General features: G+C 42.3%; 1 protein-coding gene and 1 long non-coding RNA gene across 2 annotated transcripts; both read left to right on the top strand.

The window, feature by feature from the left end:
* The first annotated feature begins 25,232 nt into the window (after positions 1–25,232).
* On the top strand, positions 25,233–37,970 carry LOC135530945 (uncharacterized). The gene is made up of 2 exons (XR_010453925.1): positions 25,233–25,391; positions 37,167–37,970. It is a non-coding gene; the product is annotated as an uncharacterized LOC135530945 (long non-coding RNA).
* A 10,740-nt stretch (positions 37,971–48,710) lies between these two features.
* On the top strand, positions 48,711–67,986 carry LOC135530944 (NACHT, LRR and PYD domains-containing protein 12-like; the record flags this gene model as incomplete). Its single annotated transcript, XM_064959111.1, has 10 exons — positions 48,711–48,831; positions 51,871–51,987; positions 52,327–52,411; positions 52,541–52,769; positions 53,205–54,975; positions 55,237–55,410; positions 57,566–57,739; positions 60,930–61,103; positions 63,870–64,043; positions 67,841–67,986. Coding segments are annotated over exons 1-10 (3,127 nt in total), but the record flags the coding sequence as incomplete, so codon positions are not given.
* Between the last annotated feature and the right edge of the window lie 4,103 nt (positions 67,987–72,089).

Here is a 72,089-nt window from a genome sequence, read left to right as displayed (position 1 = left end):
ATACATCATCCACATCATACATCAACACATCATCCTCATCAACATATCATCCTCATCAACACATCATCCTCATCATACATCAACACATCATCCTTATCAACACATCATCCTCATCATACATCATCCTCATCATACCTCAACACATCATCCTCTTCAACACATCATCCTCATCATAACTCAACACATCATCCTCATCATAACTCAACATATCATCCTCATCATATCTCAACACATCATCCTCATCAACACATCATCCTCATCATAACTCAACACATCATCCTCATCAACATATCATCCTCATCAACACATCATCCTCATCATATCTCAACACATCATCCTCATCAACACATCATCCTCATCAACACATCATCCTCATCATATCTCAACACATCATCCTCATCAACACATCATCCTCATCAACACATCATCCTCATCATATCTAAACACATCATCCTCATCAACACATCATCCTCATCAACACATCATCCCCATCATATCTCAACACATCATCCTCATCAACACATCAACCTCATCAACACATCATCCTCATCATACCTCAACACATCATCCTCATCAACACATCATCCTCATCAACACATCATCCTCATCATAGATCAACACATCATCCTCATCATACATCAACACATCATCCTCATCATACATCAACACATCATCCTCATCAACACATCATCCTCATCAACACATCATCCTCATCATACCTAAACACATCATCCTCATCATACCTCAACATATCATCCTCATCAACACATCATCCTCATCATACCTCAACACATCATCCTCATCATCCTCATCAACACATCATCCTCATCATACCTCAACGCATCATCCTCATCAACACATCAACCTCATCATATCTCAACACATCAACCTCATCAACACATCATCCTCATCATCGTCATCAACACATCATCCTCATCAACACATTCTCCTCATCATACCTCAACATATCATCCTCATCAACACATCATCCTCATCATAGATCAACACATCATCCTCATCATACATCAACACATCATCCTCATCAACATATCATCCTCATCAACACATCATCCTCATCATACATCAACACATCATCCTCATCAACGCATCATACTCATCAACACATCATCCTCATCATACCTCAACACATCATCCTCATCAACACATCATCCTCATCATACCTCAACACATCATCCTCATCATCCTCATCAACACATCATCCTCATCTTACCTCAACATATCATCCTCATCAACACATCATCCTCATCAACACATCATCCTCATCATACCTCAACATATCATCCTCATCAACACATCATCCTCATCATAGATCAACACATCATCCTCATCATACATCAACACATCATCCTCATCAACACATCATCCTCATCAACACATCATCCTCATCATACCTAAACACATCATCCTCATCATACCTCAACATATCATCCTCATCAACACATCATCCTCATCATACCTCAACACATCATCCTCATCAACACATCATCCTCATCATACCTCAACATATCATCCTCATCAACACATCATCCTCATCAACACATCATCCTCATCATAGATCATTACATCATCTTTATCACCAACATCATTGACATCATCATCATTGAATGTATAAACCTGTTCAGATGCATTAATCAGTATATGATCATCGTACTCTGACTTATCCTCTTCCTCCTCTTCCTCTTGTTGTAGTGGGTCTGCCATGCTTGGAGGAGTCAAAAATATATATAAAAATAATTGTGTATATAAAAATACATAAATAAATACATTATAATATTATAATTATATATAATTATAAAAATGTATTAATAATTTATAATATATTAACGTATCAATATATCCTACCTCACTGTTTCTTTTTCTCACTGTTCGGACTTTAGGGAAATGGGTTTCTGTTGCTTGTTGACTAAAACTGTTTTCCTGCAGAGTCATGGAATGCATATTTTCTTCCCCGTTGTCCTCTTCTTGGATAGACTCTGCTTGATCCCTGAAGGCACTGTATGAGTCTGAAACAATTTTATTAAAACATTTAAATTGTTTTTAACATAGTCTTTAAAAGTAATAACTATAATAATACAGGCCTACCGTATCCGTAAAGAGCCCTTCACTCCATTCATGTTGCTTCTTCGTCATCTATTACAATCACTTCTGTTGGGGTGTTGGTTCTTTACCCTCTATAACAATCACTTCTGTTGGGGTGTTGGTTCTTTATCTATTACAATCACTTCTGTTGGGGTGTTGGTTCTTTACCCTCTATAACAATCACTTCTGTTGGGATGTTGGTTCGTTACCCTCTATAACAATCACTTCTGTTGGGGTGTTGGTTCTTTACCCTCTATAACAATCACTTCTGTTGGGGTGTTGGTTCTTTATCCTCTACAACAATCACTTCTGTTGGGGTGTTGGTTCTTTATCTATAACAATCACTTCTGTTGGGGTGTTGGTTCTTTACCCTCTATAACAATCACTTCTGTTGGGGTGTTGGTTCTTTATCCTCTACAACAATCACTTCTGTTGGGGTGTTGGTTCTTTACCCTCTATAACAATCACTTTTGTTGGGGTGTTGGTTCTTTACCCTCTGTAACAATCACTTCTGTTGGGGTGTTGGTTCTTTATCCTCTATAACAATCACTTCTGTTGGGGTGTTGGTTCTTTACCCTCTATAACAATCACTTCTGTTGGGATGTTGGTTCTTTATCCTCTATAACAATCACTTCTGTTAGGGTGTTGATTCTTTATCCTTAACAATCACTTCTGTTGGGATGTTGGTTCTTTATCCTCTATAACAATCACTTCTGTTGGGGTGTTGGTTCTTTATCCTCACTTCTGTTGGGATAACAATCACTTCTGTTGGGGTGTTGATTCTTTATCCTCTATAACAATCACTTCTGTTGGGGTGTTGATTCTTTACAATCACTTCTGTTGGGATGTTGGTTCTTTATCTATAACAATCACTTCTGTTGGGGTGTGTTGTTGTTCTTTATCGTCTATAACAATCACTTCTGTTGGGGTGTTGGTTCTTTATCTATAACAATCACTTCTGTTGGGGTGTTGGTTCTTTATCGTCTATAACAATCACTTCTGTTAGGGGTGTTGGTTCTGTATCTATAACAATCACTTCTGTTGGGGTGTTGGTTCATTATCCTCTATAACAATCACTTCTGTTGGGGTGTTGGTTCTTTATCGTCTATAACAATCACTTCTGTTAGGGGTGTTGGTTCTTGATCCACATCCATTACTTCAGGTAGCTCCTTTGTAAATGTAGGCTAACCTTTATAGATTGACATAATATTACAGTGTACATTTTTACTTAAAAATGCAGATAATTTACATAAAATACAATACAGTAAAAATAATAGTTACCTGAAAATTATATGTCATTCAATCTAAAAAAAATCTGCAGAAACCAAATATTTGAACATTGTTAAATATTTGAAAAAAAAAAACTTCTAATAAATTGGAAGAAGCGATAACATTACAGATACAGAGCCCCCCCACACACACACACACTACAAAATGTAAAGTCATTGTTTTCTATAACTGTGAACATCCACTAGGTGGAGCCAGTCGTTCTCTCTTGATTAGAGCCTTTGCATCGTTCTGAGTCACTTTGAGACATAAAACTGACATTTGTTTGGTTAAAACAGTCGGATAAATACATATGTGGATTGAGTCCATTCTTGTGTAAGAAAATTTAATAATTATCAATAACACAACATCTCATTCAATATATACTATATCATTTGCTATAATACATTATTAAAAACACAAGTTTATAATGTACAACATAAAAAAATATATAAATATGCATAGATAAAAACCTTCATGATATGGGAAATTCAACTCACCTTCAAATTACGCCATGACATCCCTAGGAGTCTCTTTAGATGTGTCCTCAGGTCTTCTGGTCCTCTGTTTTAGTGGTGGACTGAGACATCTCTAGGAGTCTCTTTAGATGTGTCTTCAGGTCTTCTGGTCCTCTGTTTTAGTGGTGAACTGAGACATCTCTAGGAGTCTCTATAGATGTGTCGTCAGGTCTTCTGGTCCTCTGTTTTAGTGGTGGACTGAGACATCTCTAGGAGTCTCTATAGATGTGTGTCTTCTGGTCCTCTGGTTTAGTGGTGGGCTGAGACATCTCTAGGAGTCTCTTTAGATGTGTCCTCAGGTCTTCTGGTCCTCTGTTTTAATGGTGGACTGAGACATCTCTAGGAGTCTCTTTAGATGTGTCCTCAGGTCTTCTGGTCCTCTGTTTTCTAGGAGTGATGTGTCTTCAGACCTCTGTTTTAGTGGTGAACATCTCTAGGAGTCTCTTTAGATGTGTCCTCAGGTCTTCTGGTCCTCTGTTTTAATGGTGGACTGAGACATCTCTAGGAGTCTCTTTAGATGTGTCTTCAGGTCTTCTAGTCCTCTGTTTTAGTGGTGGACTGAGACATCTCTAGGAGTCTCTATAGATGTGTCTTCAGGTCTTCTGGTCCTCCGTTTTAGTGGTGAACTGAGACATCTCTAGGAGTTTCTATAGATGTGTGCCTTCTGATCCTCTGTTTTAGTGGTGGGCTGAGACATCTCTAGGAGTCTCTTTAGATGGGTGTCCTCGGGTCTTCTGGTCCTCTGTTTTAGTGGTGGAATGAGACATCCCACTCTTTTATGGGGTCAAATTGATCTCTTTAGGTCAGCATTAAAAGGGGTCCATCTTAAAGAATATCATAACCCCCTTTTTTTATTGACTGAGATATACACTGGACATTCCATCCCCGGATATCCCCGGATATCCTAGGATGACCCCCTGGGGACTCCTTTTAAAAGGTTAAAGGTTAGACAGGTTTAAAACAGTTCTTTCAATTACACACCATACACACACACACAGACACACACCATACACACACACACACACACACACACACACACACACACACACACACACACACAACAAACCAATGTTTCTTGAGTAGATAAAGAGAGAGATGAACAGATCGGGAGACAGACAGAGACAGAGATTTCATTAAAGTGAGTTGTCCTCCACTATTAAAAACCCAGGGATTCCATGTCTATGTACAGTACAGAGGGCAGCAGTCTCTAAGGTGCAGGGTTGAGTAACCAGGGATTCCATGTCTATGTACAGAGGGCAGCAGTCTCTAAGGTACAGGGTTGAGTAACCAGGGATTCCATGTCTATGTACAGTACAGAGGGCAGCAGCCTCTAAGGTACAGGGTTGAGTAACCAGGGATTCCATGTCTATGTACAGAGGGCAGCAGCCTCTAAGGTACAGGGTTGAGTAACCAGGGATTCCATGTCTATGTACAGTACAGAGGGCAGCAGCCTCTAAGGTGCAGGGTTGAGTAACCAGGGATTCCATGTCTATGTACAGAGGACAGCAGCCTCTAAGGTACAGGGTTGAGTAACCAGGGATTCCATGTCTATGTACAGTACAGAGGGCAGCAGCCTCTAAGGTACAGGGTTGAGTAACCAGGGAATCCATGTCTATGTACAGAGGGCAGCAGCCTCTAAGGTGCAGGGTTGAGTAACCAGGGATTCCATGTCTATGTACAGTACAGAGGGCAGCAGTGGTACAGGGTTGAGTAACCAGGGAATCCATGTCTATTTACAGAGGGCAGCAGCCTCTAAGGTACAGGGTTGAGTAACCAGGGATTCCATGTCTATGTACAGTACAGAGGGCAGCAGCCTCTAAGGTACAGGGTTGAGTAACCAGGGAATCCATGTCTATGTACAGAGGGCAGCAGCCTCTAAGGTGCAGGGTTGAGTAACCAGGGATTCCATGTCTATGTACAGTACAGAGGGCAGCAGTCTCTAAGGTGCAGGGTTGAGTAACCAGGGATTCCATGTCTATGTACAGAGGGCAGCAGCCTCTAAGGTGCAGGGTTGAGGTGCAGGTGGTGGCCAACTAGTGGTGGCTGTTTAACAGTCTAATGGCCTTGAGATAGAAGCTGTTTTTCAGTCTCTCGGTCCCTGTTTTGATGCACCTGTACTGACCTCACCTTCTGGATGGTAGCGGGGTGAACAGGTAGTGGCTTGGGAGGTGATGATCTTATTGGCCTTCCTGTGACATCAGGTGCTGTAGGTGTCCTGGAGGGCAGGCAGTGTGCCCACGGTGATGCAGTAGGCAGACCGCACCACCCTCTTGTTGTGTTTCGGAGGATGCATGGCTCTCGACAGTCGCCTCTACCGAGTCCATATGGGAATTAGGACTAACTACCAATTGGAGAAAATGGGGGTAAAAAATATATTATTAAATATATAGTACCTGCAAATGAGTTATGACAGCAAAGTGATGTGTCAAAGTTCACATTTGAAGTTTAAACCATTTCCATATGAATTGGTTGCCAACTGCAGATGGAGGCAGGGAGTTCCATAGGCTGGGGCCTGCCCTGGAGAGGTGAAGGTTGGGGTTGGAGGCGATGAGATAACCAGCAGTGGAAGACCTGAGTGACCCAGTGGGTTGGTGGGGGATGTAGTTCTCCTGATCACCAAGGTCAGCAGGGAATTCACATCATGTAGTCTAATGGAGGATCACCTCATGTAGTCTAATGGATGGGATCACATCATGTAGTCTAATGGAGGGGATCACATCATGTAGTCCAATGGAGGGAATCACATCATGTAGTCTAATGGAGGGGATCACATCATGTAGTCTAATGGAGGATCACATCATGTAGTCTAATGGAGGGGATCACATCATGTAGTCCAATGGAGGGGATCACATCATGTAGTCTAATGGAGGATCACATCATGTAGTCTAATGGAGGGATCACATCATGTAGTCTAATGGAGGGGATCACATCATGTAGTCTAATGGAGGATCACATCATGTAGTCTAATGGAGGGGATCACATCATGTAGTCTAATGGAGGATCACATCATGTAGTCTAATGGAGGGGATCACATCATGTAGTCCAATGGAGGGGATCACATCATGTAGTCCCATGGAGGGGATCACATCATGTAGTCTAATGGAGGGGATCACATCATGTAGTCCCATGGAGGGGATCACATCATGTGGTCTAATGGAGGGGATCACATCATGTAGTCCCATGGAGGGGATCACATCATGTAGTCCCATGGAGGGGATCACCTCATGTAGTCTAATGGAGGGGATCACCTCATGTAGTCCCATGGAGGGGATCACATCATGTAGTCTAATGGAGGATCACATCATGTAGTCTAATGGAGGGGATCACATCATGTAGTCCAATGGAGGATCACATCATGTAGTCTAATGGAGGGGATCACATCATGTAGTCCCATGTAGGGAATCACTAGTCCTGAACTCAAAGAAAAATAAAATAGATTTTAATCAGACATTTTCAAGTCAAATTACAAAAATGTCACTGCACAAAATGGTGAATCACCGTCACTGCCTCTAATAACATGCTACTGATCAGAATGTTTTCTTGCTGCCATCACAACACAGGCTGTCATTGGAAAATACATACAATGAAAAGGAAACCAGTAAATGTGGGATCACATGACTGCAGGCTGGAAATAGAGTGTCTTCACAGACCTTCTGGAAGTGGTGACCTGGGACAACTAGGGGAAACCACATGTTCAGACACAGCAGCATTTAACAGACACATTTAACACTTTATGGGCTTATCATTGAAAGACTGTCCCCATACAGCAGCTAGGGGGTCTTATCATTGAAAGGTCCCCACAGCAGCTGGGGTCTTATCATGAAAGACTGTCCCCCTACAGCAGCTAGGGGTCTTATCATTGAAAGGGGATCCCCTTACAACAGCTAGGGGTCTTATCATTGAAAGATGTCCCCTTACATAGGGGTCTTATCATTGAAAGGCTGTCCCCTTACAGCAGCTAGGGGTCTTATCAATGAAAGAGCTGTCCCCTTACAGCAGCTGTAGTCTTATCATTGAAAGATGTCCCCCTACAGCAGCTAGGGGTCTTATCATGGAGGACTGTCCCCCTAGCAGCTAGAGGATCTTATCATTGAAAGACTGTCCCCTTACAGCAGCTGGGGTCTTATCATTGAAAGACTGTCCCCTTACAGCAGCTAGGGGGATCTTATCAATGAAAGACTGTCCCCCTACAGCAGCTAGGGGTCTTATCATTGAAAGACTGTCCCCTTACAGCAGCTAGGGGGTCTTATCATTGAAAGACTGTCCCCTTACAACAGCTAGGGGTCTTATCATTGAAAGGCTGTCCCCTTACAGCAGCTAGGGGGTCTTATCATTGAAAGACTGTCCCCTTACAGCAGCTAGGGGGTCTTATCATGAAAGACTGTCCCCATACAGCAGCTAGGGGATCTTATCATGAAAGACTGTCCCCTTACAGCAGCTAGGAGGATCTTATCATTGAAAGACTGTCCCCTGGACAGCAGCTAGGGGGTCTTATCATTGAAAGACTGTCCCCTACAGCAGCTATTAGGGGTCTTATCATTGAAAGACTGTCCCCTTACAGCAGCTAGGGGGTCTTATCATTGAAAGACTGTCCCCTTGGAGCTAGGGGGTCTTATCATTGAAAGACTGTCCCCTGTACAGCAGCTAGGGGGTCTTATCATTGAAAGGCTGTCCCCTTACAGCAGCTAGGGGTCTTATCATTGAAAGACTGTCCCCTTACAGCAGCTAGGGGGTCTTATCATTGAAAGACTGTCCCCATACAGCAGCTAGGGGGTCTTATCATTGAAAGACTGTCCCCTTACAGCAGCTAGGAGGTCTTATCATTGAAAGACTGTCCCCTTACAGCAGCTAGGAGGTCTTATCATTGAAAGACTGTCCCCTTACAGCAGCTAGGAGGTCTTATCATTGAAAGACTGTCCCCTTACAGCAGCTAGGGGGTCTTATCATTGAAAGACTGTCCCCGTACAGCAGCTAGGGGTCTTATCATTGAAAGACTGTCCCCTTACAGTAGCTAGGGGTCTTATCATTGAAAGACTGTCCCCTTACAGCAGCTAGGAGGTCTTATCATTGAAAGACTGTCCCCTTACAGCAGCTAGGGGTCTTATCATTGAAAGACTGTCCCCTTACAGCAGCTAGGGGTCTTATCATTGAAAGGCTGTTCCCTTACAGCAGCTAGGGGGTCTTATCATTGAAAGAATGTCCCCCTACAGCAGCTAGGGGGTCTTATCATTGAAAGACTGTCCCCCTACAGCAGCTAGGGGGTCTTGTCATTGAAAGGCTGTATACACACCTTTGTGCTGATGGTGGACATCTTGGATGGCTCATCTTCACTGCACTGCACAGGACGAACATATTACACAGAACGTAGTTTCACTTAATACTGAGTACCTTCACCTTGACTATTGACACAAATAATGTATTGAACACAGTACCGGCGGGATCGAAGGATGTTGTCTTTTACTTAAATCAAACCCAGTCAGGGGCCTGGAAGATGGGGGTCCTGTCCCCATACAGCAGGTGGGGGTCCTGTCCCCATACAGCAGGTGGGGGTCCTGTTAAAATTAGCCAGCTAGCTAGCAAAACATTCCTTGACGTTCTTCTCCCTAAATAATGCAGAACAGGGACTACCACTTTGCAGGAGTTTGTTGTGTAAATTTCGAGAAACTGTTTTCCAGCAAGTGTTGTTGTATAGCTACCAGTCTGTCCTGGAATGGGTTTTTTATGTGGGTGGTAGTAGCTATTCAGAGACTCTAGAATGCAATGTTGATGTGGGTGGTTGTAGTCATGCAGACGCTATTGATAAGAAGAGGGCGCCAGCATATTGAAGTTCCTCCTTTTCCAAGAACCATTTATGATAAGAAAGGTTAAAATATGAACCCATTGATTAGTAAAGGTTAAAATAGGAACCCATTGATTAGTAAAGGTTAAAATATGACATCATTGATTAGGAAAGGTTCAAATATGACCCCATTGATTAGAAAAGGTTAAAATAGGAACCCATTGATTAGTTAAGGTTAAAATAGGAACCCATTGATTAGTAAAGGTTAAAATATGAACCCATTGATTAGTAAAGGTTAAAATATGAACCCATTGATTAGTAAAGGTTAAAATAGGAACCCATTTATTAGTAAAGGTTAAAATATGAACCCATTGATTAGTAAAGGTTAAAATATGAACCCATTGATTAGTAAAGGTTAAAATATGAACCCATTGATTAGTAAAGGTTAAAATAGGAACCCATTGATTAGTAAAGGTTAAAATATGAACCCATTGATTAGTAAAGGTTAAAATATGAACCCATTGATTAGTAAAGGTTAAAATATGAACCCATTGATTAGTAAAGGTTAAAATATGAACCCATTGATTAGTAAAGGTTAAAATAGGAGGAACCCATTGATTAGTAAAGGTTAAAATATGAACCCATTGATTAGTAAAGGTTAAAATAGGAACCCATTGATTAGTAAAGGTTAAAATATGAACCCATTGATTAGTAAAGGTTAAAATAGGAACCCATTGATTAGTAAAGGTTAAAATATGAACCCATTGATTAGTAAAGGTTAAAATATGAACCCATTGATTAGTAAAGGTTAAAATAGGAGGAACCCATTGATTAGTAAAGGTTAAAATATGAACCCATTGATTAGTAAAGGTTAAAATATGAACCCATTGATTAGTAAAGGTTAAAATATGAACCCATTGATTAGTAAAGGTTAAAATAGGAACCCATTGATTAGTAAAGGTTAAAATAGGAACCCATTGATTAGTAAAGGTTAAAATAGGAACCCATTGATTAGTAAAGGTTAAAATATGAACCCATTGATTAGTAAAAGGTTAAAATATGAACCCATTGATTAGTAAAGGTTAAAATAGGAACCCATTGATTAGTAAAGGTTAAAATATGAACCCATTGATTAGTAAAAAATATGAACCCATTGATTAGTAAAGGTTAAAATATGAACCCATTGATTAGTAAAGGTTAAAATAGGAACCCATTGATTAGTAAAGGTTAAAATATGAACCCATTGATTAGTTAAGGTTAAAATAGGAACCCATTGATTAGTAAAGGTTCCCATAGGAACTCTAAAGATGAAAAGGTTAAAATATGAACCCATTGATTACATAAAGGTTAAAATAAACCCATTATTATTAAAGGTTATTATTATTTTTTAAACCATTGATTAGTTAAGGTTAAAATAAGAACCCATTGATTCGTTAGTAAAGGTTAAAATAGGAACCCATTGATTAGTAAAGGTTAAAATAGGAACCCATTGATTAGTAAAGGTTAAAATAGGAACCTTGATTAGAAAATGGAACCCATTGATTAGTAAAGGTTAAAATAGGAACTCCATTGATTAGTAAAGGTTAAAATAGGAACCTTGATTAGTCATGGTTAAAATACGAACCCATTGATTAGTAAACCCAGAGGAACTGTAAAGATGACGTTGGCGACCCAGACACAGACCTAGATTTCAACTTGGAGACCAAATTAAACCCCTAGATTATTATTATTATTATTTTATTGAACCTTTATTTAACTAGACCTCAGAAGCTGTTCGTGATTAGGAGAACCTACCCAGACCAAACCTGGATGACGTTGGGCCAATTGACACAGACCTAGAGCTGTCATGACGTTGGAGAACATACACAGACCTAGAGCTGTCATGACGTTGGAGACCCAGACACAGACCTAGAGCTGTCATGATGTAGGGGACCCAGACACAGACCTAGAGCTGTCATGATGTTGGAGACCAGACACAGACCTAGAGCTGTCATGACGTTGGAGACCCAGACACAGACCTAGAGCTGTCATGATGTAGGAGAACATACACAGACCTAGAGCTGTCATGATGTAGGGGACCCAGACACAGACCTAGAGCTGTCATGATGTAGGAGACCCAGACACAGACCTAGAGCTGTCATGATGTAGGAGAACATACACAGACCTAGAGCTGTCATGATGTAGGGGACCCAGACACAGACCTAGAGCTGTCATGATGTAGGAGACCCAGACACAGACCTAGAGCTGTCATGATGTAGGAGAACATACACAGACCTAGAGCTGTCATGATGTAGGGGACCCAGACACAGACCTAGAGCTGTCATGACGTTGGCGACCCAGACACAGACCTAGAGCTGTCATGACGTTGGAGACCCACATTCACATTCAGCAACTCCAGGCCTCCACTGTCTACAAGCCTCATACAAACCACTGTCTACAAGCCTCATACAAACCACTGTCTACAAGCCTCATACAAACCACTGTCTACAAGCCTCATACAAACCACTGTCTACAAGCCTCATACAAACCACTGTCTACAAGCCTCATACAAACTGCTGATGACCACCTTTGGAACATCTGCATTCAAAAAGTCTAAAGTTAATATTCACCATCACACAATAAATCCATAATTTATTTTAGGCAGATCTAAAACAACATGATATGAAGAAAATGTATTTCAGGTTAACAGAATATGAGTCGCCTACTGTATGTTATCTGGCTATGCTCTATGCAATAGACTGTAGGCTTGTTAATTTAGCAGACAAGATACTGTATGTTATCTGGCTATGCTATAGACTGTAGGCTTGTTAATTTAGCAGACAAGATACTGTGTGCTATAGACTTGTATACTGTTGTTATCTGGCTATGCTATAGACTGTAGGCTTGTTCATTTAGCTGACTAGATACTGTATGTTATCTGTCTGTGCTATAGACTTGTACATTTAGTAGACTAGATACTGTATGTTATCTGGCTATGCTATAGACTGTAGGCTTGTTCATTTAGCTGACTAGATACTGTATGTTATCTGGCTGTGCTATAGACTGTAGGCTTGTTCATTTAGCTGACTAGATACTGTATGTTATCTGTCTATGCTATAGACTGTAGGCTTGTTCAATTAGCAGACGAGATACTGTATGTTAACTGTCTATGCTATAGACTGTAGGCTTGTTCATTTAGCTGACTAGATACTGTATGTTATCTGTCTATGCTATAGACTGTAGGCTTGTTCATTTAGCTGACTAGATACTGTATGTTAACTGTCTATGCTATAGACTGTAGGCTTGTTCAATTAGCAGATGAGATACTGTATGTTAACTGTCTATGCTATAGACTGTAGGCTTGTTCATTTAGCTGACTAGATACTGTATGTTATCTGTCTATGCTATAGACTGTAGGCTTGTTCAGTTAGCAGACGAGATACTGTATGTTAACTGTCTATAACATAGCCAGTTAACATACAGTATCTAGTCTGCTAAATTAACAGACTGTAGCCTTGTTCATTTAGCTATATATATTTTTATTTTTTATTTTACCTTTATTTAACCAGGCAAGTCAGTTAAGAACAAATTCTTATTTTCAATGACGGCCTGGGAACAGTGGATTAACTGCCTGTCCAGGGGCAGAATGACAGATTTGTACCTTGTCAGCTCAGGGGTTTGAATTTGCAACCTTCTGGTTACTAGTCCAACGCTCTAACCACTAGGCTACCCTGCCACCCCCGTGCTATAGACTGTAGGCTTGTTCATTTGGTAGACTAGACACTGTATGTTATCTGGGTAAGCTATAGACTGTAGGCTTGTTCATTTGGTAGACTAGACACTGTACGTTATCTGGGTAAGCTATAGACTGTAGGCTTGTTCATTTAGTAGACTAGATACTGTATGTTATCTGGATATGCTATAGACTGTAGGCTTGTTCATTTAGTAGACTAGATACTGTATGTTATCTGGCTGTGCTATAGACTGTAGGCTTGTTAATTTAGCAGACAAGATACTGTATGTTATCTGGCTATGCTCAATGTCATAGGATGTAGGCTTGATAATTTAGCAGACCAGATGGGCCATGATTTTATATTATATGATTTTATTTTAGGAATAATATAATTGAATTCAGCTGAATGAAATAAAAATTATATTTTTCTCATTCCAGAGTGAGTGGGCATATGAAGTGTCTATGTTCAGCATAAAAGTGATCATTTGAAAACAGTTATTTGGCAACTTTAGTTGTGATTGATACCAACTTGAGTAAAGCCAATCCTAAAGTGTAGTTTCACCAGGACATCTAACTGAGGCATTCCAATCCTAAAGTGTAGTTTCACCAGGAAATCGAACTGAGGCATTCCAATCCTAAAGTGTAGTTTCACCAGGACATCTAACTGAGGCATTCCAATCCTAAAGTGTAGTTTCACCAGGACATCTAACTGAGGCATTCCAATCCTAAAGTGTAGTTTCACCAGGACATCTAACTGAGGCATTCCAATCCTAAAGTGTAGTTTCACCAGGACATCTAACTGAGGCATTCCAATCCTAAAGTGTAGTTTCACCAGGACATCTAACTGAGGCATTCCAATCCTAAAGTGTAGTTTCACCAGGACATCTAACTGAGGCATTCCAATCCTAAAGTGTAGTTTCACCAGGACATCTAACTGAGGCATTCCAATCCTAAAGTGTGGTTTCACCAGGACATCTAACTGAGGCATTCCAATCCTAAAGTGTGGTTTCACCAGGACATCTAACTGAGGCATTCCAATCCTAAAGTGTAGTTTCACCAGGACATCTAACATGCATTTCAACAGTGGTACTCTCCTGGTGAGAGAGGAGCTGCTACCCCTGGTGAGAGAGACGAGCTGCTACCCCTGGTGAGAGAGGAGCTGCTACCCCTAGGGAGAGAGGAGCTGCTACCCCTGGTGAGAGAGGAGCTGCTACCCCTGGTGAGAGAGACGAGCTGCTACCCCTGGTGAGAGAGACGAGCTGCTACCCCTGGTGAGAGAGGAGCTGCTACCCCTGGTGAGAGAGGAGCTGCTACCCCTGGTGAGAGAGGAGCTGCTACCCCTGGTGAGAGAGGAGCTGCTACCCCTGGTGAGAGAAGAGCTGCTACCCCTGGTGAGAGAGACGAGCTGCTACCCCTGGTGAGAGAGACGAGCTGCTACCCCTCGTGAGAGAGGAGCTGCTACCCCTGGTGAGAGAGACGAGCTGCTACCCCTGGTGAGAGAGGAGCTGCTACCCCTGGTGAGAGAGGAGCTGCTACCCCTGGTGAGAGAGGAGCTGCTACCCCTGGTGAGAGAGGAGCTGCTACCCCTGGTGAGAGAGACGAGCTGCTACCCCTGGTGAGAGAGACGAGCTGCTACCCCTGGGGAGAGAGGAGCTGCTACCCCTGGGGAGAGAGGAGCTGCTACCCCTGGTGAGAGAGGAGCTGCTACCTCTGGTGAGAGAGAGGAGCTGCTACCCCTGGGGAGAGAGGAGCAGCTACCCCTGGTGAGAGAGGAGCTGCTACCCCCAGGGAGAGAGGAGCTGCTACCCCTAGGGAGAGAGGAGCTGCTACCCCTAGGGAGAGAGGAGCTGCTACCCCTGGGGAGAGAGGAGCTGCTACCTCTGGTGAGAGAGAGGAGCTGCTACCCTTAGGGAGAGAGGAGCTGCTACCCCTGGGGAGAGAGGAGCTGCTACCCCTGGTGAGAGAGGAGCTGCTACCTCTGGTGAGAGAGAGGAGCTGCTACCCCTGGGGAGAGAGGAGCAGCTACCCCTGGTGAGAGAGGAGCTGCTACCCCCAGGGAGAGAGGAGCTGCTACCCCTAGGGAGAGAGGAGCTGCTACCCCTAGGGAGAGAGGAGCTGCTACCCCTGGTGAGAGAGGAGCTGCTACCCCTGGGGAGAGAGTAGCTGCTACCCCTGGGGAGAGGGGAGCTGCTACCCCTGGAGAGAGGGGAGCTGCTACCTCTGGTGAGAGAGAGGAGCTGCTACCCCTGGTGAGAGAGAGGAGCTGCTACCCCTGGGGAGAGAGGAGCAGCTACCCCTGGTGAGAGAGGAGCTGCTACCCCCAGGGAGAGAGGAGCTGCTACCCCTAGGGAGAGAGGAGCTGCTACCCCTAGGGAGAGAGGAGCTGCTACCCCTGGTGAGAGAGGAGCTGCTACCTCTGGTGAGAGAGAGGAGCTGCTACCCCTGGGGAGAGAGAGGAGCTGCTACCCCTGGTGAGAGAGGAGCTGCTACCCCCAGGGAGAGAGGAGCTGCTACCCCTAGGGAGAGAGGAGCTGCTACCCCTGGGGAGAGAGGAGCTGATATCCCTGGGGAGAGAGGAGCTGCTACCCTTAGGGAGAGAGGAGCTGCTACCCCTGGGGAGAGAGGAGCTGCTACCTCTGGTGAGAGAGAGGAACTGCTACCCCTGGGGAGAGAGGAGCAGCTACCCCTGGTGAGAGAGGAGCTGCTACCCCCAGGGAGAGAGGAGCTGCTACCCCTAGGGAGAGAGGAGCTGCTACCCCTAGGGAGAGAGGAGCTGCTACCCCTGGTGAGAGAGGAGCTGCTACCCCTGGGGAGAGAGGAGCTGCTAGGTGAGAGAGGGAGCTGCTACCCCTGGGGAGAGAGGAGCTGCTACCCCTGGTGAGGAGGAGCTGCTACCCCCAGGGAGAGAGGAGCTGCTACCCCTGGGGAGAGAGGAGCTGCAACCCCTGGGGAGAGAGGAACTGCTACCCCTGGTGAGAGAGAGGGCTGCTACCCCTGGGGAGAGGGGAGCTGCTACCCCTGGGGAGAGGGGAGCTGCTACCTCTGGTGAGAGAGAGGAGCTGCTACCCTGGTGAGAGATAGGAGCTGCTACCCCTGGTGAGAGAGGAGCTGCTACCCCCAGGGAGAGAGGAGCTGCTACCCCGAGGGAGAGAGGAGCTGCAACCCCTGGGGAGAGAGGAACTGCTACCCCTGGTGAGAGAGAGGAGCTGCTTCCCCTGGTGAGAGAGGAGCTACTACCCCTGGGGAGAGAGAAGCTGCTACCCCTGGGGAGAGAGGAGCTGTTACCCCTAGGGAGAAAGGAGCTGCTACCCCTGGTGAGAGAGGAGCTGCTCCCCCTGGTGAGAGAGAGGAGCTGCTACCCCTGGGGAGAGAGGAGCTGCTACCCCTGGGGAGAGAGGAGCTGCTACCCCTGGTGAGAGAGACGAGCTGCTACCCCTGGTGAGAGAGGAGCTGCTAGGGAGAGAGGAGCCCCCTGGGAGAGAGGAGCTGCTATCCCTGGTGAGAGAGAGCTGAGAGAGACGAGCTGCTACCCCTGGTGAGAGAGGAGCTGCTACCCCTGGTGAGAGAGGAGCTGCTACCCCTGGTGAGAGAGGAGCTGCTACCCCTGGTGAGAGGAGCTGCTACCCCTGGTGAGAGAGGAGCTGCTACCCCTGGTGAGAGAGACGAGCTGCTACCCCTGGTGAGAGAGACGAGCTGCTACCCCTCGTGAGAGAGGAGCTGCTACCCCTGGTGAGAGAGACGAGCTGCTACCCCTGGTGAGAGAGACGAGCTGCTACCCCTCGTGAGAGAGGAGCTGCTACCCCTGGTGAGAGGACGAGCTGCTACCCCTGGTGAGAGAGACGAGCTGCTACCCCTCGTGAGAGAGGAGCTGCTACCCCTGGTGAGAGAGACGAGCTGCTACCCCTGGTGAGAGAGACGAGCTGCTACACCTCGTGAGAGAGACGAGCTGCTACCCCTCGTGAGAGAGGAGCTGCTACCCCTGGTGAGAGAGGAGCTGCTACCCCTGGGGAGAGAGGAGCTGCTACCCCTGGTGAGAGAGGAGCTGCTACCTCTGGTGAGAGAGAGGAGCTGCTACCCCTGGGGAGAGAGGAGCAGCTACCCCCAGTGAGAGAGGAGCTGCTACCCCCAGGGAGAGAGGAGCTGCTACCCCTAGGGAGAGAGGAGCTGCTACCCCTAGGGAGAGAGGAGCTGCTACCCCTGGGGAGAGAGGAGCTGCTACCTTTGGTGAGAGACAGGAGCTGCTACCCTTAGGGAGAGAGGAGCTGCTACCCCTGGGGAGAGAGGAGCTGCTACCCCTGGTGAGAGAGGAGCTGCTACCTCTGGTGAGAGAGAGGAGCTGCTACCCCTGGGGAGAGAGGAGCAGCTACCCCTGGTGAGAGAGGAGCTGCTACCCCAGGGAGAGAGGAGCTGCTACCCCTAGGGAGAGAGGAGCTGCTACCCCTGGTGAGAGAGGAATCGCTACCCCTGGGGAGAGAGTAGCTGCTACCCCTGGGGAGAGGGGAGCTGCTACCCCTGGAGAGAGGGGAGCTGCTACCTCTGGTGAGAGAGAGGAGCTGCTACCCCTGGTGAGAGAGAGGAGCTGCTACCCCTGGGGAGAGAGGAGCTGCTACCCCTGGGGAGAGAGGAGCTGCTACCCCTGGTGAGAGAGACGCTGCTACCCCTGGTGAGAGAGGAGCTGCTACCCCTAGGGAGAGAGGAGCTGCTATCCCTGGGGAGAGAGGAGCTGCTACCCCTGGTGAGAGAGGAGCTGCTACCCCTGGTGAGAGAGATAGCTGCTGTTGGTGAGAGAGGAGCTGCTACCCCTGGTGAGAGAGGAGCTGCTACCCCTCAGAGAGGAGCTGCTACCCCTGGTGAGAGAGGAGCTGCTACCCCTGGTGAGAGAGGAGCTGCTACCCTCGTGAGAGAGGAGCTGCTACCCCTGGTGAGAGAGACGAGCTGCTACCCCTGGTGAGAGAGATGAGCTGCTACCCCTCGTGAGAGAGGAGCTGCTACCCCTGGTGAGAGAGGAGCTGCTACCCCTGGTGAGAGAGACGAGCTGCTACACCTCGTGAGGGAGAGACGAGCTGCTACCCTGGTGAGAGAGGAGCTGCTTACCCCTGGTGAGAGAGGAGCTGCTACCCCTGGGGAGAGAGGAGCTGCTACCCCTGGTGAGAGAGGAGCTGCTACCTCTGGTGAGAGAGGAGCTGCTACCCCTGGGGAGAGAGGAGCTACCCCCAGTGAGAGAGGAGCTGCTACCCCCAGGGAGAGAGGAGCTGCTACCCCTAGGGAGAGAGGAGCTGCTACCCCTAGGGAGAGAGGAGCTGCTACCCCTGGGGAGAGAGGAGCTGCTACCCCTGGTGAGAGACAGGAGCTGCTACCCTTAGGGAGAGGAGCTGCTACCCCTGGGGAGAGAGGGAGCTGCTACCCCTGGTGGAGAGGTGAGAGAGGAGCTGCTACCCCTGGGGAGAGAGAGCAGCTACCCCTGGTGAGCTGCTACCCCTGGGGAGAGAGAGGAGCTGCTACCCCTGGTGAGAGAGAATCGCTACCCCTGGGGAGAGAGAGCTGCTACCCCTGGGGAGAGGGGAGCTGCTACCCCTGGTGAGAGGAGCTGCTACCTCTGGTGAGAGAGGAGCTGCTACCCCTGGTGAGAGAGAGGAGCTGCTACCCTGGGAGAGAGGAGCAGCTACCCCTGGTGAGAGAGGAGCTGCTACCCCCAGGGAGAGAGGAGCTGCTACCCCTAGGAGAGGAGCTGCTACCCCTAGGGAGAGAGGAGCTGCTACCCCTGGTGAGAGAGGAGCTGCTACCTCTGGTGGAGAGAGGAGCTGCTACCCCTGGGGAGAGAGAGGAGCTGCTACCCCTGGTGAGAGAGGAGCTGCTACCCCTGGGAGAGAGTTGATGACGCCTAGGGAGAGAGGAGCTGCTACCCCTGGGAGAGAGGAGCTGCTATCCCTGGGGAGAGAGGAGCTGCTACCCCTGGGGAGAGAGGAGCTGCTACCCCTGGGGAGAGAGGAGCTGCTACCACTGGTGAGAGGGGAGCTGCTACCCTGGTGAGAGAGAGGAGCTGCTACCCCTGGGGAGAGAGGAGCAGCTACCCCTGGTGAGAGAGGAGCTGCTACCCCCAGGGAGAGAGGAGCTGCTACCCCTAGGGAGAGAGGAGCTGCTACCCCTAGGGAGAGAGGAGCTGCTACCCCTGGTGAGAGAGGAGCTGCTACCCCTGGGGAGAGAGTAGCTGCTACCACTGGGGATAGGGGAGCTGCTACCCCTGGGGAGAGGGGAGCTGCTACCTCTGGTGAGAGAGAGGAGCTGCTACCCCTGGTGAGAGAGAGGAGCTGCTACCCCTGGTGAGAGAGGAGCTGCTACCCCCAGGGAGAGAGGAGCTGCTACCCCGAGGGAGAGAGGAGCTGCAACCCCTGGGGAGAGAGGAACTGCTACCCCTGGTAGAGAGAGGAGCTGCTTCCCCTGGTGAGAGAGGAGCTACTACCCCTGGGGAGAGAGGAGCTGCTACCCCTAGGGAGAAAGGAGCTGCTACCCCTGGTGAGAGAGGAGCTGCTCCCCCTGGTGAGAGAGGAGCTGCTACTCCTGGGGAGAGAGGAGCTGCTACCCCTGGGGAGAGAGGAGCTGCTACCCCTGGGGAGAGAGGAGCTGCTACCCCCAGGGAGAGAGGAGCTGCTACCCCTAGGGAGAGAGGAGCTGCTACCCCTAGGGAGAGGAGCTGCTACCCCTGGGGGAGAGGAGCTGCTACCCCTAGGGAGAAAGGAGCTGCTACCCCTGGTGAGAGAGGAGCTGCTCCCCCTGGTGAGAGAGAGAGGAGCTGCTACCCCTGGGGAGAGAGGAGCTGCTACCCCTGGGGAGAGAGGAGCTGCTACCCTGGTGAGAGAGGAACTGCTACCCTGGTGAGAGAGAGGAGCTGCTTCCCCTGGTGAGAGAGGAGCTATACCCCTGGGGAGAGAGGAGCTGCTACCCCTGGGGAGAGAGGAGCTACCCCTGGGGAGAAAGGAGCTGCTACCCCTGGTGAGAGAGGAGCTGCTCCCCCTGGAGAGAGAGATGCTACCCCTGGGGAGAGAGGAGCTGCTACCCCTGGGGAGAGGGAGTTGCTACCCCTGGTGAGAGAGGAGCTGCTACCCCCAGGGAGAGAGGAGCTGCTACCCCTAGGGAGAGAGGAGCTGCTACCCCTAGGGAGAGAGGAGCTGCTACCCCTGGTGAGAGAGGAGCTGCTACCCCTGGTGAGAGAGGGAGCTGCTACCCCTGGGAGAGAGGAGCTGCTACCCCTAGGGAGAGAGGAGCTGCTACCCCTGGGGAGAGAGGAGCTGCTATCCCTGTGGAGAGAGGAGCTGCTACCCTTAGGGAGAGAGGAGCTGCTACCCCTGGTGGAGAGAGGAGCTGCTACCCCTGGTGAGAGAGGAGCTGCTACCTCTGGTGAGAGAGGAGCTCCTACCCCTGGGGAGAGAGGAGCTATACCCCTGGTGAGGGAGCTGCACCCCAGGGGAGAGCTGCTACCCCTAGGTGAGAGGAGCTGCTACCCCTAGGGAGAGAGGAGCTGCTACCCCTGGTGAGAGAGGAGCTGCTACCCCTGGTGAGAGAGGAGCTGCTACCCCTGGTGAGAGAGGAGCTGCTACCCCCAGGGAGAGAGGAGCTGCTACCCCGAGGGAGAGAGGAGCTGCAACCCCTGGGGAGAGAGGAACTGCTACCCCTGGTAAGAGAGAGGAGCTGCTATGGTGAGAGAGGGCTACTACCCCTGGGGAGAGAGGAGCTGCTACCCCTAGGGAGAGGGAGCTGCTACCCCTGGTGAGAGAGGAGCTGCTCCCCTGGTGAGAGAGAGGAGCTGCTACTCCCTGGGGAGAGAGGAGCTGCTACCCCTGGGGAGAGAGAGCTGCTACCCCTGGTGAGAGAGGAACTGCTACCCCTGGGAGAGAGAGGAGCTGCTACCCCTGGTGAGAGAGGAGCTACTACCCTGGGGAGAGAGGAGCTGCTACCCCTGGGGAGAGAGGAGCTGCTACCCCTAGGGAGAAAGGAGCTGCTACCCCTGGTGAGAGAGGAGCTGCTCCCCCTGGTGAGAGGAGGAGCTGCTACCCTGGGAGAGAGGAGCTGCTACCCCTGGGGAGAGAGGAGTGCTACCCCTGGTGAGAGAGGAGCTGCTACCCCCAGGGAGAGAGGAGCTGCTACCCCTGCTACCCCTGGAAGAGAGGAGCTGCTACCCCTGGTGAGAGAGAGGAGCTGCTACCCCTGGTGAGAGAGGAGCTGCTACCCCCAGGGAGAGAGGAGCTGCTACCCCTGGGAGAGAGGAGCTGCTACCCCTGGGAGAGAGGAGCTGCTATCCCCTGTGGAGAGAGGAGCTGCTACCCCTTAGGGAGAGAGGAGCTGCTACCCCTGGGGAGAGGAGCTGCTACCCCTGGTGAGAGAGGAGCTGCTACCTCTGGTGAGAGAGGAGCTCCTACCCCTGGGGAGAGAGGAGCAGCTACCCCTGGTGAGAGAGGAGCTGCTACCCCCAGGGAGAGAGGAGCTGCTACCCCTAGGGAGAGAGGAGCTGCTACCCCTAGGGAGAGAGGAGCTGCTACCCCTGGTGAGAGAGGAGCTGCTACCCCAGGGAGAGAGGAGGAGCTGCTACCCCTGGGAGAGAGGAGCTGCTACCCCTAGGGAGAGAGGAGCTGCTACCCCTGGGAGAGAGGATCTGCTACCCCTGGGGAGAGAGGAGCTGCTACCCCTGGGGAGAGGGAGCTGCTACCTCTGGTGAGAGAGGGAGCTGCTACCCCTGGTGAGAGAGAGGAGCTGCTACCCCTGGTGAGAGAGGAGCTGCTACCCCTGGGGAGAGAGGAGCTGCTACCCCGAGGGAGAGAGGAGCTGCAACCCCTGGGGAGAGAGGAACTGCTACCCCTGGTGAGAGAGGAGCTGCTACCCCTGGTGAGAGAGAGGAGCTGCTACCCCTGGTGAGAGAGGAGCTACTACCCCTGGGGAGAGAGGAGCTGCTACCCCTGGGGAGAGAGGAGCTGCTACCCCTGTCCAGAAAGGAGCTGCTACCCCTGGTGAGAGAGGAGCTGCTCCCCCTGGTGAGAGAGGGAGCTGCTACCCCTGGGGAGAGAGGAGCTGCTACCCCTGGGGAGAGAGGAGCTGCTACCCCTGGTGAGAGAGGAGCTGCTACCCCTGGTGAGAGAGGGAGCTGCTACCCCTGGTGGAGAGAGGAGCTGCTACCCCTGGTGAGAAAGGAGCTGCTACCCCTGGTGAGAGAGGAGCTCCTCCCCCTGGTGAGAGAGGAGCTGCTACCCCTGGGAGAGAGGAGCTGCTACCCCCAGGGAGAGAGGAGCTGCTACCCCTAGGGAGAGAGGAGCTGCTACCCCTGGGGAGAGAGGAGCTGCTATCCCTGGGAGACAGGAGCTGCTACCCTTAGGGAGAGAGGAGCTGCTACCCCTGGGGAGAGAGGAGCTGCTACCCCTGGTGAGAGAGGAGCTGCTACCTCTGGTGAGAGAGAGGAGCTGCTACCCCTGGGGAGAGAGGAGCAGCTACCCCTGGTGAGAGAGGAGCTGCTACCCCCAGGGAGAGAGGAGCTGCTACCCCTGGGGAGAGAGTAGCTGCTACCCCTGGGGAGAGGGGAGCTGCTACCCCTGGGGAGAGGGGAGCTGCTACCTCTGGTGAGAGAGAGGAGCTGCTACCCCTGGTGAGAGAGAGGAGCTGCTACCCCTGGTGAGAGAGGAGCTGCTACCCCCAGGGAGAGAGGAGCTGCTACCCCGAGGGAGAGAGGAGCTGCAACCCCTGGGGAGAGAGGAACTGCTACCCCTGGTGAAAGAGAGGAGCTGCTACCCCTGGTGAGAGAGGGAGCTGCTACCCCTGGTGAGAGAGGAGCTACTACCCCTGGGGAGAGAGGAGCTGCTACCCCTGGGGAGAGAGGAGCTGCTACCCCTAGGGAGAAAGGAGCTGCTACCCCTGGTGAGAGAGGAGCTGCTACCCCTGGTGAGAGAGAGGAGCTGCTACCCCTGGGGAGAGAGGAGCTGCTACCCCTGGGGAGAGAGGAGCTGCTACCCCTGGTGAGAGAGGAGCTGCTACCCCCAGGGAGAGAGGAGCTGCTACCCCTAGGGAGAGAGGAGCTGCTACCCCTAGGGAGAGAGGAGCTGCTACCCCTGGTGAGAGAGGAGCTGCTACCTCTGGTGAGAGAGAGGAGCTGCTACCCCTGGAGAGAGAGGAGCTGCTACCCCTGGTGAGAGAGGAGCTGCTACCCCCAGGGAGAGGGAGCTGCTACCCCTAGGGAGAGAGGAGCTGCTACCCCTGGGGAGAGAGGAGCTGCTATCCCTGGGGAGAGAGGAGCTACTACCCTTAGGGAGAGAGGAGCTGCTACCCCTGGGGAGAGAGGAGCTGCTACCCCTGGTGAGAGAGGAGCTGCTACCTCTGGTGAGAGAGAGGAGCTGCTACCCCTGGGGAGAGGGAGCAGCTACCCCTGGTGAGAGAGGAGCTGCTACCCCCAGGGAGAGAGGAGCTGCTAGGGAGAGAGCTGCTACCCCTAGGGAGAGAGGAGCTGCTACCCCTGGTGAGAGAGGAGCTGCTACCCCTGGGGAGAGAGTAGCTGCTACCCCTGGGGAGAGGGGGAGCTGCTACCCCTGGGGAGAGGGGAGCTGCTACCCCTGGGGAGAGGGGAGATGCTACCTCTGGTGAGAGAGGGAGCTGCTACCCCTGGTGAGAGAGAGGAGCTGCTACCCCTGGTGAGAGAGGAGCTGCTACCCCTGGGAGAGAGGAGCTGCTACCCCTAGGGAGAGAGGAGCTGCTACCCCTGGGGAGAGAGGAGCTGCTACCCCCAGGGAGAGAGGAGCTGCTACCCCTAGGGAGAGAGGAGCTGCTATCCCGAGGGAGAGAGGAGCTGCAACCCCTGGGGAGAGAGGAACTGCTACCCCTGGTGAAAGAGAGGAGCTGCTACCCCTGGTGAGAGAGAGGAGCTGCTACCCCTGGTGAGAGAGAGGAGCTGCTACCCCTGGTGAGAGAGGAGCTGCTACCCCTGGGGAGAGAGGAGCTGCTACCCCTGGGGAGAGAGGAGCTGCTACCCTAGGGAGAAAGGAGCTGCTACCCCTGGTGAGAGAGGAGCTGCTCCCCCTGGTGAGAGAGAGGAGCTGCTACCCCTGGGGAGAGAGGAGCTGCTACCCCTGGGGAGAGAGGAGCTGCTACCCTGGTGAGAGAGGAGCTGCTACCCCCAGGGAGAGAGGAGCTGCTACCCCTAGGGAGAGAGGAGCTGCTACCCCTAGGGAGAGAGGAGCTGCTACCCCTGGTGAGAGAGGAGCTGCTACCTCTGGTGAGAGAGAGGAGCTGCTACCCCTGGAGAGAGAGAGAGCTGCTACCCCTGGTGAGAGAGGAGCTGCTACCCCCAGGGAGAGAGGAGCTGCTACCCCTAGGGAGAGAGAGCTGCTATCCCTGGGGAGAGAGGGGAGCTGCTATCCCTGGGGAGAGAGGAGCTGCTACCCTTAGGGAGAGAGGAGCTGCTACCCCTGGGGAGAGAGGAGCTGCTACCCTTAGGGAGAGGAGCTGCTACCCCTGGGGAGAGAGGAGCTGCTACCCCTGGTGAGAGAGGAGCTGCTACCTCTGGTGAGAGAGAGGAGCTGCTACCCCTGGGGAGAGAGGAGCAGCTACCCCTGGTGAGAGAGGAGCTGCTACCCCCAGGGAGAGAGGAGCTGCTACCCCTAGGGAGAGAGGAGCTGCTACCCCTAGGAGAGAGGAGCTGCTACCCCTGGTGAGAGAGGAGCTGCTATCCCTAGGGAGAGAGGAGCTGCTACCCCTGGTGAGAGAGGAGCTGCTACCTCTGGTGAGAGAGAGGAGCTGCTACCCCTGGTGAGAAAAGGAGCTACTACCCCTGGTGAGAGAGGAGCTACTAAGAATGGTGTCACATCCCTCCCTCAGAGTTCCAGACAGTTGTAGAATGTAAGCCAAGTCACATTGTAAGAGCTATAAAGAGAGAGGGAGGGAGAGAGAACAGGCAGAACCTGATATGTAAATGAGCAGAGCAAACAAAAGTAACTTTCGACGACCGAATGATCATGCAGACTCTGTTTCTATTGAGAGATAAAAGGTAAGACAATGATTGTTATGTGTATTCATATAGTTGATGATATTGTTATGTGTTTTCATATAGTTGATGATATTGTTATGTGTATTCATATAGTTGATGATATTGTTATGTGTATTCATATAGTTGATGATATTGTTATTTGTATTCATATAGTTGATGATATTGTTATGTGTATTCATATAGTTGATGATATTGTTATGTGTATTCATATAGTTGATGATATTTCTGGTGGACAGTGTTATAATAGGCATACTCTCCTTAAAATGTTTTTGATATTAATTAGATGCGTGGGGTGAATTCGTTCTGTGCCCATCTGTGTGCACCAGGGTGATCGCTCCTACACTATCTAGAATCTGAAAGGGTTTTTTGGCTGTCCCCATAGGTTAACCCTTTGTAGAACCCTTTTTGGTACCTTTTGGCTTCCATGAAGAACCCTTTCCACAGAGTGTTCTGTTCCAGGAACCCAAAATAATCTCCTATGGGGACAGACGGAGGACCTGTTTGGAACCCTTTATTCTAAGAGTGTACTGTATCATAGGTCTATAGACCAGGGTGATCATAGGTCTAGACTGGGTCTATAGACCAGGGTGATCTCCTACTGTATCATAGGTCTATAGACCAGGGTGATCTCCTACTGCATCATAGGTCTATAGACCAGGGTGATCTCCTACTGTATCATAGGTCTATAGACCAGCGTGATCTCCTACTGTATCATAGGTCTATAGACCAGAATGATCTCCTACTGTATCATAGGTCTATAGACCAGGGTGATCTCCTACTGTATCATAGGTCTATAGACCAGGGTGATCTCCTACTGTATCATGTGTCTATAGACCAGGGTGATCTCCTACTGTATCATAGGTCTATAGACCAGGGTGATCTCCTACTGTATCATAGGTCTATAGACCAGGGTGATCTCCTACTGCATCATAGGTCTATAGACCAGGGTGATCTCCTACTGTATCATAGGTCTATAGACCAGGGTGATCTCCTACTGCATCATAGGTCTATAGACCAGCGTGATCTCCTACTGTATCATAGGTCTGTAGACTTGTCTTCTCACAACAGGCGTAAAACACAACAAGCAACAAACAATCTACTTTTTATGCTTTTCACTCAGTTGTGTGAAAGCGAGACAAATAAATATTGTGGAAAGCCTAACATCAAATTACACTTCCACAAAACAGGTTGTGTGTATTCATTAGTGCCAACCATAGCAACATGTATCAGAAACCGTTTAGGTCACGTTCTACAGTGTTTGGAATAAAATGTTTCTGTAACATTTAAAACGGTTGGCTGTGGAGTAAACTAATGAATACAACCCAGGTTGTAGCCTACGACTCGGCTGTTTATACCTGCCTGATGCTGAAACCTGAACGAAGCCTCGGGCGTAAACTGGATAGAGGGAGCATAGAGCTATAAGAGAATGAACTGTGGCTATACAGTTGATATACAGTACAGTGGATATACAGTTGATATACAGTACAGTGGATATACAGTTGATATACAGTACAGTGGATATACAGTTGATATTCAGTACAGTGGATATACAGTTGATATACAGTACAGTGGATATACAGTTGATATACAGTACAGTGGATATACAGTTGATATACAGTACAGTGGATATACAGTTGATATTCAGTACAGTGGATATACAGTTGATATACAGTACAGTGGATATACAGTTGATATACAGTACAGTGGATATACAGTTGATATTCAATACAGTTGATATACAGTTGATATACAGTACAGTGGATATACAGTTGATATACAGTACAGTGGATATACAGTTGATATACAGTACAGTGGATATACAGTTGATATTCAATACAGTTGATATACAGTTGATATACAGTACAGTGGATATACAGTGGATATACACATATACAGTACAGTGGCTATACAGTTGATATACAGTACAGTGGATATACACATATACAGTACAGTGGATATACAGTTGATATACAGTACAGTGGATATACAGTTGATATACAGTACAGTGGATATACAGTTGATATACAGTACAGTGGATATACACATATACAGTACAGTGAATATACAGTTGATATACAGTACAGTGGATATACAGTTGATATACAGTACAGTGAATATACAGTTGATATACAGTACAGTGGATATACACATATACAGTACAGTGAATATACAGTTGATATTCAGTACAGTGGATATACAGTTGATATACAGTACAGTAGCTATACAGTTGATATACAGTACAGTGGATATAAAGTTGATATACAGTACAGTATCTATACAGTTGATATACAGTACATTGGATATACCGTTTATATACAGTACAGTGGCTATACAGTACAGTTGATATATAGTACAGTTGATATTCATTACAGTTGATATACAGTACAGTGGATATACAGTTGATAAACATTACAGTGGATATACAGTTGATATACAGTACAGTTGATATACAGTACAGAGGATATAAAGTTGATATACAGTTGATAAACAGTACAGTCGATAAACATTACAGTGGATATGCAGTTGATAAACAGTGGATGTCCACATTTACAGTATCAGTATAAATATATCTAAGAGAGATGAACAGAGAGATAATGTAGTACAGTTCAGTTATTTAGTGTCCTGTCCAGAGATGGCTTGATGTGGAGCGTAGAGTGCATAGTCCTTTAGTCTCTATGGGCCAGGTGGCCAGTTGGTGAGGGCCACAGCGTAGCCCTTTAGACTCTATGGGCCAGATGGCCAGTTGGTGAGGGCCACAGCATAGTCCTTTAGTCTCTATGGGCCAGATGGCCAGTTGGTGAGGGCCACAGCATGGTCCTTTAGTCTCTATGGACCATATGGCCAGTTGGTGAGGGCCACAGCATAGTCCTTTAGTCTCTATGGGCCAGGTGGCCAGTTGGTGAGGGCCACAGCATGGTCCTTTAGTCTCTATGGACCAGATGGCCAGTTGGTGAGGGCCACACCATAGTCCTTTATTCTCTATGGGCCAGATGGCCAGTTGGTGAGGGCCACAGCATAGTCCTTTAGTCTCTATGGAACACAGCATAGTCATTTAGTCTCTATGGAACACAGCATAGTCCTTTAGTCTCTATGGGCCAGTTGGTGAGGGCCACAGCATAGTCCTTTAGTCTCTATGGACCAGATGGCCAGTTGGTGAGGGCCACACCATAGTCCTTTAGACTCTATGGGCCAGATGGCCAGTTGGTGAGGGCCACAGCATAGTCCTTTAGTCTCTATGGAACACAGCATAGTCATTTAGTCTCTATGGAACACAGCAGAGTCCTTTAGTCTCTATGGAACACAGCAGAGTCCTTTAGTCTCTATGGAACACAGCAGAGTCCTTTAGTCTCTATGGAACACAGCAGAGTCCTTTAGTCTCTATGGAACACAGCAGAGTCATTTAGTCTCTATGGAACACAGCAGAGTCCTTTAGTCTCTATGGAACACAGCAGAGTCATTTAGTCTCTATGGAACACAGCAGTGTCATTTAGTCTCTATGGAACACAGCAGTGTCATTTAGTCTCTATGGAACACAACATAGTCATTTAGTCTCTATGGAACACAACATAGTCCTTTAGTCTCTATGGAACACAGCAGAGTCATTTAGTCTCTATGGAACACAGCAGAGTCATTTAGTCTCTATGGAACACAGCAGAGTCATTTAGTCTCTATGGAACACAGCATAGTCCTTTAGTCTCTATGGACCAGATTGACAGTTGGTGAGGGCCACGGCATAGTCCTTTAGTCTCTATGGAACACAGCAGAGTCCTTTAGTCTCTATGGAACACAGCAGAGTCCTTTAGTCTCTATGGAACACAGCAGAGTCATTTAGTCTCTATGGAACACAGCAGAGTCATTTAGTCTCTATGGAACACAGCAGAGTCATTTAGTCTCTATGGAACACAGCATAGTCCTTTAGTCTCTATGGAACACAGCAGAGTCATTTAGTCTCTATGGAACACAGCAGAGTCATTTAGTCTCTATGGAACACAGCATAGTCATTTAGTCTCTATGGAACACAGCAGTGTCATTTAGTCTCTATGGAACACAGCAGAGTCATTTAGTCTCTATGGAACACAACATAGTCATTTAGTCTCTATGGAACACAACATAGTCCTTTAGTCTCTATGGAACACAGCAGAGTCATTTAGTCTCTATGGGCCACGGCATAGTCCTTTAGTCTCTATGGAACACAGCAGAGTCATTTAGTCTCTATGGAACACAGCATAGTCCTTTAGTCTCTATGGACCAGATGGACAGTTGGTGAGGGCCACAGCATAGTCCTTTAGTCTCTATGGAACACAGCAGAGTCCTTTAGTCTCTATGGTCCAGACGGGGAAAGAAACTGTTCAGATGGACGTCTATAACATCCAATCACAGACTCCCCAGATGAGGCTCATGATTTATAAGTTATATACCTCTTAATATGTACATATATTGTCTTTATTTAAACCAAGGTAGTTTGAGTTAGTAGTGATGAAGTTGCAACTGTCAGCTGCTGTAAACCTGTGACAGTATTCATCGGAGAGCTGATCTCAGATCAGTTTAGCTGTTTAGTTTTTTATATCATAACGATACTGCTGCAAACCTGTGACAGTTTTCATAGGAGAGCTGATCTCGGGTCAGTTTAGCTTTTTATATCATAATGATTCTGTTGTGAAGTCTGGTTACAGCAGGTGTTTACTTCCATCTAGTGGAAAATATTTTAGTTTTATTTAACTTTTTTTTTTAACTTGGCCAATTGTGCGCCACCCTATGGGACTCCCAATCATGCAGCCTGGATTCTAACCAGGTACTGCAGTGACGCAAGAGGCGAGACTCTGCCCCACTCGGGAGGCGGCTGAGCTGAAACAGAAAGTAAAGCTATTATTTTGTACAGGATCCTTGGGGAGATGACAGGACCCCCCACTGTGGTAAAGGTTGCTGAGAGAGATACCAGGACCCCCCCCCAACACTGTGGTAAAGGTTGCTGAGAGAGATACCAGGACCCCCCACTGTGGTAAAGGTTGCTGAGAGAGATACCTGGACACGCCTGTCGCACTGCAGTTCCTGATCCAGAAGAAGATGGGGTCTCACCAGGTGTGGTGGTGCAGTGTGGCCCTCCTCTGCGTTAGCACAGGAGTGCTAATAAGAACAGGAGGTTGTCCTCATGTGGGAAAACTGACAGAGGGAGAGACATGTCCCAAGCCAAAGGGGACATCACCGGCCCAGAGTAGTGGCCCAGAAGTAGATGGTAATGACAGAAGGAGTCCCAAGCCAAAGGGGACATCACCGGCCCAGAGTAGTGGCCCAGAAGTAGATGGTAATGACAGAAGGAGTCCCGAGTCAAAGGGGACATCACCGGCCCAGAGTAGTGGCCCAGAAGTAGATGGTAATGACAGAAGGAGTCCTGAGCATAAAGGACTAACACAGGCCCAGAGTAGTGGCCCAGAAGTAGATGGTAATGACAGAAGGAGTCCTGTGCATAAAGAACCAACACAGGCCTGTAGTAGTGGCCCAGAAGTAGATGGTAATGACAGAAGGAGTCCTGAGCATAAAGGACTAACACAGGCCTCTATTAGAGGCCCAGAAGTAGATGGTAATGACAGAAGGAGTCCTGAGCCAAAGGAACTAACACAGGCCTCTAGTAGTGGCCCAGAAGTAGATGGTAATGACAGAAGGAGTCCTGAGCATAAAGGACTAACACAGGCCCAGAGTAGTGGCCCAGAAGTAGATGGTAATGACAGAAGGAGTCCTGTGCATAAGGAACCAACACAGGCCTGTAGTAGTGGCCCAGAAGTAGATGGTAATGACAGAAGGAGTCCTGAGCATAAAGGACTAACACAGGCCTCTATTAGAGGCCCAGAAGTAGATGGTAATGACAGAAGGAGTCCTGAGCCAAAGGAACTAACACAGGCCTCTAGTAGTGGCCCAGAAGTAGATGGTAATGACAGAAGGAGTCCTGAGCATAAAGGACTAACACAGGCCTGTAGTAGTGGCCCAGAAGTAGATGGTAATGACATAAGGAGTCCTGAGCCAAAGGAACTAACACAGGCCTCTAGTAGTGGCCCAGAAGTAGATGGTAATGACAGAAGGAGTCCTGAGCATAAAGGACTAACACAGGTCTGTAATAGTGGCCCAGAAGTAGATGGTAATGACATATGGAGTCCTGAGCCAAAGGGGCCAATGCAGGCCTGTAGTAGTGGCCCAGAAGTAGATGGTAATGACAGAAGGAGTCCTGAGCAAGAGGGACCAACACAGGTCTGTAATAGTGGCCCAGAAGTAGATGGTAATGACAGGAGTCCTGAGAAAGAGCGACCAATGCAGACCTGTAGTAATGGCCCAGAAGTAGATGATCATCGTAGAAGGACAGCCCTGCTGGAACCTCACAAACATGAGGACAATTTGTTCTTATCTAAAGCAGAAATGGTTGCCAACCTGCCCTCCAAAGAAAAGGACTGTTGGGTGTGTGGGATGGGTCCGGTTGAGGTAGGGGCAGGCTTGCCCCTTATGGGAGTCCCAATCGGAGTGAACTTTACTATAGCATTGGCAGGAAAAATACCTTTTTATACTATGACCAACAATGTTAAGGTATATAATCAACCCAATGTATCCTATTACTTGAGGCCTGGTAATGTCTCAATCCCGCCCATTTCAGTGGCTGGGGTGATGACTGCCCCTTGGTGTATTAGAGGATATGGAGATCACCATTTGGGTGAATTGAAATGTAATTGTACTATGAATCTTAATGGATCAAATGCTTGCAATTTAACAGTAATACAGGAGAATGGTCAGGCAGATAAGGAATCATTTAAAATGTGGGTTGACAAACATACAACTCTGAGAGGAGCCCCAAATGGCACCTATTGGCTGTGTGGTAAGATGGCTTACTATAGCCTGCCCTCGAACTGGGGAGGTACTTGTACTGTTGGGTTTGTGGTGACAGCTATGAGAACCGTTCCAAATAATCAGAGGGATCTGATGGCTCTGTTTAGAGACTACAAACTTCCTGGAATGAGGAGAGATAACGTCACTCACGCTGATGTCACTCACGCTCAGATACCTGCCTCCAGGTTCTTTGGTGTGTTTTTCTCTGGGTATGGAGTTGTATGTGCCCTAGACCAAATCCATGACATCTCTAGACACATAGAGAACATTGGCAATGCTAGTAGAAATGCCCTGGAACAATTGAATGGGGAACTAAAAAACTTGCTTAAGTTAGCTCTGCAAAACAGAGAGGCTCTTGATTATCTTCTGGCAGGTCAAGGGGGCACTTGTGCAATCATTGGGGATGACTGTTGTATTTTTGTTCTCCCAGATCACTCTTCTAATGTGACTGATCTTGCAGAATATATTGCCACTGCGGCTTAGAAAAATCCCCCAAAACCAGAGTGGATGCTTGCAACTTGGTTGGAATCCCTGTTTGGAAGTTGGGTTGCAGCGGTGGCTGGGCTGCAGCGTGTGTTTTATGCTTGGTTTGCATGATTATTATTAACTATATATTATTATGTTTTATGCTTGGTTTGCCTGATTATTATTAACTATATATTATTATGTTTTATGCTTGGTTTGCCTGATTATTATTAACTATATATTATTATGTTTTATGCTTGGTTTGCCTGATTATTATTAACTATATATTATTATGTTTTATGCTTGGTTTAACTGATTATTCTTAACTATATATTATTGTGTTTTATGCATGGTTTGCCTGATTATTATTAACTATATATTATTATGTTTTATGCTTGGTTTAACTGATTATTATTAACTATATATTATTATGTTTTATGCTTGGTTTGCCTGATTATTATTAACTATATATTATTATGTTTTATGCTTGGTTTGCCTGATTATTATTAACTATATATTATTATGTTTTATGCTTGGTTTGCCTGATTATTATTAACTATATATTATTATGTTTTATGCTTGGTTTGCCTGATTATTATTAACTATATATTATGTTTTATGCTTGGTTTGCCTGATTATTATTAACTATATATTATTATGTTTTATGCTTGGTTTGCCTGATTATTATTAACTATATATTATTATGTTTTATGCTTGGTTTGCCTGATTATTATTAACTATATATTATTATGTTTTATGCTTGGTTTAACTGATTATTATTAACTATATATTATTATGTTTTATGCTTGGTTTAACTGATTATTATTAACTATATATTATTATGTTTTATGCTTGGTTTGCCTGATTATTATTAACTATATATTATTATGTTTTATGCTTGGTTTGCCTGATTATTATTAACTATATATTATTATGTTTTATGCTTGGTTTAACTGATTATTATTAACTATATATTATTATGTTTTATGCTTGGTTTAAATGATTATTCTTAACTATATATTATTGTGTTTCATGCATGGTTTGCCTGATTATTATTAACTATATATTATTATGTTTTATGCTTGGTTTAACTGATTATTATTAACTATATATTATTGTGTTTTATGCTTGGTTTGCCTGATTATTATTAACTATATATTATTATGTTTTATGCTTGGTTTGCATGATTATTATTAACTATATATTATTATGTTTTATGCTTGGTTTGCATGATTATTATTAACTATATATTATTATGTTTTATGCTTGGTTTGCATGATTATTATTAACTGTATATTATTATGTTTTATGCTTGGTTTAACTGATTATTATTAACTATATATTATTATGTTTTATGCTTGGTTTGCCTGATTATTATTAACTATATATTATTATGTTTTATGCTTGGTTTGCCTGATTATTATTAACTATATATTATTATGTTTTATGCTTGGTTTGCCTGATTATTATTAACTATATATTATTATGTTTTATGCTTGGTTTAACTGATTATTCTTAACTATATATTATTGTGTTTTATGCATGGTTTGCCTGATTATTATTAACTATATATTATTATGTTTTATGCTTGGCTTAACTGATTATTATTAACTATATATTATTATGTTTTATGCTTGGTTTGCCTGATTATTATTAACTATATATTATTATGTTTTATGCTTGGTTTGCCTGATTATTATTAACTATATATTATTATGTTTTATGCTTGGTTTGCCTGATTATTATTAACTATATATTATTGTGTTTTATGCTTGGTTTGCCTGATTATTATTAACTATATATTATTATGTTTTATGCTTGGTTTAACTGATTATTATTAACTATATATTATTATGTTTTATGCTTGGTTTGCCTGATTATGATTAACTATATATTATTATGTTTTATGCTTGGTTTGCCTGATTATTATTAACTATATATTATTATGTTTTATGCTTGGTTTGCCTGATTATTATTAACTATATATTATTATGTTTTATGCTTGGTTTGCCTGATTATTATTAACTATATATTATTATGTTTTATGCTTGGTTTAACTGATTATTCTTAACTATATATTATTGTGTTTTATGCATGGTTTGCCTGATTATTATTAACTATATATTATTATGTTTTATGCTTGGTTTAACTGACTATTATTAACTATATATTATTGTGTTTTATGCTTGGTTTGCCTGATTATTATTAACTATATATTATTATGTTTTATGCTTGGTTTAACTGATTATTATTAACTATATATTATTATGTTTTATGCTTGGTTTGCCTGATTATTATTAACTATATATTATGTTTTATGCTTGGTTTGCCTGATTATTATTAACTATATATTATTATGTTTTATGCTTGGTTTGCCTGATTATTATTAACTATATATTATTATGTTTTATGCTTGGTTTGCCTGATTATTATTAACTATATATTATTATGTTTTATGCTTGGTTTAACTGATTATTATTAACTATATATTATTATGTTTTATGCTTGGTTTAACTGATTATTATTAACTATATATTATTATGTTTTATGCTTGGTTTGCCTGATTATTATTAACTATATATTATTATGTTTTATGCTTGGTTTGCCTGATTATTATTAACTATATATTATTATGTTTTATGCTTGGTTTAACTGATTATTATTAACTATATATTATTATGTTTTATGCTTGGTTTAAATGATTATTCTTAACTATATATTATTGTGTTTTATGCATGGTTTGCCTGATTATTATTAACTATATATTATTATGTTTTATGCTTGGTTTAACTGATTATTATTAACTATATATTATTGTGTTTTATGCTTGGTTTGCCTGATTATTATTAACTATATATTATTATGTTTTATGCTTGGTTTGCATGATTATTATTAACTATATATTATTATGTTTTATGCTTGGTTTGCCTGATTATTATTAACTATATATTATTGTGTTTTATGCTTGGTTTGCATGATTATTATTAACTGTATATTATTATGTTTTATGCTTGGTTTAACTGATTATTATTAACTATATATTATTATGTTTTATGCTTGGTTTGCCTGATTATTATTAACTATATATTATTATGTTTTATGCTTGGTTTGCCTGATTATTATTAACTATATATTATTATGTTTTATGCTTGGTTTGCCTGATTATTATTAACTATATATTATTATGTTTTATGCTTGGTTTAACTGATTATTCTTAACTATATATTATTGTGTTTTATGCATGGTTTGCCTGATTATTATTAACTATATATTATTATGTTTTATGCTTGGCTTAACTGATTATTATTAACTATATATTATTATGTTTTATGCTTGGTTTGCCTGATTATTATTAACTATATATTATTATGTTTTATGCTTGGTTTGCCTGATTATTATTAACTATATATTATTATGTTTTATGCTTGGTTTGCCTGATTATTATTAACTATATATTATTGTGTTTTATGCTTGGTTTGCCTGATTATTATTAACTATATATTATTATGTTTTATGCTTGGTTTAACTGATTATTATTAACTATATATTATTATGTTTTATGCTTGGTTTGCCTGATTATGATTAACTATATATTATTATGTTTTATGCTTGGTTTGCCTGATTATTATTAACTATATATTATTATGTTTTATGCTTGGTTTGCCTGATTATTATTAACTATATATTATTATGTTTTATGCTTGGTTTGCCTGATTATTATTAACTATATATTATTATGTTTTATGCTTGGTTTAACTGATTATTCTTAACTATATATTATTGTGTTTTATGCATGGTTTGCCTGATTATTATTAACTATATATTATTATGTTTTATGCTTGGTTTAACTGACTATTATTAACTATATATTATTGTGTTTTATGCTTGGTTTGCCTGATTATTATTAACTATATATTATTATGTTTTATGCTTGGTTTAACTGATTATTATTAACTATATATTATTATGTTTTATGCTTGGTTTGCCTGATTATTATTAACTATATATTATTATGTTTTATGCTTGGTTTGCCTGATTATTATTAACTATATATTATTATGTTTTATGCTTGGTTTGCCTGATTATTATTAACTATATATTATTATGTTTTATGCTTGGTTTGCCTGATTATTATTAACTATATATTATTATGTTTTATGCTTGGTTTAACTGATTATTCTTAACTATATATTATTGTGTTTTATGCATGGTTTGCCTGATTATTATTAACTATATATTATTATGTTTTATGCTTGGTTTAACTGATTATTATTAACTATATATTATTGTGTTTTATGCTTGGTTTGCCTGATTATTATTAACTATATATTATTATGTTTTATGCTTGGTTTGCATGATTATTATTAACTATATATTATTATGTTTTATGCTTGGTTTGCATGATTATCATTAACTATCGGGCTGTATCACCGCCTGGTACAGCAACTGCTCCGCCCACAACCGTAATGCTCTCCAGAGGGTGGTGAAGTCTGCACAACGCATCACCAGGGGCAAACTACCTGTCCTCCAGGACACCTACACCACTCCAGGACACCTACACCACCTCCAGGACACCTACACCACAGGAAGGCCATAAAGATCATCAAGGACAACAACGACCCGAGCCACTGCCTGTTCACCCCGCTATCATCCAGAAGGCGAGCATCAAAGCAGGGACCGAGAGACTGAAAAACAGCTTCTATCTCAAGGCCATCAGACTGTTAAACAGCCACCACTAACATTGAGTGGCTGCTGCCAACACACTGACTCAACTACACCCACTTTAATAATGAGAATTGATGGGAATTGATGTAAAATATATCACTAGCCACTTTAAACAATGCGCTTTAATATAATGTTTACATACCCTTCATTACTCATCTCATATGTATACGTATATACTGTACTCTATATCATCTACTGCATCTTTATTTAAACATGTATCACTAGCCACTTTAACTATGCCTTTTTGTTTATATACTCATCTCATATGTATATACTGTGCTCGATACCATCTACTGCATCTTGCCTATGCCGCTCTGTACCATCACTCATTCATATATCTTTATGTACATATTCTTTATCCGTTTACACTTGTGTGTATAAGGTAGTAGTTTTGGAATTGTTAGTTAGATTACTCGTTGGTTATTACTGCATTGTCGGAACTAGAAGCACAAGCATTTTGCTCCACTCACATTAATATCTGCTAACCATGTGTATGTGACAAATAAATTTGATTTGATTTGATATTGTCCTGCCAATAGCCCTGCTAACAGGCAAGTCTATTGGTCTGCTAATAGACAATTATATTGCTCTGCTAATAGCACTGTTAATAGACAATTATATTGTTCTGCTAATAGCCCTGCTAATATACAAGTCTATTGGTCTGCTAATAGACAATTATATTGCTCTGCTAATAGCACTGCTAATAGGCACGTATATTGGTCTGCAAATAGACAATTCTATTGTTCTGCTAACAGCACTGCTAATAGACAATTATATTGTTCTGCTAATAGACAATTTGATTGTTCTGCTAACAGCTCTGCTAATAGAAAATTATATTGTTCTGCCAATAGCCCTGCTAATAGACACATCTAGTGTTATGCTAACGGTCCTGCAAATAGACAGGTCTATTGTTATAACCATGTTCTGCCATGCTAATAGACAAGTCTATTGTTCTGCCAATAGCCCTGCTAATAGACACATCTATTGTTCTGCTAATAGTCATAATGGAACTATACTAGTAATTTCCAGTAAGCAACTTTACCTTCATTGGACAACCTTGTTCCAATATTTCTGTAATTCATTGATATTGATTCCCATAGTAATTAATTATGTATCCATAACTAAATATACAGCTGCATTTTGAAAGAGTATTTGTATCATTATCTTATTAAGGAAAGCATAAAGATGCTGATGAAGAAATACAGTACAGCTTTATAGGACATTTTGCGGTTGCATGAGGTCACCCACACGCTCTTTAAACATCAGGATAATGTAGCATTTCAAGCATTTTGAAGATAGAATCCGACTCCATTTGGTTACTTGGCTGCAGTCTGACAAGTAAACACAGCCTGCAGTACATACTGTAGAAACACAGCCTTTTTATAATTTATTTTTTATTTCACCTTTATTTAACCAGGTAGGCTAGTTGAGAACAAGTTCTCATTTGCAACTGCGACCTGGCCAAGATAAAGCTTAGCAGTGTGAACAGACAACACAGAGTTACACATGGAGTAAACAATTAACAAGTCAATAACACAGTACAAAAAGGCGAGTCTATATACATTGTGTGCAAATGGCATGAGGAGGTAGGCGAATAATTACAATTTTGCAGATTAGCACTGGAGTGATAAATGATCAGATGGTCATGTACAGGTAAAGATACTGGTGTGCAAAAGAGCAGAAAAGTAAATAAATAAAAACAGTGAGGGGATGAGGTAGGTGAAAATGGGTGGGCTATTTACCAATAGACTATGTACAGCTGCAGCAAATCGGTTAGCTGCTCAGATAGCACATGTTTGAAATTGGTGAGGGAGATAAAAGTCTCCAACTTCAGGGATTTTGCAATTCGTTCCAGTCACAGGCAGCAGAGTACTGGAACGAAAGGCGGCCAAATGAGGTGTTGGCTTTAGGGATGATCAGTGAGATACACCTGCTGGAGCGCGTGGTACGGATGGGTGTTGCCATCGTGACCAGTGAACTGAGATAAGGCGGAGATTTACCTAGCATGGACTTGTAGATGACCTGGAGCCAGTTGGTCTGGCGACGAATATGTAGCGAGGGCCAGCCGACTAGAGCATACAAGTCGCAGTGGTGGGTGGTATAAGGTGCTTTAGTGACAAAACGGATGGCACTGTGATAAACTGCATCCAGTTTGCTGAATAGAGTGTTGGAGGCAATTTTGTAGATGACATCGCCAAAGTCGAGGATCGGTAGGATAGTCAGTTTTACTAGGGTAAGTTTGGAGGCGTGAGTGAAGGAGGCTTTGTTGCGGAATAGAAAGCCGACTCTTGATTTGATTTTCGATTGGAGATGTTTGATATGAGTCTGGAAGGAGAGTTTACAGTCTAGCCAGACACCTAGGTACTTGTAGGTGTCCACATATTCAAGGTCGGAACCGTCCAGGGTGGTGATGCTCGTCGGGCATGCGGGTGCAGGCAGCGATCGGTTGAAAAGCATGCATTTGGTTTTACTTGCGTTTAAGAGCAGTTGGAGGCCACGGAAGGAGTGTTGTATGGCATTGAAGCTCGTTTGGAGGTTAGATAGCACAGTGTCCAAGGACGGGCCGGAAGTATATAGAATGGTGTCGTCTGCGTAGAGGTGGATCAGGGAATCGCCCGCAGCAAGAGCAACACCATTGATATATACAGAGAAAAGAGTCGGCCCGAGAATTGAACCCTGTGGCACCCCCATAGAGACTGCCAGAGGACCGGACAGCATGCCCTCCGATTTGACACACTGAACTCTGTCTGCAAAGTAATTGGTGAACCAGGCAAAGCAGTCATCCGAAAAACCGAGGCTACAGTACATACTGTAGTAAACACAGCCTACAGTACATACTGTAGAAACAGCCTGCAGTACATACTGTAGTAAACACAGCCTACAGTACATACTGTAGTAAACACAGCATACAGTACATACTGTAGTAAACACAGTCTACAGTACATACTGTAGTAAACACAGCCTACAGTACATACTGTAGAAACAGCCTACAGTACTTACTGTAGTAAACACAGCCTACAGTACATACTGTAATAAACACAGCATACAGTACATACTGTAGTAAACACAGCATACAGTACATACTGTAGTAAACACAGTCTACAGTACAAACTGTAGTAAACACAGCCTACAGTACATACTGTAGAAACAGCCTACAGTACATACTGTAGTAAACACAGCCTACAGTACATACTGTAATAAACACAGCATACAGTACATACTGTAATAAACACAGCATACAGTACATACTGTAGTAAACACAGCCTACAGTACATACTGTAGAAACAGCCTACAGTACATACTGTACATACTGTAGTAAACACAGCCTACAGTACATACTGTAATAAACACAGCATACAGTACATACTGTAGTACAGTACATACTGTAGTAAACACAGTCTACAGTACATACTGTAGCCATGGTGTAATTCTGCTACTGCAGTTACACCACCTGGTATTATAAAAACATCTTGTTGTAATTCTGCTACTGCAGTTACACCACCTGGTATTATAAAAACATCATGTTGTAATTATGCTACTGCAGTTACACCACCTAGTATTATAAAAACATCTTGTTGTAATTCTGCTACTGCAGTTACACCACCTGGTATTATAAAAACATCATGTTGTAATTCTGCTACTGCAGTTACACCACCTGGTATTATAAAAACATCATGTTGTAATTCTGCTACTGCAGTTACACCACCTGGTATTATAAAAACATCATGTTGTAATTATGCTACTGCAGTTACACCACCTGGTATTATAAAAACATCATGGGAGACAAGCTGGAACATAATACTATTAAACCAGCTATAATGTTACCATACCCTACATTACTAATCTATATATAAATACTGTTAAACCAGCTATAATGCTACCATACCCTACATTACTCATCTATATGTACATATACTGTTAAACCAGCTATAATGTTACCATACCTTACATTACTAATCTATATGTATATACTGTTGAACCAGCTATAATGTTACCATAACCTACATTACTCATCTCATATATATATATACTGTTAAACCAGCTATAATGTTACCATACCCTACATTACTCATCTATATGTATATACTGTTAAACCAGCTATAATGTTACCATAACCTACATTACTCATCTCATATATATATATATATACTGTTAAACCAGTTATAATGTTACCATACCCTACATTACTCATCTATATGTATATACTGTTAAATCAGCTATAATGTTACCATACCCTACATTACTCATCTCATATATATATACTGTACTACCAAGGAGCTCAGTGGAACAAAGATGACTTCACTCCCCTTACAGAAGATGTAAAGACACGTCACACTCATCTCAGGGGTGTGGAAGATGAGCAGCTGTGAGAGAGCATCAGTGTGGAAGCATTTGCGAACATGTAAAGCACTAAAGAAGGTTCCGGAAAAGAGAATGGCCTGTTATGTAAAAGGTCAGAGCTCTCAGAAACAGAGCATGGAAAGACATTAAAAACCTGGTGCACAATACAAACAGAAAAGGGTCTCAGCAGCCAGTAAAAGGCTAGCGTGAAGCAGCCAGTAAAGGCTAGCATGAAGCAGCCAGTAAAAGGCTAGCATGAAGCAGCCAGTAAAAGGCTAGCATGAAGCAGCCAGTAAAAGACTAGCATGAAGCAGCCAGTAAAAGGCTAGCATGAAGCAGCCAGTAAAAGGCTAGCATGAAGCAGCCAGTAAAGGCTAGCATGAAGCAGCCAGTAAAAGGCTAGCATGAAGCAGCCAGTAAAAGGCTAGCGTGAAGCAGCCAGTAATAGGCTAGCGTGAAGCAGCCAGTAAAAGGCTAGCGTGAAGCAGCCTGTAAAAGGCTAGCGTGAAGCAGCCAGTAAAAGGCTAGCGTGAAGCAGCCAGTAAAAGGCTAGCGTGAAGCAGCCTGTAAAAGGCTAGCGTGAAGCAGCCAGTAAAAGGCTAGCGTGAAGCAGCCAGTAAAAGGCTAGCGTGAAGCAGCCAGTAAAAGGCTAGCATGAAGCAGCCAGTTCTGTTTAATGGGACGGCTTATCTCTCCACCTCTCCTTGCTCGGCTGCTCGCCCACCCTACTAAGTTCTGTTTAATGGGACGGCTTATCTCTCCACCTCTCCGAGCTCGGCTGCTCCCACCCTACTAAGTTCGGTTTAATGGGACGGCTTATCTCGGGACGCATTCCCTTGATTCCCTCCACTGCCGTGGATCTTTTAACCCACTATTCTCCCAGAGCGATATATACAGTGGGGCAAAAAGGTATTTCGTCAGCCACCAATTGTGCAAGTTCTCCCACTTAAAAAGATGAGAGAGGCCTGTAATGTTCATTATAGGTACACTTCCAGAAAATCACATTGTAGGATTTTTTATGAATTCATTTGCAAATTATGGTGGAAAATAAGTACGATGATCTGACGATCAGAGGAGTTGCTGTAAGGCTTTTTACTCGCAGCTGTATTTCGGAAAGTTGTAGTTTCAACGATTTCATTGAAGATATCATGGCGAAGAAATCAGGTAAAGCGAAGTCAAACTCTAAAGTGAAAATGAGACAGATTTTTTTGTTTGAGGAATCTTGGAATGTTATGATTCAAATATTGAGGAGCTGTTTCTGCAAGGACAGGACGTACTTCTGGACGGGTAAGTGCTAATGCCGTTTTATGAAATATAAATATATATATTATATATAAAAAATATAAAAAATAATAATTTGTTGTTTTTTTTGCAATGAAATGTGTAGTTTGTTTTTGTGTGTGTGTTGGTTTGTTTGGGTGTGTGTGTATATATATACACACACACAACAATGCTCGGAGTTGAATGGAAAAACTTTTTTTTTTAACCTTTATTTAACCAGGAAAGTCAGTTAAGAACAAATTCTTATTTTCAATGACGGCCTAGGAACAGTGGGTTAACTGCCTGTTCAGGGGCAGAACGACAGATTTGTACCTTGTCAGCTCGAGGGTTTGAACTCGCAACCTTCTGGTTACTAGCCCAACGCTCTAACCACTAGGCTACCCTGCCGCCCCATGGAAAACCTTAGTGACTGTTCCCTCTGCTCTATACAATCAATACATATCTGTTTATTTTATGTGATGATAAAAGGCTCATACAATACAAATATTTTTTTTATGTTTTCTTTCACAGTGATAGCGACCGACTGGGAGGCCCCGGTGCCAAGCTGCCCGCTCTACCTGTGCCCCCAGTGGTGTTCATATGCCACAGTTCATTACTGCAGGCATGACCTTGCCTCAGAGCCAAAAGGGCACAGCATGGAGGCGTCGTTGTGTTCTGTGTCGCATGAAGTCCCCCATCACCTGCACCTCTTTTTCAGTTTGCCTCTGCTTTACATCAGAAAGAGACTGCTATGGGACATGGCACAATATTGTGTAGAGGACTTCCAAGGGGTGTACTGTTTAAAAAAAAAAAGATAATATATAAAAAATAAAAAAAAATTGTGTGTGTGCGTGTTAGAATTGCTTTTTGATATGTTGTATATAGTTATTTGCACTACTGTATATAGTTATAGGTCATTTCACCAATTCGGCCACTTGGGTACATTTGGGCAACTTGTGTGGGACACCTGGGTGACTTCATGCTAAATGTCATGTAGCTCACCCATTCCTGAAGTTATCAGTGTGAAACTTTGCACACCTACAGTTGTCCTCGTGTGTTATCCATCAAAATTATCTCCAGCATCCTATCTGACTGTGTGGCTATTCTAGTACATGTGAAAGATGATGCTACAACAATAAACAGAAAACGTATGCTCTTTCTTTCTCTTTTCTTCCACCAGATCTACTGTGTTATATTCTCCTACATTCAATTAACATTTACACAAACTTCAGAATGTTTCCATTCAAATGATACCAAGAATATGCATATCCTTGCCTCTGGGGCTGAGCTACAGGCAGTTAGATTTGGGTTTGTCTTCAGGCGGAAACTGAGAACAAAGGGATGCAGCCATAACAGGTTAACTTCTTGAAACTCCCCATCCCGGATCCGGGATCGTGACTAAAGCCTCAGGCTCATTAGCATAACGCAACGTTAACGATTTCTGAAAATCGCAAATAAAATAAAAATAATGCGTTTGCTCTCAAGCTTAGCCTTTTCTTAACAACACTGTCATCTCAGATTTTCAAAATATGCTTTTGAACCATAGAAATTGACTAATTTGTGTAAGAGTATGCAAAGCTAGCATAGCATTTTGTGTAGCATGTAGCACGCAACATTTTCACAAAAACCAGATAACCAAATAAATAAAATCATTTACCTTTGAAGAGCTTCTGATGTTTTCAATGAGGAGACTCTCAGTCACATACCAAATGCGCAGTGTTTCCTGAAAGCGTCTGTGTGTAGGAGAAATCGTTCCGTTTTCTACATTGCGTCTGGCTACCGAAACGAACCGAAAATGCAGTCACCTACAACGTAAAACTTTTTCCGGATTAACTACATAATATCGATCCGAAACATGGCAAACGTTGTTTGGAATCAGTCCTCAAGGTGTTTTTTCACATATCTCTTCATTGACATGCAGTTCGTGGAAGCTTGCTTTACTCTCTGTATCGCATGGAAAAATACTGGCAGGTGACTTTGCGCACCAATTTCGGCGCAGGACACCGGGCGGACACGTGGTAAATGTGGTCTCTTATGGTCAATCTTCCAATGATCTGCCTACAAATACGTCACAATGCTGCAGACACCTTGGGGAAACGACAGAAAGGGTTGACTCATTCCTCTTGCGTTCACAGCCATATAAGGAGATCATGAAAAACAGAGCCTCAAAAATCCTTGTCATTTCCTGGATGCCATCTCATCTTGGTTTTGCCTGAAGCTCACATTAAAGGGCACGCACAGAGAAGATCTTTGTATTTCTGGACACGTCAGAGTGTTTTCTTTCGAACAGTAGCAATTATATGCATAGTCGAGCATCTTTTTGTGACAAAATATCTTGTTTAAAACGGGAACGTTTTTCATCCAAAAATGAAATAGCGCCACCATAGATGTAAGAGGTTAATAAAGTAGTGTAGACTACAGTAGACTACATAGACCGGTTTTACCCATTAATAAAGTAGTGCAGACTACAGTAGGCTACATAGAACTGTTTTACCCATTAATAAAGTAGTGTAGACTACAGTAGGCTACATAGACCTCTTTTACCCATTAGGAAAGTAGTGTAGACTACATAGACCTGTTTTACCCATTAATAAAGTAGTGTAGACTACAGTAGGCTACATAGACCGGTTTTACCCATTAATAAAGTAGTGTAGACTACAGTAGACTACATAGACCTGTTTTACCCATTAATAAAGTAGTGTAGACTACAGTAGGCTACATAGACCTGTTTTACCCATTAATAAAGTAGTGTAGACTACAGTAGGCTACATAGACCTGTTTTACCCATTAATAAAGTAGTGTAGACTACACTAGGCTACATAGACCGGTTTTACCCATTAATAAAGTAGTGTAGACTACAGTAGGGTACGTAGACCTGTTTTACCCATTAATAAAGTAGTGTAGACTACAGTAGGTAACAGACCTGTTTTACCCATTAATAAAGTAGTGTAGACTACAGTAGGCTACATAGACCTGTTTTACCCATTAATAAAGTAGTGTAGACTACAGTAGACTACATAGACCTTTTCTACCCATTAATAAAGTAGTGTAGACTACAGTAGGCTACATAGACCTGTTTTACCCATTAATAAAGTAGTGTAGACTACAGTAGCCTACATAGACCTGTTTTACCCATTAATAAAGTAGTGCAGACTACAGTAGGCTACATAGACCTGTTTTACCCATTAATAATGTAGTGTAGACTACATAGACCTGTTTTACCCATTAATAAAGTAGTGCAGACTACAGTAGGCTACATAGACCTGTTTTACCCATTAATAAAGTAGTGTAGACTACAGTAGGGTACATAGACCTGTTTTACCCATTAATAAAGTAGTGTAGACTACAGTAGGCTATCTGGACCTGTTTTACCCATTAATAAAGTAGTGCAGACTACAGTAGGCTATCTGGACCTGTTTTACCCATTAATAAAGTAGTGCAGACTACAGTAGGGTACGTAGACCTGTTTTACCCATTAATAAAGTAGTGTAGATTACAGTAGGGTACGTAGACCTGTTTTACCCATTAATAAAGTAGTGTAGACTACAGTAGGCTATCTGGACCTGTTTTACCCATTAATAAAGTAGTGTAGACTACAGTAGACTACATAGACCTGTTTTACCCATTAATAAAGTAGTGTAGACTACACTAGGCTACATAGACCGGTTTTACCCATTAATAAAGTAGTGTAGACTACAGTAGGCTACATAGACCTGTTTTACCCATTAATAAGGTAGTGTAGACTACAGTAGGCTACCTGGACCTGTTTTTACCCACCAATCAATGCACAGAGAAATAAACAAAAAATTATAATTGAATAAAGATATTGGTGATTTTATAAACTACATAGACCTGTTTTACCCATTAATAAAGTAGTGTAGACTACAGTAGGGTACATAGACCTGTTTTACCCATTAATAAAGTAGTGTAGACTACAGTAGGCTATCTGGACCTGTTTTACCCATTAATAAAGTAGTGTAGACTACAGTAGGCTATCTGGACCTGTTTTACCCATTTATAAAGTAGTGTAGACTACAGTAGGGTACGTAGACCTGTTTTACCCATTAATAAAGTAGTGTAGATTACAGTAGGGTACGTAGACCTGTTTTACCCATTAATAAAGTAGTGTAGACTACAGTAGGCTATCTGGACCTGTTTTACCCATTAATAAAGTAGTGTAGACTACAGTAGACTACATAGACCTGTTTTACCCATTAATAAAGTAGTGTAGACTACACTAGGCTACATAGACCGGTTTTACCCATTAATAAAGTAGTGTAGACTACAGTAGGCTACATAGACCTGTTTTACCCATTAATAAGGTAGTGTAGACTACAGTAGGCTACCTGGACCTGTTTTTACCCACCAATCAATGCACAGAGAAATAAACAAAAAATTATAATTGAATAAAGATATTGGTGATTTTATAAACTAAATCTAAATCAAAATTATATTTGTCAATGAAATGAATGAATGTATTGTGTAGTAATCAAATATATTAAGCATGTCGTTAAATTTGTCGTGTAGACTTGTCAATTGTGCTAATATTATATGCAAATTATGTTCTTGCCAGTCGACTTTAACTCAGAAAACAATTGTCCCGAAGCCAAACCTAGTTGACGAACCCTGTTTAATAGTATTCCATGGCCTTTACTGGCCAACTGCTGTTATGGTTATGATATACTATGGTGTTGTGTCACTAGACTTTGACCAGATATTATTGCATCCAAAGATCAACTGAACCTAGAACATAGATACAGAGACACTTGTCATCAGGAGGTGCTACCTCAGCGCAATGGAAAATATCTCAATGACTTGACATGTTCTGGTTGTGAATTCAGGCTACAAGGTAAGAATCTTCCCAGGGATTATTGTAAAGTGTGTAGAGACATTCAATGTCTGGTGTTATTTTAGTATAGTGAATGACAGTAAAACACTCAGATGTAACAGTCCATTTCACCTGGGACAGCTACGTGACAGTTCAATCATACAAAATGGCGCTAACTGGGGCATAGGCAAGTCACATTCAAAAACATGTTGTTCATATAACGTATTATACGATTCGTATATTGTGGTTATTTAGTATCATAGTTCTAAATGATTTTTCAGAATATCAGAACATGTGTTGTTTTGTAAATTCCAATGAGCTCCTGCTTCCTGTGTAATTTGGTATGAAACCACTGAACAGACTTTTCTTAACATCGATATTATGAACTGAATTCAGTAACAGCATCATAATATCATACCTGTTGAACAAAGCAACACACTAGAATGAGAGAAATTATTAAAAGAGAAAGAGACATTATTATTATTAATAATGTTACTATTTTTATATTGGTATTATTTGTATTAGTTATCTATTAATTATATCACCTGACTGTTTGGATGTGTCTGTTAGTAAATGTTTTATTTCTAAGAGATAATGCATCAAATAGAACAATTGACCTTCAATAATTAATTGTCACTGTGTTAACCACAACCAACATGCTGGATCTCTGTTTAGGGATCAGTGCTCTAAAATGAGTCTCTCTGGGGAGAGAGAGGAGGAGGGCCCTGCCTCTAAAATGAGTCTCACTGGGGAGAGAGAGGAGGGGGGCCCTGCCTCTAAAATGAGTCTCACTGGGGAGAGAGAGGAGGGGGGCCCTGCCTCTAAAATGAGTCTCACTGGGGAGAGAGAGGAGGGGGGCCCTGCCTCTAAAATGAGTCTCTCTGGGGAGAGAGAGGAGGGGGCCCCTGCCTCTAAAATGCATCTCTCTGGGGGACATGACACCAAAGCTAAGAGGTAAGATGACCATTTATAAAGAATTTATCGAGTTCATTAAAAAAATAAAGAGCTATCTTAAGATGAAACACTATATATCCATTGTTAATCAGGAATGTAATGTTGGTATCCTGTATATTAGACTGTGATATGTGGTTGTCTCACCTAGATATCTATATATATATTATTTAACAGGAATGTTGGTATCCTGTATATCTGACTGTGATATGTGGTTGTCTCACCTAGATATCTATATATCCATTATTTAACAGGAATGTTGGTATCCTGTATATTAGACTGTGATATGTGGTTGTCTCATCTAGATATCTATATATCCATTATTTAACAGGGATGTTGGTATCCTGTATATCTGACTGTGATATGTGGTTGTCTCATCTAGATATCTATATATCCATTATTTAACAGGAATGTTGGTATCCTGTATATTAGACTGTGATATGTGGTTGTCTCACCTAGATATCTATATATCCATTATTTAACAGGAATGTTGGTATCCTGTATATTAGACTGTGATATGTGGTTGTCTCATCTAGATATCTATATATCCATTATTTAACAGGAATGTTGGTATCCTGTATATTAGACTGTGATATGTGGTTGTCTCACCTAGATATCTATATATCCATTATTTAACAGGAATGTTGGTATCCTGTATATTAGACTGTGATATGTGGTTGTCTCACCTTGATATCTTAAGATGAATGCACTTACTGTAAATCACTCTGGATAAGAGCATCTGCTAAATCAGGGGTTCTCAATCCGGGTCTGTGGAGGTACTGCAGGGGTTCTCAATCCGGGGTCTGTGGAGGTACTGCAGGGTTCTCAATCCGGGGTCTGTGGAGGTACTGCAGGGGTTCTCAATCCGGGGTCTGTGGAGGTACTGCAGGGGTTCTCAATCCGGGGTCTGTGGAGGTACTGTAGGGGTTCTCAATCCAGGGTCTGTGGAGGTACTGCAGGGGTTCTCAATCCGGGGTCTGTGGAGGTACTGCAGGGGTTCCCAATCCGGGGTCTGTGGAGGTACTGCAGGGGTTCTCAATCCGGGGTCTGTGGAGGTACTGCAGGGGTTCTCAATCCGGGGTCTGTGGAGGTACTGCAGGGGTTCCACGGCACCCTGACTGTACTCGTTGCAATGTACAACTCTTCACACACGTTTAACAACTCTAAATATCTTTGGCATAGTAGGTATCAAGTCCCTTGCCAATAATGTTGCCTACAACGTTGCAACAATGTTCATTTTCATCAAACTCATATTACACCCTAGATGCCTTCAAATGCCCAATTTATAGCCATGCCCAATTTAGGACTATTATTTAACAATGTGATGTTGTGCTCCAAAGGGAGAACTTGAAATAACATGATATAAACGTGTTTATTATTATACACTCTCAAATAACATGATATACCTTAATATCTTAAGATGAATGCACTTACTGTAAATCACTCTGGATAAGAGCATCTGCTAAATCAGGGGTTCTCAATCCGGGGTCTGTGGAGGTACTGCATCAAAAGAAAACGTGTTTAGAAAAACAAGGTTCCTTATAGAGCCAAAAAGGCTTCTATCACTTCCTTAAAATATGAAATCAATAAAAGTTATATATATTTTGGGGTTCAGTGACGAAGAACCTCCAGAGTTCTGATCAACAAAAGGTTCATGTTTTGAGGATGTGAACCCAGCAGCCCTCCAGTGGTCAGATCAATTCCACCTGTTTTTTCCAGCGCCCGGCCCGGGATTCGAACCAGCCACCTTTCGGTCACAGCTCCAACTCCAACCTGAGTTAATCTTCAAAAATAAGCACGAGTTAATCTGCCAAAATGAAGACAAAATGCTATGCAGTTATACATAATTATTATACATAACTCATTGCCAAAAGCACAAGACATACTGTTGCATGTAGGTCTATATTATTTATGGGTTGATCACATAGAAATATAAAAACATTATTTTTAACTACTGCAATGCAATTACATGTGGCACAGGAACCACTGACTCACAGCCGCTTACGCGCAGAGTGGACTGAGGTGATCTTGGGGAATAACAACGGAGTTTGTTACAGTGTTGAGACACCGAAGTTTACTGTTCAATTTGCTTTTTTCTTTACGGTCAGGGACAGTGTGAGTGTAGCCAGATCCTTTTCACTCTCTATCCTTGTTTCATTTTGTGTTTCACCGGATTCATAATCGAGACGAGGGAAAGACGAACGACCTGCTAACTAACCAAGCTAGTCGGTACAGCTCGGTAATCTAGCTAGCTACTCTACCAGCAGCATCCTAGTTATCCTAGCTAGTCGGTACAGCTCGGTAATCTAGCTAGCTACTCTACCAGCAGCATCCTAGTTGTCCTAGCTAGTCGGTACAGCTCGGTAAGCTAGCTAGCTACTCTACCACAGCAGCATCCTAGTTACCATAGCTACCACTACATCATCACCGGCTGTCTGCATTTCTTGTGGACCGATGGAGCTCCCCGGTTGTTTCTTCCACCTGTTAAATCCCGGTGAGGCTTCTCCCTCTCTCGTTGACGGATGCTGGCTACCTCTGTCCGGTTCTCCTCTCTTCACTAGATGGACGGTAACTTTAGTGTTTAACCCGTCTGTGTCCAAGGACCGAACTTTTGAATATTATTTTCAGGGCGCCTCAATAGCAGGTATTGAACAGCGGGTAAATAATCACTAGTCAAAACCTCAACCTCAGTATACATTCATTATAAAAATCACCTTAATATCTGATATTGTGAGTAAACAACCTCGAGAGTGCGTCTTCCAGCCCTCCAATTAATTACATCATTCAACCCTCCCGGTTAGTAAATTTACCTCAACATCCCCCGGAGAAAGCAGAGTAACGACACCAGCCTTTTAGCGGGGCTGACAGACTGACTACAACGCTCGCGACGCTAAATGAATGTCGTCATTAATAATGACACACTGCTCTCGCGCCATTAACTAACGTCTGGAAGTCAGTTCTATTCGTGAAACTCTTCTTATGTTTCCCCATCTGAGCTCAGAGTAGATGAGAGATGTAATGTTTGTCTCTGTTGTGTTGAAGACCAATCCAGCAGGAGAGACCAGCCTCCCCTGTTCCCAGCTGTGTGTCCATGAAGAGTGACCAGTCTATGAATCTACCTATAAAGTTTAGAGAGGGAGACTTTTCTACTGAACAAAGGTAAGAAGAACTCATGGGTCCTGGTCAGTGAGTTAAACAACACTGTCTCTAGTCATTTCTCCTCTCCCATTTTGTAATTTATTTTTGTTGTTTTCAGAATCCATAGGCTAATCATTTTGTCCATTTTCATAGTCCTAAAACAATATTAAACAAACACAATGTTCCCTCCCTGTGTGTGAGTGCGTGTGTGTATGTGTGTATGTGTGTATGTGTGTATGTGTGTGTGTGTGTGTGTGTGTGTGTGTGTGTGTGTGTGTGTGTGTGTGTGTGTGTGTGTGTGTGTGTGTGTGTGTGTGTACTCCCTGGATGAGGAGATGTAATCTCATGTTTTGTCCACAGATACCAACAGGAGAGATCAGAGTCAGAGATTCTCAGTGGTCAGTCTTCCCAGAGTCATCAAACCGACCTGGGCTCCATATTCAGTGTATGTTGTCCTGTTATGTACATTTGTTTTTGTTTACCTCAAGTAAAGTTGATCGGTCAATCATTCATTCATGTGTTAATGAGAAAGCATTTCTTCTCTTGCTTAACTTATTTACTTTATTTATTTCAGTTGCTTGAAGAGAAAATCATGACATTTGTGAAGAACGAGCTGAAGATGTTCAAGAGGATTCTTAGTCCAGAACTCCCAGAAGGCTTTGAGAGTCAGAAGCAGGATAAGGAAGTGGTGGATGCTGAAGATGAGAAGCAGGAGAGCAGTGCCAGAGAGGGGGCTCTGAAGATCACACTTCACATCCTGAGGAAAATGAACCAGAAGGAGCTTGCTGACACACTGGAGAAATGTAAGATCTGTCTGCCTCATGATGAATGCTGTTTTATAACATTTAAAAGCTGCAGCTAAAGTACAGCTAAAGTAGTTGTGTAACTCAATGATATTGTAGCAGCCTTAAAACAACACCTAGTGACCTCATCAAGTAGCAGCAGGGATGTGTTGATTAATTTAGATAGAGAAAGACAACATTATTAATACCATCAATTTGTTGTACTGATTTATTTATTTATTTAGAGAGAGAGAGAGACAACATTAATAATACCATCAATAATATCAATAATAATATAATCAGTCACACCAGTCTGTAATGCATTATGAAAACATTTACACATTTATACAGTCAGTTAAGAGAATAAATTATTATAATGTACAACTTTATAACAGTCCTACAATACTGTAAGTATTAAAACAGACGTAATATTAATATCCTCTGTGTTATTTCTAGATTCAGATGATCTTGCTGTGATTTGCCAACGTGAACTCAAATCTAATCTCAAGAAGAAGTTTCAATGTGTATTTGAGGGGATCGCTAAACAAGGAAACCCAAAACTTCTCAATAAGATCTACACAGAGCTCTACATCACAGAGGGTGGAACAGGAGAGGTCAATAATGAACATGAGCTGAGACAGATTGAGACAACAACCAGGAAACAAGCAAGACCAGAGACTGCAATCAAATGTAACGACATCTTCAAACCCTTAACTGGACAAGACAAACGTATCAGAACTGTGCTGACAAAGGGAGTCGCTGGCATTGGAAAAACAGTCTCTGTGCAGAAGTTCATTCTGGACTGGGCTGAAGGAAAAGCAAATCAGGATGTCCAATTTGTATTTTCATTCCCTTTCCGGGAGCTGAATTTGATGAAAGAGGACAAACACACTTTCATTGAACTTCTTAATCACTTCTCAATGGAAACCAAACAATCAGGAATCTCCATCAACAACAAGTACAAAGTTCTGTTCATCTTTGATGGTCTGGATGAGTGCCGACTGCCCCTAGACTTCCAGAAGAACAAGATCTGTTGGGACGTCACAGAGTCAACCTCAGTGGATGTTCTGCTTACAAATCTCATCAAGGGAAATCTGCTTCCCTCTGCTCTCCTCTGGATAACTACCCGACCTGCAGCAGCCAATAAGATCCCTTCAGGGTGTGTTGACCAGGTGACAGAGGTACGAGGGTTCAATGACCCACAGAAGGAGGAGTACTTCAGGAAGAGATTCAGTGATGAGGACCTGGCCAGCAGAATCATCTCACACATAAAGACATCAAGGAGCCTCCACATCATGTGCCACATTCCAGTCTTCTGTTGGATTTCTGCAACAGTCCTTGAACACATGCTGAAACATAAGAGAGAAGAGATGCCCAAGACACTGACTGAGATGTACACACACCTTGTGGTGTTTCATACCAAACAGAAGAATGAAAAGTATCTTGGGAAAGAAGAGACAGGTCCACACTGGAATAAAGAGAGCATTCTGTCACTGGGAAAACTGGCTTTTCAACAGCTTGTGAAGGGCAATCTGATTTTCTATGAAGAAGACCTGAAAGAGTCAGGCATTGATGTCAATGAAGCCTCAGTGTACTCAGGATTGTGCACACAGCTCTTTAAAGAGGAATGTGGGCTGTACCAGGACAAGGTGTACTGCTTTGTTCATCTGAGCATTCAGGAGTTTCTGGCTGCTGTATATGTGTTCCTCTCATTCATCAACAACAAAGAGAATCTAATGGACAAACTGCAAACAAAAGACGAGCCTGAAGTTGCTTTCTACAAGAGTGCTGTGGATAAAGCCTTACAAAGTGAGACGGGAAACCTGGACCTTTTCCTCCGCTTCCTGCTGGGCCTCTCACTGGAGTCCAATCAGAAGTACTTACGAGGTCTACTGACAAAGACAAGAAGCAGGTCAAAGAGCCATGAAGAAACAGTCAAGTACATCAAGAAGAAGATCAGGGAGAATCCCTCTCCAGAGAGGAGCATCAATCTGTTCCACTGTCTGAATGAACTGAATGACCATTCTCTAGTGGAGGAGATCCAAAGCTACCTGAGCTCAGGAAGTCTCTCAGAAGATGAACTGTCACCTGGACAGTGGTCAGCTCTGGTCTTTGTGTTGCTGACTTCAGAAAAGGAGCTGGATGTGTTTGACCTGAAGAAATACTCCAGATCAGAGGAAGGTCTTCTAAGGCTGCTGCCAGTGGTCAAAGCCTCCAGAGCTGTTCTGTGAGTAAATAAAATGACATTTAAGAACTCATCATCAGGAAGACATATTCAGTTTAGAGAAAAATATGGATTATAATATGTGTATAATACTATATTGAAAAACACATTGAATAAATTAATTGATATATGATGATAATATATGATAAGATGAATATATATGCTGTTTGAGAGAATAAACCAAATGCATCTGCCATTGTCCTTCTACACTACTGGTGTTAAATGAACAGTGTGTTTGTGAAGTCATGATGATCTCTTTGTCAGGCTGTCAGGCTGTGGAGTCACAGAGGAAGGCTGTGCTTCTCTGGTCTCAGCTCTGGAGTCAAACCCCTCACACCTGAGAGAGCTGGACCTGAGTATCAACGACCTGAAGGATTCAGGAGTGGAGCTGCTCTCTGCTGGACTGGGGAATCCCCACTGTAAACTGGTGACTCTGAGGTCAGTATTCCTGTAGTTGGTCAACAAGTGATAACTGTTCACCAGATCCACATGTGTTTACCAGACACACATAGTCCACACCATATGTGTTTGGACAGTGAAAGTTTCAGTTTTAAATGTGGTGCTCTGCTCCAGCATTTTGGATTTGAGATATAATGTTTCATATTAGGAGACAGTACAGAATGTCACCTTTTATTTAAAGGTATTCATACATAGATATTTTACTGTTTAGAAATGAAAGCACTTTATGTATCTAGTTCTCCCAGTTGAAAAAGTCAAAATATTTTGGATAAATTATTTTAGTCTAAAGTTTCGTATTTCGTCCCATATTCCAAGCCTGCAGTGATTACATCAGGCTTGTACATCTACTAACTTGTTGAATTAATTTGCAGTTTGTCTTGGTTGTGTTTTAGATGTTTTCTTAATAGAAACTGAATGGTGAATAATGTCCTGTCATTTTGGAGTCACTTCACTTGTATTGTCAGTAAGAATAGAAGATGTTTCTGAACACTTCTACATTCATGTGGATGCTACTATGATGATGACTAATCAGGAATGAATCGAGAATAATGATGAATGAGAAAGTTACAGAGGTACAAACATCATACCCCCTCTGTTATAGGTAATGGTGAGAGGTTAGCATGTTTTGTTGTATCCTCTGTTATTGGTAATGGTGAGAGGTTAGCATGTTTTGTTGTAACCTCTGTTATTGGTAATGGTGAGAGGTTAGCATGTTTTGTTGTATCCTCTGTCATTGGTAATGGTGAGAGGTTAGCATGTTTTGTTGTACCCTCTGTTATCGGTAATGGTGAGAGGTTAGTATGTTTTGTTGTTTCCTCTGTTATTGGTAATGGTGAGAGGTTAGCATGTTATGTTGTCGCCTCTGTTATTGGTGATGGTGAGAGGTTAGCATGTCTTGTTGTAGTCTCTGTTATTGGTAATGGTGAGAGGTTAGCATGTTTTGCTGTAGTCTCTGTTATTGGTAATGGTGAGAGGTTAGCATGTTTTGTTGTAGACTCTGTTATTGGTAATGGTGAGAGGTTAGCATGTTTTGTTGTACCCTCTGTTATCGGTAATGGTGAGAGGTTAGTATGTTTTGTTGTTTCCTCTGTTATTGGTAATGGTGAGAGGTTAGCATGTTATGTTGTCGCCTCTGTTATTGGTGATGGTGAGAGGTTAGCATGTCTTGTTGTAGTCTCTGTTATTGGTAATGGTGAGAGGTTAGCATGTTTTGCTGTAGTCTCTGTTATTGGTAATGGTGAGAGGTTAGCATGTTTTGTTGTAGACTCTGTTATTGGTAATGGTGAGAGGTTAGCATGTTTTGTTGTAGACTCTGTTATTGGTAATGGTGAGAGGTTAGCATGTTTTGTTGTCGCCTCTGTTATTGGTAATGGTGAGAGGTTAGCATGTTTTGTTGTAGCCTCTGTAACTTTCTCACTCATTCTTATTCATGATTCAGTCATGATTTTTCTTAATCAAGGCATCATCGGGATGAATTTATTATTGTTTAGAAACATGTTATCTACTCTCTTAGACAGAAAATTTCTCCACTCATCATCCACCATTTTATTATTGGTCAAAACCCAACCAAAAAAACTGCAAATGCAACCAACGAGTTTACGACCAAATACTGAACTTTTTACTATTTTAATACACTATAAGTAAATTGGTCAGATTACTTATGTATTCTTCTAATAGGGAGACTGGAAACATAAAGTGTTTTAATTTTTAATAGTGAAACAGATATGTATTAAAATATCCTCAAATATAAGGTGACATTATATACTGTCACCTTATATGAAACATCTGATCTGAAATCCAAATGCTGGAGTATAGAGCCACATTTAAAATGTTAGCTTCACTGTCAAAATAGATATGGTGTGGACTGTATACTCAATACAATCTAAATCTGATACCTCACTGTCTGTCTTCTAACTGATACTGCTTTTTAAACTGGTCTGGTCAGTCTACTATAATATTTGTACTATACATGTTTCTATCTGGAGTCAATAATTTGATCATTTGTCATTTATCATGATGATACACTATTTTACGAATAGACATGGAAGGTTCCATATGTTGAAGAAATATACTGCCACTATTTTCACCACCAAAGAATAGCAGTGTGATTTTAAAATTATTTGACTCTTTGCAGGCTGTCAGGCTGTCTAGTCACAGAGGAAGGCTGTGCTTCTCTGGTCTCAGCTCTGAGGACAAACCCCTCACACCTGAGAGAGCTGGACCTGAGTAACAATGACCTGAAGGATTCAGGAGTGGAGCTGCTCTCTGCTGGACTGGGGAATCCCCACTGTAAACTGGAGACTCTGAGGTCAGTATTCCTGTAGTTGGTCAACAAGTGATAACTGTTCACCAGATCCACATGTGTTTACCAGACACACATAGTCCACACCATATGTGTTTGGACAGTTAAGGTTTCAGTTTTAAATGTGGTGCTCTGCTCCAGCATTTTGGATTTGAGATATAATGTTTCATATTAGGAGACAGTACAGAATGTCACCTTTTATTTAAAGGTATTCATACATAGATATTTTACTGTTTAGAAATGAAAGCACTTTATGTATCTAGTTCTCCCATTTGAAAAAGTCAAAATATTTTGGATAAATTATTTTAGTCTAAAGTTTTGTATTTCGTCCCATATTCCAAGCCTGCAGTGATTATATCAAGCTTGTACATCTACTAACTTGTTGAATTAATTTGCAGTTTGTCTTGGTTGTGTTTTGGATGTTTTCCTAATAGAAACTAAATGGTGAATAATGTCCTGTCATTTTGGAGTCACTTCACTTGTATTGTCAGTAAGAATAGAAGATGTTTCTGAACACTTCTACATTCATGTGGATGCTACTATGATGATGACTAATCAGGAATGAATCGAGAATAATGATGAATGAGAAAGTTACAGAGGTACAAACATCATACCCCCTCTGTTATTGGTAATGGTGAGAGGTTAGTATGTTTTGTTGTAGCCTCTGTTATTGGTAATGGTGAGAGGTTAGTATGTTTTGTTGTAGCCTCTGTTATTGGTAATGGTGAGAGGTTAGTATGTTTTGTTGTATCCTCTGTTATTGGTAATGGTGAGAGGTTAGTATGTTTTGTTGTAGCCTCTGTTATTGGTAATGGTGAGAGGTTAGCATGTTTTGTGTAGCCTCTGTTATTGGTAATGCTGAGAGGTTAGTATGTTTTGTTGTAGCCTCTGTTATTGGTAATGGTGAGAGGTTAGCATGTTATGTTGTCGCCTCTGTTATTGGTGATGGTGAGAGGTTAGCATGTTTTGTTGTAGCCTCTGTTATTGGTAATGGTGAGAGGTTAGTATGTTTTGTTGTAGCCTCTATTATTGGTAATGGTGAGAGGTTAGCATGTTATGTTGTCGCCTCTGTTATTGGTGATGGTGAGAGGTTAGTATGTTTTGTTGTAGCCTCTGTTATTGGTAATGGTGAGAGGTTAGCATGTTTTGTTGTAGTCTCTGTTATTGGTAATGGTGAGAGGTTAGCATGTTATGTTGTCGCCTCTGTTATTGGTGATAGTGAGAGGTTAGCATGTTTTGTTGTAGCCTCTGTTATTGGTAATGGTGAGAGGTTAGTATGTTTTGTTGTAGCCTCTGTTATTGGTAATGGTGAGAGGTTAGCATGTTTTGTTGTAGCCTCTGTTATTGGTGATGGTGAGAGGTTAGCATGTTTTGTTGTAGCCTCTGTTATTGGTAATGGTGAGAGGTTAGCATGTTTTGTTGTAGCCTCTGTTATTGGTAATGGTGAGAGGTTAGTATGTTTTGTTGTAGCCTCTGTTATTGGTAATGGTGAGAGGTTAGCATGTTTTGTTGTAGCCTCTGTTATTGGTAATGGTGAGAGGTTAGTATGTTTTGTTGTAGCCTCTGTTATTGGTAATGGTGAGAGGTTAGCATGTTTTGTTGTAGTCTCTGTTATTGGTAATGGTGAGAGGTTAGTATGTTTTTTTGTAGCCTCTGTTATTGGTGATGGTGAGAGGTTAGCATGTTTTGTTGTAGCCTCTGTTATTGGTAATGGTGAGAGGTTAGTATGTTTTGTTGTAGCCTCTGTTATTGGTAATGGTGAGAGGTTAGCATGTTTTGTTGTATCCTCTGTTATTGGTAATGGTGAGAGGTGAGCATGTTATGTTGTCGCCTCTGTTATTGGTGATGGTGAGAGGTTAGCATGTCTTGTTGTAGTCTCTGTTATTGGTAATGGTGAGAGGTTAGCATGTTTTGTTGTAGTCTCTGTTATTGGTAATGGTGAGAGGTTAGCATGTTTTGCTGTAGTCTCTGTTATTGGTAATGGTGAGAGGTTAGCATGTTTTGTTGTAGACTCTGTTATTGGTAATGGTGAGAGGTTAGCATGTTTTGTTGTAGACTCTGTTATTGGTAATGGTGAGAGGTTAGCATGTTTTGTTGTAGCCTCTGTTATTGGTAATGGTGAGAGGTTAGCATGTTATGTTGTCGCCTCTGTTATTGGTAATGGTGAGAGGTTAGCATGTTTTGTTGTAGCCTCTGTTATTGGTAATGGTGAGAGGTTAGCATGTTATGTTGTCGCCTCTGTTATTGGTAATGGTGAGAGGTTAGCATGTTTTGTTGTAGCCTCTGTTATTGGTAATGGTGAGAGGTTAGCATGTTATGTTGTCGCCTCTGTTATTGGTAATGGTGAGAGGTTAGCATGTTTTGCTGTAGCCTCTGTTATTGGTAATGGTGAGAGGTTAGTATGTTTTGTTGTCGCCTCTGTTATTGGTAATGGTGAGAGGTTAGCATGTTTTGTTGTAGCCTCTGTAACTTTCTCACTCATTCTTATTCATGATTCAGTCATGATTTTTCTTAATCAAGGCATCATCGGGATGAATTTATTATTGTTTAGAAACATGTTATCTACTCTCTTAGACAGAAAATTTCTCCACTCATCATCCACCATTTTATTATTGGTCAAAACCCAACCAAAAAAACTGCAAATGCAACCAACGAGTTTACGACCAAATACTGAACTTTTTACTATTTTAATACACTATAAGTAAATTGGTCAGATTACTTATGTATTCTTCTAATAGGGAGACTGGAAACATAAAGTGTTTTAATTTTTAATAGTGAAACAGATATGTATTAAAATATCCTCAAATATAAGGTGACATTATATACTGTCACCTTATATGAAACATCTGATCTGAAATCCAAATGCTGGAGTATAGAGCCACATTTAAAATGTTAGCTTCACTGTCAAAATAGATATGGTGTGGACTGTATACTCAATACAATTTAAATCTGATACCTCACTGTCTGTCTTCTAACTGATACTGCTTTTTAAACTGGTCTGGTCAGTCTACTATAATATTTGTACTATACATGTTTCTATCTGGAGTCAATAATTTGATCATTTGTCATTTATCATGATGATACACTATTTTACGAATAGACATGGAAGGTTCCATATGTTGAAGAAATATACTGCCACTATTTTCACCACCAAAGAATATCAGTGTGGTTTTAATATGATTTGACTCTTTGTCAGGCTGTCAGGCTGTCTAGTTACAGAGGAAGGCTGTGCTTCTCTGGTCTCAGCTCTGGAGACAAACCCCTCACACCTGAGAGAGCTGGACCTGAGTAACAATGACCTGAAGGATTCAGGAGTGAAGCTGCTCTCTGCTGGACTGGGGAATCCCCACTGTAAACTGGAGACTCTGAGGTCAGTATTCCTGTAGTTGGTCAACAAGTGGTAACTGTTCACCAGATCCACATGTGTTTACCAGACACACATAGTCCACACCATATGTGTTTGGACAGTTAAGGTTTCAGTTTTAAATGTGGTGCTCTGCTCCAGCATTTTGGATTTGAGATATAATGTTTCATATTAGGAGACAGTACAGAATGTCACCTTTTATTTAAAGGTATTCATACATAGATATTTTACTGTTTAGAAATGAAAGCACTTTATGTATCTAGTTCTCCCATTTGAAAAAGTCAAAATATTTTGGATAAATTATTTTAGTCTAAAGTTTCGTATTTCGTCCCATATTCCAAGCCTGCAGTGATTATATCAAGCTTGTACATCTACTAACTTGTTGAATTAATTTGCAGTTTGTCTTGGTTGTGTTTTGGATGTTTTTCCTAATAGAAACTGAATGGTGAATAATGTCCTGTCATTTTGGAGTCACTTCACTTGTATTGTCAGTAAGAATAGAAGATGTTTCTGAACACTTCTACATTCATGTGGATGCTACTATGATGATGAATAATCAGGAATGAATCATGAATGATGATGAATGAGAAAGTTACAGAGGTACAAACATCATACCCCCTCTGTTATTGGTAATGGTGAGAGGTTAGCATGTTTTGTTGTAGCCTCTGTTATTGGTAATGGTGAGAGGTTAGTATGTTTTGTTGTAGCCTCTGTTATTGGTAATGGTGAGAGGTTAGTATGTTTTGTTGTAGCCTCTGTTATTGGTAATGGTGAGAGGTTAGTATGTTTTGTTGTAGCCTCTGTTATTGGTAATGGTGAGAGGTTAGTATGTTTTGTTGTATCCTCTGTTATTGGTAATGGTGAGAGGTTAGCATGTTTTGTTGTAGCCTCTGTTATTGGTAATGGTGAGAGGTTAGTATGTTTTGTTGTAGCCTCTGTTATTGGTAATGGTGAGAGGTTAGCATGTTATGTTGTCGCCTCTGTTATTGGTGATGGTGAGAGGTTAGCATGTTTTGTTGTAGCCTCTGTTATTGGTAATGGTGAGAGGTTAGTATGTTTTGTTGTAGCCTCTGTTATTGGTAATGGTGAGAGGTTAGCATGTTTTGTTGTAGCCTCTGTTATTGGTAATGGTGAGAGGTTAGCATGTTTTGTTGTAGCCTCTGTTATTGGTAATGGTGAGAGGTTAGTATGTTTTGTTGTAGCCTCTGTTATTGGTAATGGTGAGAGGTTAGCATGTTTTGTTGTAGCCTCTGTTATTGGTAATGGTGAGAGGTTAGTATGTTTTGTTGTAGCCTCTGTTATTGGTAATGGTGAGAGGTTAGCATGTTTTGTTGTATCCTCTGTTATTGGTAATGGTGAGAGGTTAGTATGTTTTGTTGTATCCTCTGTTATTGGTAATGGTGAGAGGTTAGCATGTTTTTTTGTATCCTCTGTTATTGGTAATGGTGAGAGGTTAGCATGTTTTGTTGTATCCTCTGTTATTGGTAATGGTGAGAGGTTAGCATGTTTTGTTGTATCCTCTGTTACTGGTAATGGTGAGAGGTTAGCATGTTTTGTTGTAGCCTCTGTAACTTTCTCATTCATTCTTATTCATGATTCATTCATGATTTTTCTTAATCAAGGCATCATCAGGATGAATTTATTATTGTTTAGAAACATGTTATCTACTCTCTTAGACAGAACATTTCTCCACTCATCATGCACCATTTTATTATTGCTCAAAACACAACCAAAATCCAAACAAACTGCAAATGCAACCAACGAGTTCATGACCAAATACTAAACGTTGACTTCTTTAATACACTATAAGTAAATTGGTAGATTACTTATGTCTTCTACTAATGTGGAGACTGGAAACATAGTTTTTACATTTTTAATCGTGAAACAGATATGTATTAAAATATCCTCAAATAAAAGGTGACATTATATACTGTCACCTCATATGAAACATTTTATCTCAAATCCAAAATGTTGGAGTATAGAGACACATTTAAAATGTTAGCTTCACTGTCTAAATAGATATGGTGTGGACTGTTTACTCAATACAATCTAAATCTGATTCCTCACTGTCTAAATAGATATAGTGTGGACTGTATACTCAATACAATCTAAATCTGATACCTCACTGTCTGTCTTCTGACTGATTCTGCTTTTTAAACTGGTCTGGTCAGTCTACTCACATATTTGTACAATACATTTTTCTATCTGCAGGCAATACTTTGATCATTTGTTATTTCTAATAATGAAACATTCATTTATAAATAGATATGGCAGGTTTCAGGACACAGATATATCTGAATAGTTTTTACATCTGAATATTTAAAAAAATATACTGCTACGATTTTCACCACCTAAGAATGTTTCTATCACAAATGAACCGTGAAGCAATACTAAATAAACCAAGGAATATTGTTCCCAATCGGAGACAACGATAAACAGCTGCCTCTGAGTGAGAACCAATCCAGGCAACCATAGACATATAAACACCTAGACTAGCCAAACCCCATAGATGTACAAAAACTAAACAAGCCCTCGTCACACCCTGACCTAACTAAAATAATAAAGAAAACAAAGTTAACTAAGGTCAGGGCGTGACATCTGCAGGCAATACTTTGATCATTTGTCATTTATAATAATGATACATTCATTTATAAATAGATATGGCAGGTTTCAGGACACTGATGTATCTGAATATGTTGAAAAAATATACTGCCACTATTTTCACCACCAAAGAATATCAGTGTGATTTTAATATGATTTGACTCTTTGCAGGCTGTCAGGCTGTCTAGTCACAGAGGAAGGCTGTGCTTATCTGGTCTCAGCTCTGAAGTCAAACCCCTCACACCTGAGAGAGCTGGACCTGAGTAACAATGACCTGAAGGATTCAGGAGTGGAGCTGCTCTCTGCTGGACTGGGGAATCCCCACTGTAAACTGGAGACTCTGAGGTCAGTATTCCTGTAGTTGGTCAACAAGTGATAACTGTTCACCAGATCCACATTTGTTTACCCACACATTGTCCACACCATATGTGTTTGGACAGTGAAGCATACAGTTTTAAATGTGGTGCTCTGCTCCAGCATTTTGGATTTGAGATATAATGTTTCATATTAATTGACTGTAGAATGTCACCTTTTATTTAAAGGTATTTTCATACATATATATTTTACAGTTTATAAAATAAAAAACTTTATGTATCTAGTTCTCCCATTTGAAAAAGTCATAAATTATTTTTGTCAAAAGTTTAGTATTTGGTCCCATATTCCATGCCAACAGTGATTACATCAAGCTTATGATTCTACTAACTTGTTGAATTCATTTGCAGTTGGTCTTGGTTGTGTTTTGGATGTTTTCCTAATAGAAACTAAATGGTGAATAATGTCCTGTCATTTTGGAGTCACTTCACTTGTATTGTCAGTAAGAATAGAAGATGTTTCTGAACACTTCTACATTCATGTGGATGCTACTATGATGATGAATAATCAGGAATGAATCGAGAATAATGATGAATGAGAAAGTTACAGAGGCAGAAAGATCAGACCCCCTCTGTTATTGGTAATGGTGAGAGCTTAGCATGTTTTGTTGTAGCCTCTGTTATTGGTAATGGTGAGAGGTTAGCATGTTTTGTTGTAGCCTCTGTTATTGGTAATGGTGAGAGGTTAGCATGTTTTGTTGTATCCTCTGTTATTGGTAATGGTGAGAGGTTAGCATGTTATGTTGTCGCCTCTGTTATTGGTAATGGTGAGAGGTTAGCATGTTTTGTTGTAGCCTCTGTTATTGGTAATGGTGAGAGGTTAGCATGTTTTGTTGTAGTATCTGTTATTGGTAATGGTGAGAGGTTAGCATGTTTTGTTGTATCCTCTGTTATTGGTAATGGTGAGATGTTAGCATGTTTTGTTGTAGCCTCTGTTATTGGTAATGGTGAGAGGTTAGCATGTTTTGTTGTAGTATCTGTTATTGGTAATGGTGAGAGGTTAGCATGTTTTGTTGTAGTATCTGTTATTGGTAATGGTGAGATGTTAGCATGTTTTGTTGTAGTATCTGTTATTGGTAATGGTGAGAGGTTAGCATGTTTTGTTGTATCCTCTGTTATCGGTAATGGTGAGAGGTTAGCATGTTTTGTTGTATCCTCTGTTATTGGTAATGGTGAGAGATTAGCATGTTTTGTTGTAGTCTCTGTTATTGGTAATGGTGAGAGGTTAGCATGTTTTGTTGTATCCTCTGTTATTGGTAATGGTGAGAGATTAGCATGTTTTGTTGTATCCTCTGTTATTGGTAATGGTGAGAGTTTAGCATGTTTTGTTGTCGTCTCTGTTATTGGTAATGGTGAGAGTTTAGCATGTTTTGTGGAAGCCTCTGATATTGGTAATGGTGAGAGGTTAGCATGTTTTGTTGTCGTCTCTGTTATTGGTAATGGTGAGAGATTAGCATGTGTTGTTGTATCCTCTGTTATTGGTAATGGTGAGAGGTTAGTATGTTTTGTTGTAGCCTCTGTTATTGGTAATGGTGAGAGGTTAGTATGTTTTGTTTTAGCCTCTGATATTGGTATTGGTGAGAGGTTAGCATGTTTTGTTGTATCCTCTGTTATTGGTAATGGTGAGAGGTTAGCATGTTTTGTTGTAGTCTCTGTTATTGGTAATGGTGAGAGGTTAGTATGTTTTGTTGTTGCCTCTGATATTGGTATTGGTGAGAGGTTAGCATGTTTTGTTGTATCCTCTGTTATTGGTAATGGTGAGAGGTTAGCATGTTTTGTTGTAGTCTCTGTTATTGGTAATGGTGAGAGGTTAGTATGTTTTGTTGTAGCCTCTGATATTGGTATTGGTGAGAGGTTAGCATGTTTTGTTGTATCCTCTGTTATTGGTAATGGTGAGAGGTTAGCATGTTTTGTTGTAGTCTCTGTTATTGGTAATGGTGAGAGGTTAGTATGTTTTGTTGTAGCCTCTGTTATTTGTAATGGTGAGAGGTTAGCATGTTTTGTTGTCGTCTCTGTTATTGGTAATGGTGAGAGGTTAGCATGTTTTGTTGTCGTCTCTGTTATTGGTAATGGTGAGAGGTTAGCATGCTTTGTTGTAGTCTCTGTTATTGGTAATGGTGAGAGGTTAGTATGTTTTGTTGTAGTCTCTGTTATTGGTAATGGTGAGGTTAGCATGTTTTGTTGTAGTCTCTGTTATTGGTAATGGTGAGAGGTTAGTATGTTTTGTTGTAGTCTCTGTTATTGGTAATGGTGAGAGGTTAGTATGTTTTGTTGTAGTCTCTGTTATTGGTATTGGTGAGAGGTTAGTATGTTGTATCCTCTGTTATTGGTAATGGTGAGAGGTTAGTATGTTTTGTTGTAGTCTCTGTTATTGGTAATGGTGAGAGGTTAGTATGTTTTGTTGTAGTCTCTGTTATTGGTATTGGTGAGAGGTTAGTATGTTTTGTTGTATCCTCTGTTATTGGTAATGGTGAGAGGTTAGCATGTTTTGTTGTAGCCTCTGTTATTGGTAATGGTGAGAGGTTAGCATGTTTTGTTGTAGTCTCTGTTATTGGTCATGTAGGCGTTGATTTCAATGAATATGGGACCAGATACTAAACTGTTTACTATTTTAATACACTTTGAGTGAATTGGTCAGAATACTTATGACTTCTTTAAATAGGGGGACTAGATACATAAAGTGCTTTCATTTCTAAATGGTGAAATATGACATTATATACTGTCACCTCATATGAAACATCTGATCTGAAATCCAAAATGTTGGAGTATAGAGACACATTTAAAATATTATCTTCACTGACAAACTAGAAACGGTGAGGACTGTATACTCAATACAATCTAAATCTGATACCTCACTGTCTAAATAGATATGGTGTGGACTGTATACTCAATACAATCTAAATCTGATACCTCACTGTCTAAATAGATATGGTGAGGACTGTATACTCAATACAATCTAAATCTGATTCCTCACTGTCTAAATAGATATGGTGTGGACTGTATACTCAATACAATCTAAATCTGATACCTCACTGTCTAAATAGATATGGTGTGGACTGTATACTCAATACAATCTAAATCTGATTCCTCACTGTCTAAATAGATATGGTGTGTACTGTATACTCAATACAATCTAAATCTGATACCTCACTGTCTAAATAGATATGGTGTGGACTGTATACTCAATACAATCTAAATCTGATACCTCACTGTCTAAATAGATATGGTGTGGACTGTATACTCAATACAATCTAAATCTGATACCTCACTGTCTAAATAGATATGGTGTGGACTGTATACTCAATACAATCTAAATCTGATACCTCACTGTCTAAATAGATATGGTGTGGACTGTATACTCAATACAATCTAAATCTGATACCTCACTGTCTAAATAGATATGGTGTGGACTGTATACTCAATACAATCTAAATCTGATACCTCACTGTCTAAATAGATATGGTGTGGACTGTATACACAATAAAATCTAAATCTGATTCCTCGCTGTCTGTCTTTTGACTGATACTGCTTTTTAAACTGGTCTGGTCAGTCTACTGAAATTTTTGTACTATACATGTTTCTTTATACAACCAATACTTGGATAATTTGTCATTTCTAATAATGATACATTAATTTATGAATATGTATGGCAGGTTTCAGGACACTGATATATCTGAATATGTTAAAATATATAAAATAAAATATATACTGCCACTATTTTCATCACCAAAGAATATCAGTGTGATTTTAATATGATCTGACTCTTTGCAGGCTGTCAGGCTGTCTAGTCACAGAGGAAGGCTGTGCTTCTCTGGTCTCAGCTCTGAGGTCAAACCCCTCACACCTGAGAGAGCTGGATCTGAGTAACAATGACCTGAAGGATTCAGGAGTGAAGCTGCTCTCTGCTGGACTGGGGAATCCCCACTGTAAACTGGAGACTCTGAGGTCAGTATTCCTGTAGTTGGTCAACAAGTGATAACTGTTCACCAGATCCACATGTGTTTACCAGACACACATAGTCCACACCATATGTGTTTGGACAGTGAAGCTTACAGTTTTAAATGTGGTTGTGTTTTAGATATATACACCAGGGATATATACACCAGGGATATATACACCAGGGAAACACAGGGATAAATACACCAGGGAAACACAGGGATATATACACCAGGGATATATACACCAGGGATATATACACCAGGGATATATACACCAGGGATATATACACCAGGGATATATACACCAGGGAAACACAGGGATAAATACACCAGGGATATATACACCAGGGATATATACACCAGGGATATATACACCAGGGATATATACACCAGGGATATATACACCAGGGAAATATACACCAGGGAAACACAGTGATATATATACACCAGGGATATATACACCAGGGATATATACACCAGGGATATATACACCAGGGAAACACAGGGATAAATACACCAGGGAAACACAGTGATATATAAACACCAGGGATATATACACCAGGGATATATACACCAGGGAAACACAGGGATATATACACCAGGGATATATACACCATGGATATATACACCAGGGATATATACACCAGGGATATATACACCAGGGAAACACAGGGATAACTACACCAGGGAAACACAGTGATATATATACACCAGGGATATATACACCAGGGATATATACACCAGGGATATATACACCAGGGATGTATACACCAGGGATATATACACCAGGGAAATATACACCAGGGAAACACAGTGATATATACACCAGGGATATATACACCAGGGATATATACACCAGGGATATATACACCAGGGATATATACACCAGGAAACACAGGGATAAATACACCAGGGATATATACACCAGGGATATATACACCAGGGATATATACACCAGGGATATATACACCAGGGATATATACACCAGGAAATATACACCAGGGAAACACAGTGATATATATACACCAGGGATATATACACCAGGGATATATACACCAGGGATATATACACCAGGGAAACACAGGGATAAATACACCAGGGAAACACAGTGATATATAAACACCAGGGATATATACACCAGGGATATATACACCAGGGAAACACAGGGATATATACACCAGGGATATATACACCATGGATATATACACCAGGGATATATACACCAGGGATATATACACCAGGGAAACACAGGGATAACTACACCAGGAAACACAGTGATATATATACACCAGGGATATATACACCAGGGATATATACACCAGGGATATATACACCAGGGATGTATACACCAGGGATATATACACCAGGGAAATATACACCAGGGAAACACAGTGATATATACACCAGGGATATATACACCAGGGATATATACACCAGGGATATATACACCAGGGATATATACACCAGGGATATATACACCAGGGAAACACAGGGATAAATACACCAGGGATATATACACCAGGGATATATACACCAGGGATATATACACCAGGGATATATACACCAGGGAAATATACACCAGGGAAACACAGTGATATATATACACCAGGGATATATACACCAGGGATATATACACCAGGGATATATACACCAGGGAAACACAGGGATAAATACACCAGGGAAACACAGTGATATATAAACACCAGGGATATATACACCAGGGATATATACACCAGGGAAACACAGGGATATATACACCAGGGATATATACACCATGGATATATACACCAGGGATATATACACCAGGGATATATACACCAGGGAAACACAGGGATAACTACACCAGGGAAACACAGTGATATATATACACCAGGGATATATACACCAGGGATATATACACCAGGGATATATACACCAGGGATGTATACACCAGGGATATATACACCAGGGAAATATACACCAGGGAAACACAGTGATATATACACCAGGGATATATACACCAGGGATATATACACCAGGGATATATACACCAGGGATATATACACCAGGGATATATACACCAGGGAAACACAGGGATATATACACCAGGGATATATACACCAGGGATATATACACCAGGGATATATACACCAGGGAAACACAGGGATATATACACCAGGGAAACACAGGGATATATACACCAGGGATATATACACCAGGGATATATACACCAGGGATATATACACCAGGGAAACACAGGGATATGTACACCAGGGATATGTACACCAGGGATATATACACCAGGGATATATACACCAGGGATATATACACCAGGGAAACACAGGGATAAATACACCAGGGAAACACAGGGATATATATACACCAGGGATATATACACCAGGAATATATACACCAGGGATATATACACCAGGGATATATACACCAGGGAAACACAGGGATAAATACACCAGGGATATATACACCAGGGATATATACACCAGGGATATATACACCAGGGATATATACACCAGGGATATATACACCAGGGATATATACACCAGGGAAACACAGGGATATATACACCAGGGAAACACAGGGATATATACAACAGGGAAACACAGGGATATATACACCAGGAAACACAGGGATATATACACCAGGGAAACACAGGGATATATACACCAGGGATATATACACCAGGGATATATACACCAGGGATATATACACCAGGGATATATACACCAGGGAAACACAGGGATAAATACACCAGGTATATATACACCAGGGATATATACACCAGGGATATATACACCAGGGATAAATACACCAGGGAAACACAGGGATATATACACCAGGGATATATACACCAGGGATATATACACCAGGGATATATACACCAGGGAAATATACACCAGGGAAACACAGTGATATATACACCAGGGATATATACACCAGGGATATATACACCAGGGATATATACACCAGGGAAACACAGGGATAAATACACCAGGGAAACACAGTGATATATATACACCAGGGATATATACACCAGGGATATATACACCAGGGAAACACAGGGATATATACACCAGGGATATATACACCATGGATATATACACCAGGGATATATACACCAGGGATATATACACCAGGGAAACAGGGATAACTACACCAGGGAAACACAGTGATATATATACACCAGGGATATATACACCAGGGATATATACACCAGGGATATATACACCAGGGATGTATACACCAGGGATATATACACCAGGGAAATATACACCAGGAAACACAGTGATATATACACCAGGGATATATACACCAGGGATATATACACCAGGAAACATAGGGATATATACACCAGGGATATATACACCAGGGATATATACACCAGGGAAACAGGGATAACTACACCAGGGAAACACAGTGATATATATACACCAGGGATATATACACCAGGATATATACACCAGGGATATATACACCAGGGATGTATACACCAGGGATATATACACCAGGAAATATACACCAGGAAACACAGTGATATATACACCAGGGATATATACACCAGGGATATATACACCAGGGAAACATAGGGATATATACACCAGGGATATATACACCAGGAAACACAGGGATATATAACCAGGAAATATACACCAGGGATATATACACCAGTGATATATACACCAGGGATATATACACCAGGGATATATACACCAGGGATATATACACCAGGGATATATACTCCAGGGAAACACAGGGATATATACACCAGGGATATATACACCAGGGATATATACTCCAGGGAAACACAGGGATATATACACCAGGGATATATACACCAGGGATATATACACCAGGGATCTATACACCAGGGAAACACAGAGATAAATACACCAGGGAAACACAGGGATATATATACACCAGGGATATATACACCAGGGAAACACAGGGATAAATACACCAGGGAAACACAGGGATATATATACGCCAGGGATATATACACCAGGGATATATACACCAGGGATATATACACCAGGGATATATACACCAGGGAAACACAGGGATAAATACACCAGGGATATATACACCAG

Source organism: Oncorhynchus masou, unplaced genomic scaffold, assembly GCF_036934945.1.
Source record: "Oncorhynchus masou masou isolate Uvic2021 unplaced genomic scaffold, UVic_Omas_1.1 unplaced_scaffold_1464, whole genome shotgun sequence".
NCBI classification, from domain to species: Eukaryota; Metazoa; Chordata; class Actinopteri; order Salmoniformes; family Salmonidae; genus Oncorhynchus; species Oncorhynchus masou.
This window is presented reverse-complemented; position numbering and strand designations above follow the sequence as displayed.